Source organism: Ursus maritimus, unplaced genomic scaffold (assembly GCF_017311325.1).
Source record: "Ursus maritimus isolate PB19 unplaced genomic scaffold, ASM1731132v1 scaffold_1, whole genome shotgun sequence".
In the NCBI taxonomy this organism is placed as follows: domain Eukaryota; kingdom Metazoa; phylum Chordata; class Mammalia; order Carnivora; family Ursidae; genus Ursus; species Ursus maritimus.
The window spans coordinates 28,097,918-28,170,006 of NW_024423343.1; positions in this window are offsets into that span (position 1 = coordinate 28,097,918).

Genomic DNA, 72,089 nt, shown 5'->3' on the forward strand with positions numbered 1-72,089 from the left:
GATGAACGTGGAAATTTGGTTCTGCCCAACTTCCTAGGTGAGGTAGGCTGGGGGGGCTTTCAGGAGCTGAGTCGGGAGGGAAGTTGTTGGCTGGCCCAAGACCGAGGCTCAATTAGGCCCCGACTGTCACATTCTGTAGATGCTTCCTATTTTTCTGAGATGGGTGTTTATTTTCTCTGATCTTGAATGACTATAACTGGACAGTCTAACACATTTAAACACTGAAGCGTAGGGCAAGTTCAAGACAAAATAGAAATCCAGTGCTTGAGCCTCTTTTTTTCCTGCATATTTTTTACCTCCACTGAGAGCTCCCTTCTTAAACGGCTCCTCACCCTTTCCTACCTCTGCCCTTCCCTTCATCAATTTCTGCTTCAGCAAAATATTTGACATTAGCTGTTTATATTTCATAGTGAATTTAAGCCATCATGTCACCTGTCTCAGAAGTACTCAGGGATGGGTGCAACTGGACACATTTGTGTTGGCTTTGACTTTGCTCCTATGTTCACTGCAGTATACTGGGGGCTCCATTGTAGATTTCAGTGGAAGAAACTTCAGTTACAAGAGTTTTAATTCACTGATCTGACTTCGATCAAACAAAATATCATTTGTACCAGGAAAAGGAACAATGTTTGTAAGCAAATCAGAAAAGACCCTCCACCCAACAGAAATGACAAGCAAAGGAAGGAGGAGAAGGAGAAAGAAGAGGCGAAGGAAGAGAAGGAGGAGGAAAACTGAAGAAGAAAGACCAGAAGGAAGAGAACTAGAGGAAGCATCACAACCTCCTCCTGGCAGCTAAGGACGGAGAACCCAGATGACAAGACAGAGGCAAGGTGGCGGCAGAAGTCAGAGCTTCATGGCATACGCAGGTGCCACACAGAACAGCGCTGAGTTTTAGAATTCCTTTCTCCTTTTGCTTGCTTTAGAATCTTTGTCTTGTGGGGCACCTGGGTGGCTCAGTCAGTTAAGCATCTGCCTTCGGCTCGGGTCTTGATCCGGGGCTCCTGGGACGGAGCCCCGAGTCAGGCTCCCTGCTCAGCGGGGAGTGGGCTTCTCCTTCTCCCTCTTCCACTTTCCCTGCTTGTGCTCTCTCTCTGTCAAATAAATAAATACAATCTTTGCCTTATAAAATAATTTTAAAAGCAGCTTACCACTTTTCTCGTTTCTTAGATTTTTACCTCAACATTTGTTAGCTTAAAAAGAACAACATGCACACACACACTCACGCACACACACACACACACACACACACACTCACACACACTCCATTTGAAGACTTTTCTTGGGCTTCCTATCCTTCTTTGATTTTTCCCCATCCTGCTCACTACCTAGTCCTTTCTCTTGCTAATTGATTTATTTGAAGACTTTAAAGGTCAAAGTTTATTATGTTGTTGCCTTTAAAATGTGCGTTAAAAAACAGAACCAGGACTCTCCTGAGGGGAGCTCCGTGCTGTGCACAATCTGGAAGTTGCTTCAGTCTCTGCTTGCGGAATTTAAAATTTTGCTTTTGAACAGAGATGAAGCCCAGGGGGGAGAAAAGAACAGAACGTCACCAAAGCAAAGGAAAGAAGTGTCCAAAAGTATTACGTTAGCTTTTCTGTTTAACCGATTAAAATAATCTGAGTGACCTGACAGCAGCCACTTTGTAGATGGGGCGACTCGGAAACGATAGATCAGTTTAAACTGCTTTTCCTAAAAAACAGCCCTTTTCATACTTAAACGGTACACTGATGCTCTTGTCGAGGAGGGGGAATGTGTTGCCAGAGGGAACGTGGCGCCGAGTCACAGGTTTACGGAGTGACGGCTTGCGTCCAGCCTGATGCAGCGTGTGGGCTGTGATGACAAAGGTCCCACGTTCCCCTTCTCGGCTACGTGCCACTGCTCCGAGAGGAGAAGGACTTGGGGTTTCTCCCAGCACGATGCTGGTCCCGGGGGCCCCCTCCGTCTGCCGCTCCCCCACCGTGTCAGTGGTACCTTTCGGAGGCTGAGTACTAGAATCCCGGGAGGCGGAGCTGGCCAGCCGCACGCAGCCCTGTGTGGTTTCTGGCGCGCTCTATCGGGGAAACAAACGCGGACCGTGAAAGTTACACTGCTTCTGTCATGTGATGTGACTTGCGCAAGCGTGTCCTCCCTCGCTTTCTCATCCTGGGCCACTCGTAGCCACTGGTCAGTACAGCTTCGAGGTGGTGCCTGGAATGATGGTGGGTGTGGGGTCTGAAGTGGGACACCTGCATTTGAACCTCAGCTTGACCCCTTATCAAACGTGTCATCTTGTGTGGGTCGTGTAACTTTTTTGTCTCAGGAACTTCCTCTGTAAATGAGGATTGAATGAGACGCATAATATATACAAAGTATTTAAAGGAGTGCCTGGCACTCCATAAGCACTGAGGACAAGTTACTCATAATTATTATTCTGATCATAGCCTGTGCTACATGGATCACATGCTTCTGAACGCAGATTATTAGCTTTGTCAATCACGTTGTAAATACGTGATAGTGCCGAATATTTTCCTTTCATAGAAACACAGTTGTAACGGTCTCATCCTTCGCTCACCTTTTCTCTCTTACACCTTTTAAATGTTTTCTTGAGATATGAACTATTAGGCAATTTCATATAAAAATAAAAATACTAAATTAAATAAACAAATATATAATGACATATATAATATATAGATAAATATATGTAAATGCCTAGATATACTTGCATTAGAATATGAAATTTTATCAAGCTTGTCTATTATTTTTGTTGATGCCATCAAATATAATTCATTACAGATATTGTTAGTTTATAATAATCTTTCTTTGGGTACAGTTGTGCCTGGATGGCTCAGTCAGTTAAGTGGCTGACTCTTGATTTTGCCCCAGGTCATGATCTCAGGGTCATGATATTGAGCCCCAAGTCAGGTTCTGTTGCTCAGCAGGGAGTCTGCTTGAGATTCTCTCTCCTTCTCCTTCTGCCCCTCCCCCATTCGTGGGTGCCGGTCTCTCTCTAATAAACAAATAAATCTTAAAAAAATACAAGAATCTTCTTTTGGGCACAAAAATGGTAAACAATGTGGCAAATAAAGCTAATAATCTGTATTTAGATTTATCCATTTGCTATGTTACATATACGTGCGTGCATGTGTGTGTATTTGGGTGTGTAGTATACATATAAACATACATAACTGGCCACCTTAAATCAAGAAATTTAAAATATTAGTTTAGTCTAAAATTTCTTAGACAAAAATAAGCCAATTATACATTTTTGGTGTCATTCACATTGCAGAAAACCTATTCGCTAGTTAACGTAGTTAATAAAATTACTTCTGAAATTTTCCCGTATCTGGAGAAGTGGTTTCCTCCTGAAAATTTGCCATTTTGTCATCTTTTTGATTCGGTTCATTTCCAGAACTCTCTTTCGATGAGGTAATTTAAACAGGGTTTATTAGCATGGAAGGAAGACCTTTCTCTAAATTCTCTTCATGAGGAAGTTGGTGAACTATTTTCTTTGAGAACATGGATTATTTTCCTTTGAGGGACTGTTTCCTGATAAAGGGGAATTTAGCTTTTCATGAAGAACCTCCGAATTTGTTAAAAACTAGTTTAATAATCTGCTTCACTTCCTGTGCCAAATATCAGTATGAAAAAGGTTTTGAATACCATAGTTAATCCGTAGACCACTAATGGCAATGGACTGAACGTTTTGTCAATAAGAGGTGCCCCTGGTGTTTTTTGAAAAAATGTTGAACTTACAGAAAAGCTGAAAAAGTAATAGAATCCTGATAATCTTCACCAGACTCAATGATTTTTTTTAACACTTTGCCACTTTTGTGCACATGCATACACACACACACACACACACACACATGTCCCTTGATTTGGATTTGTCTGAATTTTTTCCTTATGGTAAGATTCAGGCTAAAAACGCTTTTGGCAAAGCCATAGCACAGCAGACACTGCAAAGCTTGTAGATGAGATAGGAAGGTGACAATTGTCCCTTTGAATGGAGGCAAAGAACAGTGGCAGAGGTCATCCCTCAGGTCAGATGATACGGGGTTGTATGTTGCACGTTTGGGGAAGGGCTTCGAGTTAGTCACTTACGGATTCAGCGGATGAGAAGGCTGAGACAGGTCTATGGCCGTACCACCCTGAATGCACCTGATCTCGCCTCATCTCGGAAGCTAAGCAGGGCTGAGCCTGGTTAATTCTTGGATGGGAGAAGGCAGAGACAGAAAGAGGGTGGCTCCTGCCAGGTGGTGCCTGTAAATATTCCAATATTCTTGAGTCTATTCCACACGCATCATTAGTTCATGAAACTGTCCCCCTCCTACCTCTGCAAGGCAAAATCTATGATGCTTTCCCCAACATACCACTCATGACTCCTAGGTTGACCTTTCAAAAGTGTGTTTTTTCCCTTCTAGGGTATTTTTGATAGTTGTTTATATCAAGCATGACTTAAATAAAAAGATTTGTGGATTGGGGGGTGCCTGGGTGGCATAGCGGTTGGGCGTCGGCCTTCGGCTCAGGGCGTGATCCCGGCGTTATGGGATCGAGCCCCACATCGGGCTCCTCCGCTATGAGCCTGCTTCTTCCTCTCCCACTCCCCCTGCTTGTGTTCCCTCTCTCGCTGGCTGTCTCTATCTCTGTCGAATAAATAAATAAATAAAATCTTTAAAAAAAAAAAAGATTTGTGGATTGGGGTAAGTGGGGGTGGGAATCACAGTATGATTTGCTCCAGGGCTTTGCTTAATTAAAGTCAGCTCAAAACTTTGTTTTATCTTTCTTACTTTGAAACCACGAGTCTTTAGGGGCAGGAAGCAGGGCATTACTTAGGAGGAGAGTTGAAAAAGTGCCCCTTAGGTGTGCATCTGAAGAAACCATGACTAAAATCGTTCAAGAAGAGATGAAGCCAAGAGGAGATTGGGGCCATATGCCTGAAGTCCTAGAGTTTCCAGGAAATGCTCTAAACGGTAGATTGTTCTCCTTATAATAAAAATTAGAAAGTAAATGACAGAAAAATAAATGATAAACTTCTAGTTATTTTTCTTGTTCTAAACTTTTGTGTCCTAGGGAATATCACCTCTGCGGCCAAAATCTTAGAAAATTGATTAAAAAACACTACTGACCCAATTCTGAACAGTATTGGCAAACAGCTACCACATAAGTACAGGGAGGCTGGAAGGTCCTGGGTCTGAGTCTTTGAGCCAGATCAGAGGACACAATGGTAGCTACTAGGACTTTCTCCTCTAGGCAGTTCCACTGTAGGCCATCAGCAAATCGATGTGACAACAATCTGGCCACCGCTGGTGGTGCTCCAGGACCCAGAATCTCCTCTCTCACATAGCAGAAGCAGAAGAGTAGGAGAGAGACACATCAGCGAATTCACTGAAAAGATTGAGTTGTTACTTTCAGTTGTTGTCAATGGCTTCTTGAAGGTCACGGCTGAGTTCACGGGAAAAGTGGCACATTGGCTGTGAATTTATTACTGATATAATTTCCATCCCTGTCTTCTACGGGCAGGTGGCTTGTGCCTAAGTCCTAAAGAAGTTCAACCTAGGGATGCTCTGGTGGGGTTGGCATGATGTGAAATGAGCTGCGCACCCCCAAAACCATCCTTATCGGTAGCTGCGATAAAGCAGCATCTGCTCCCACAAAAAGTCAAGGGCAAAGGTCATCTGGCATTCCAAGGGAACTCTCCGCTGCAGGGAGCCTTCTAATTGGCTGATATTGATCGGTAAATTGTGTCCCTGCTGTGATTAATTCTGGCCCCCCCAAACTCCCGCAGCATGAGCGTGATAGGTCAAGGTCTGGGGCCTCTAAGCATCCTTTACAAATGGAGCTCAGGCCCTTAAAGGTGCCAGTGAAAGCTTGCAGCTTGTTAACTCTCTGCCACTGCGAGTGCTAAGCCAGGAAGCAGTTTCATTCAGCTTGCTCTCCCTAATAGCGGTTTAATGGGATGCTAATGGGACAGGAGTTATCAGACGGCTTGCACGATTTATGATGGATTTATTACCACGCTGAGTTCCCTTGATGTTCAGTGCATTCTTTGCCCATCCATCCCTGTTATTGGCCTTAGCAAATGGTTTCATAATTAATTAATTTTTTTCCTGAAGGGGGTTAAATTATTTTTGCCCTGCTGCTTTTCCTCCATATTTAATTCCCAGGGGACGACTCTTCTCTGTGTGCCCATCAGAGATGGAATATTCTAACTAACGGCTGTTCTGTCCAGTCTCCTCTCTTTCCTACCCTTCCTGCCAGCCAACGCCTAGACCCTTCTTTCTAGAATAGGGGTTCTCAAACTTGATTCTTCACTGGAATTACCCGGGAGAGCTTAGGCCTGGATCCTGTTCCCAGGGATTCTGATTTAATTGGTCTGGGGGTACTGCCTGGGTATTGAAAAGCTCCCCAGGAGATTCTAGTGTGTAATCACAGATGGGAACCTTGGAGTAGTATCTAAATTCCTCTTAACTGCTACCTCCCCCATGATGCCTTTTCCATGTCTACCAATGGACATGACCTCTCATCCCTTGGAACACTTTGTATATGTCCTTGGAATCTATACAGTACTTTGTATATTTCCACTGGCAGCTTCCTTACAGTTTACATGTTCATAAACTTGTCTTCTAGCCACTATTCGACGTGAGCTTCCCATGGACAGGGACAGTGCCTGAGCTAGCTTCGTGCTGTTGTGATGCCTTGCATGGAGCCGGAACTCAGTGAATACTTGTTGACCTGAGTTTTACCAGGGACCGCACTGTCTGGGGAATGGGCCCCTAGCGCCCAGTCTCGCAGACATCTCAGGCGATGTGAGGGGATTCTGTCTCATGACCTTGAAGATAGATTTTCCCAGCCAGTGTGTCCCGGCTGCCTTCTACGATTCCTTCTCACCAGGGCGTTACATACGCAGTCACTGTGTATGCTTTTGGTCCCCGCATCATTGTGAATAGCACCTCTTTTCACTGTCACAGGTGTTCTGGTTTGGATGACAAATTGTATGGTTCCCTACTTCTCACCCTCCTCGTGCCCTCCTTCCTCAAGTCAGCCTAGAAAAGATAAACTTCTTCAGGGCTTAGACCTTCTTTACCTGGGAAGCTTAAGTAAGCTTCAGAAAGTTCTGTACTGATACTGTATGATACTGTATAATTCCATGTGTAAAAAACGGTGAAACAAGCAAAACTCATCTCCAGCGTTAGACGTCAGGATAGTGGTTTTCTTTGGGGTTTTCCAATGCTTGGACTGGGACACACAAGGACACTTTCTGAGATGCTGGAAATACTCTGTTTCTTGCTGAGTGTTGGTTACACAGGTGTGTTCGTTTGTGAAAATTCATCACACGGCAACACTTAGCCCGTTTTCTGTACACATGTGATACTTCCATAAAAACTTTTTTAAAGGAAAGGCTAAATTATAATTAGTACAGAACTGCAAAAAATCAATACTTACCTTATTAATTAATATGATCACCTCAATTAACGAATTCTTGTCAAGCATCCTCCACGTGCTGCAATAGAGAGAGCAGCCAAGAAATCTGGCGTCTCTCTTCTCAGAGGCATATGCTGTTCTTGTTTTATTAAGAAAATGCATGTTGCCAATCACCAAATACAATGCAGTCTTGTTTATTATGTAATTCTTCCAATGACTCTATGACCTAGGTGGGTGGTTTCTCATATTACAGACGAGAAAGCTGTCACAGAGCTGATGAAAAGCAGGCTGAGCTTCCATACAGGCTGAACTTACTCATAGTAAATTGAAAAATCAGCAGGATTTTCAGCTGTCTTGATGACAGAAGCAGATTAAATGTATGGCCTATCTTATTGATTGGGCAGAAATCAAGTAAGAGAGCTTAAAACAAGACAAAATTAAACTACAACTAGAACGTAAACAATGTTGTGGCTTTAAGTAGAAAAGACCACGGACTCAGTAGCTGAATTGAGATTAAGATGGATAGTTTTTGTGTTTCCAGAAGGCATTATAAAATTCCAGTCACCATGGGGGGCTCAGTCTTGGATTAAGAGAATTTGCTGAGGGTTCAACATGAGCCCTGCCTGTGTTTGAGCCCTGTTCTTCTAGCCCAGGGTCGAGATGTGTCAGCATGGAACCTTCCCAGAGAATCCTTTTTTTTTTTTTTAATGATTTTTTATTATATTATGTTAGTCACCATACAGTACATCCCCGGTTTCCGATGTAAAGCTCGATGATTCATTAGTTGCGTATAACACCCAGTGCACCATGCAATACGTGCCCTCCTTACTACCCATCACCGGTCTATCCCATTCCCCCACCCCCCTCCCTTCTGAGGTCCTCAGTTTGTTTCTCATAGTCCATAGTCTCTCATGTTTCATTCCCCCTTCTGAATACCCCCCTTTCTTTATCCCCTTCTTCCCCTACCAATCATCCTAGTTCTTATGTTCCATAGATGAGAGAAATCATATGATAGTTATCTTTCTCTGCTTGACTTATTTCACTTAGCATTATCTCCTCCAGTGCCGTCCATGTTGTAGCAAATGTTGAGAACTCGTTCTTTCTGATAGCTGAGTAATATTCCATTGTATATATGGACCACAACTTCTTAATCCAGTCATCTGTTGAAGGTCATCTCGGCTCCTTCCACGATTTAGCTATTGTGGACATTGCTGCTATGAACATTGGGGTGCATATGGCCCTTCTCTTCACTACGTCTGTATCTTTGGGGTAAACACCCAGTAGTGCAATGGCTGGATCATAGGGTAGCTCAATTTTTAACTTTTTAAGGGACCTCCACACTGTTTTCCAGAGTGGCTGTACCAACTTGCATTCCCACCAACAATGTAGGAGGGATCCCCTTTCTCCACATCCTCTCCAACAATTGTTGTTTCTTGCCTTGTCTATTTTTGCCATTCTAACTGGCGTAAGGTGGTATCTCAGTGTGGTTTTGATTTGAATTTCCTTGATGGCTAATGATTTTGAACATTTTTTCATGTGTCTGTTAGCCATTTGTATGTCTTCATTGGAAAAGTGTCTGTTCATATCTTCTGCCCAGAATCCTTAATGACTGTTCCCATCTCCTTTCCATTGTACTCCCGCTAAGCACGACCAGGAGAAAAATGTCTTGCCTTTTTGGACGTAGATGACATGGGCAAATGAAGTGAATTAATTTTCATTATTACAGGTAATAAATAAAACTTGTGGTGAAATAAATAAACTTATATGTAATACTGTACTTAAAAAAATGTGGCTCAAAACACACGAAGGTGGGTAAAAACAGAAACTAACCAAAATAGAGAATGTCAGAGCGTTATCTATTCAAACAAAAATAAAGCAGCAAAATCCTGGGGCCTCTTGTACTGAACTGAAGTGAGTTTTAGCTACTCACGCTGTGTTAACTGTTGATGAAATGTCATTGAGCTTAAAATAAAATAAGTCTGTAGTCCCAGATAACATTCTACGAGATCAAATAATGTTAGGCCACTACACCCAGTTATATGAAGAAATAACTCATAGCAATGTACCAATATGTCAAGATTTTTCACAGGAAGCAATATGAAAACTAGCTGGATGGTGTCAGGCTTGTTTAAAAGCTCATTTGCTCCCCTTCGTCACTGTCCTTTCACCTTTATATGTCATATATCCTGGTCTCTTGTCGATGTGGTTGTCAAAGTACCAGCTTAATAGTGCTGCTCCCTCCACGGAGATGTGTTAAATGTAAAGATGGCAAAGTTCCCCGCCGAAAGGGAAATGCAAAGAGCCGGAGCCAGCTGAAGTCATGAGATATCTGGTGACAATAAGACTGTGTCATTTTATGACACGTATCCCTGAGGTACCAATGAACTTTACACAGTTTTTTTCTGTTTTATTATTCTGACATCCTGAAAAAAAAAAGAGAGAGAGGACGAGGAAAGACATTTCCATTCTACACAAAGGAAGGTTGGGCTCAAAGAAGTTAAATGAATTGTTCTGCCTCACTTTAGTTTTTGGGATTTCCTGGTTTCCGTAAACAACCGCCCATCTGCCCGCACCTCTCACACATGCAAGCACACCCCTCTCTCCACCAGCCCCCCACACTCGGGGCTCAGAGGAGCGGAGTTCCCACCCCGCCGGTGAGGGGTGTGGGGCTGAGGTCAAGGAGGGCGCCCAGAGCTTCCTGCCACCTGAAATCCCTCACCACACGGGTCCTGCACACCATCCCCTCCTGGTTCCGTGTGACAAGTGTTTGTTTCATTAATCTCAACCTGTTTGGGGTCCTTTTCCACCTTCTGAGATTTCACATCTGCAAGATCCAGTCAGCATCCCCAAGTCACAGGAGGCTGTCCAACGAGACTACACACTTGCCCGCTTTTGAGTCACCAGACCTGAGTTGAACTTTTAGTTCTGCCCACGTAACTGAAGAGAAGACCTGTGTCCATCCTATTCTGTCAAATGGTCACGTTGAGTAACCTCTTGTCGTTTCCGATTTCTTATCTAAAGGGTATTTGGAGAGCTAATTTTATTTAATTTAATTTTTTTTAAAGGGCTAACTAATTTTAAACAGTCCCACACAGGAGTTGTCAAAGTACAATGTACTGTATGGAAATGAAGGTTCACTAGAAGACGATCGATCGTGCCCATTCATTTCAGGCTCTCGTTTGTTTATCGCCCACCGCTGCTTTTTTGCTACAATGTCAGAGTTGAATAGTTGCTACATGCATTAGGACGCGCTGAATTAGTTGCATGTATTAGTTGCTTAATGTGTTTTGTTTTTTATGTTGGTTCTTACTCCTAAACAGATGCTCCCAATTGGTCATTCTCCGGTCATCCTATTCTTCCCCGGAAGGGGATTGACTATACTTCTTTTACCCGTGGTTTCCTGGAGAGTTTTGCCTTCACTCTGGGAACTTCTACATCTTCATAAAAATGGGAAATTCATCTGCAGTGGATGGGGTTTGCATGCACTGGGAGCAGAAGTGAGTGGGAAGCGCTGTGCTCCCTACTTCTTGAGTGGGCTCAGTGAGAGGCCATCCAGACATCACTCCAGCCTCCTAGCTCTATGGATTTTTTGGTCAAGGTTTCTGTGATTTGATTTCCAGTATTGAAATCTTTAGACAGGAACAGTTTTTTTGTTTGTTTGTTTTTGTTTTGTTTTGTTTTTAAAGGAGAGGTATGTGGTGTCCCAAACAAGTCTAGATTTCTTCCCGCAAATTTCAACATTGCTTAAAAAAAAGGAAAGGGGTCCCTGGGTGGCTTAGTCAGTTAAACATCTAACTTGTGATTTTGGCTCAGGTTATGATCTCAGGGTTGTGAGATCAAGCCCCGTCCTGGGCTCCAAGCTGAGTGGGGGGAGTCTGCTTGAGATTCTTTCTCTCTCTCTTCCTTCCACCCCCACTCACACTCTTTCTCTTCGGGGGGGCGGGGAAGGAAAAGAAAAAGAAAAAAAGGCCATTCATGATTACTTTGTAAGAAGAATACAGTAAAAAGAGGCCTGCTTTGGGAGGTCAAAAAATCTGGGTCCAAGTCGAAGTTCATCTTGGTTTTATTATGTTGGGCAAGTCACTTAATCTCTGAATATCAGGCACTTCATAAAAAAAATTGGGATAATAATAACAATATTTGTTTCATTGCATGGTTTTGAAGCATAAAAGAGAACACAGGTAGAAAGCTTTGTAAACTATAAGGCTGTCTATAAATGTGACTCACGTATATAGCAAGGTCTGTTCCAGGGCTTCTGATTACTTTCTTTTGGTTTATGCTTTTCTGTTTATATCAGACTCATAGTTTTAATTATTGATGTTTTTCAAAAGGTTCTGGTATCTGACAGGATTGATCCCGAAGAACATGTTTTGGTAGTTTTTCCTGTTTAGAGTTTTGAACCCTTGTTATAAGGTAAGGCACCAAGCTTGGGAATTAGTGCCAATTCTAATGACTTCCAAGAAAAGTCCTGTTGCAGTTTTGGATAGAATTATTTTAATAATTTAAGGTTAAGAAGTCTTGGCATCTTTACGTTGAATTTTTCCATCTAGTAAAAATGTAACTCTTCCTATTAATTATTAAAACCTCTCGATGAAGGTTTTAAGCATTTTAATCCATTTCTCATTGAATTTGTAGGTATTTTATATTTGTTGCTACTGGAATAGCTTCTTTTCCGTTATTTCATCGCTCTGGTTTTTGAGAGTACATAGGAATACTATTCCTTTTTAAGTATTTCTCTTATTCCAAGTGACTTTATGGCTCATTATTAAGAACACTTTTAACTAATTTATTTGGTTTTCCCTGTTACAGACTTATGTGATTTTCGAGTACGTCAGTATTTTAATTCACCGAACTGAACGCTTTTGTTTCGCAACTTACTGCCCTCGCCAGAGAATCTAAAGCGATGATACTAGAGGACATTCTTTGCGCTTGGTCCTGATTTTGGATATTTCCAGCGTTTGCCTATTAAATATAATCTTTATATATTTTAAGCTAAGAGCATCTTTATCACAATCAAGGGCCCTTCCAGTTTATTTGTTTACTTTATAATTAGGAAACGGTGTTGATCTTATCAAACGTGGTGTCTACGAAACTATCACCCGGGTTAGTTCTTGTTGAATCCGTGAATACTCGGTGGATTATTTTTTCCTTGCAAATCAATCTCTGTGGGCAGCAGCCTGGCTCTGCTAACAGTGGCAAATGTACCCTGTGCCCTTGTGCGCTTGACTTCCTCGGTGCCCAGCTCGACGCTCGAGAAAGAGGGCGACGCCGAAGCGAAGGTTGTGGGAGGGAATCCCCCCTGAGGTGCTCTCCTTGGGCACGTCCTCCAAAGTCGGTAGCTTTGAACAATTCTTTCAGGTCTTGGCAGCTGACATCACAGTTGTTCACACCAGGAAGAAAAGACATGAGGGGGCGGCATGGAATATTCGGAAAGAGTTCAGGACACGCCCCCCCCCCCCCCCCCCCCTTACTTCGAGTTGAAAACAGCAGACGCAAGAAGAACAACAAGAAGAACAATTCGACATTTCCTTTTCTTCTTAGAAGCGGGGGATAACATTCCCAGGTCGAAGTTGCCCTCCCGTATCAGAAGAAAGAAACAGTGGTCGTCAGAGAAGGGGACTCCCCGGCTGAGATACATTCAAGCAAACAGACCTTGTTAAAATAGCTGCGCTTCCTCTCTTCTCTTGTTACAGTATAGCTACTTTTGTACGATTGCTACTCTTTGTTCAAGCCAGTGCAGAAGCCCTTAGGCCTACACACTTCTTTGGACCTACATCTTTCTCGTGGGGGCTCCCGTTAACATGGAAGTAAAGTGCATCTACTTTTCTCCCAGTACTCTCCTGTTCGGGCACTTCCCGGCTGGAGATGGGAGGAGGGTGCAGGACATTTTGCTTGCCCTACCATGGGAATGAAACTCAGCGGCCTGCTCGAGGAATATGAAGTTAGGAAGTTGTCAGAAGTGCGGCCTAGTCGGTGCATCTCTCCCTCCAAATGAAGGAGCAGGCTGTGCTCCCTCAGCCAGGCCTGACAACCCCTCAGCTTGCCCGTGGCCTGCTCCTGCCTCCGGGTTTCAGACGAAGAGTGGAATTTCAACGCCATGGGTCTTGCGTTTTAAATGCCAAGCCCCAAAATATCCTCTAAAATGTAGACAAATGAACTGCTAACATCAGTGTCTATACCAGGCTCTTGCTGACACTCCGGCCACTGGGATGACCTTTCAACATGGCATTTAAAAAAAGTGAGCAGTGTTTTCCTCTTCTCCTGGCAGCTCAGAATAGCTGTTTCCTTTCTTATAAACAAGTCATATCTCTGGGAATTTCTAAAACCTAATGTTGTCTGCTCAGAAGCCATGACTCACACTGTTTCCTGGCAATCCTCACGAATTCATGAACACCTCTTGAGGAAAGAATCCCAGACAACAAGAGTGGTCACAGAAAGCCTCAGATTCCTTCATTTCAAACACAGGAAGCTGAGAGACAAAGGAAAATACCACCAACAGTCCCTGGCCGAGGCATCCCCCCTCTCTTGGCTGAGCTCACATTTGTGGCTGTCAGAGCAGGAAGTGGAAACTCGCCTGGAAACTTGTCCCAGCCTGTCTTTAGGTCACCGCCCACCCAGCACCCCTGCTTGGGAATTTACCTAGCTCAGCTTCCTCTCGAATCTGGGGGTAAAGGTCCTCCAGTGGGGGACTCCCCAGGGAAATTACCAGGAGGTCACACATACGGAATGGTGGGACTTCCTAGCTGCTCTTAGCAGGAACCCTGTGGCAAAAATGTCTCCTTTCTGCACATTCTCTTCCCAGTACTACCCCTCCTCCAGCCCCAGCCCTGTCTCTCCAATTGTTTAGTGCCTCCTGAGTGCCACATCATTTTCCTCATACTTCCTAAATTGTCAGGAAACAGAGCTAAACCATTTTTATTTGGCTTCTGCCTTCTCAACAGTATAAAATCCTCTGTGTGTGTGTGTGTGTGTGTGTGTGTGTGTGTGTGTGTGTTGCATATGTAAACAGTAACGCAAGGGTCTTGGTTGAAGAGACTGGGGCAGAAAAACTGAAAATGCTCTGGGTAAACAGGATGTTGCGTCCACTCTACTCATTTCTTGGCACTCTACTAATTAAAGGACCAAGGATTGCTCTGTTTATGGCCCCGCAAATGCCCTGTGGTGGTGGAAGCGTTAATCCCAGCCGGCTCACTGAGTAGGCGGAAATCAGTCTTGCTCAGACCAGAACACCGGAAGTCCGAAGTGTCCATAACTGCATAATCTGTGAGAGAATCGTGCCTAATGTATAGAAAATGTGATGAATGTGTCAGGCATTTTCTCAGTTGTCGTGACCTAATAGTTTCTAGTATTTCACAAATCAGGAAGCAGTACTGGACAAGTTTAATTATTTGTTCAAGATTTTTTAAAAAGTCATGGCAAAGCTGGCAACTTAGACCTAGATCTACCAGGAAGCTAGGTTATGGTTCTAAGAGACTGTGATGGGATGGGAAAGGAGAGAGAGAGAAAGAGAGACAGAGAGAGAGAAGAAGAGAGAGGACAGGTATGTATGTGAGTGTCACATTATAATTTATGATAAGAAATATATATTTGTTCTAAATCCCCATTTCTGGCATAGAGCTCTTAAAACCCTTAAAATTCCCTAAGCGACAGGAATGGAGCTAGGTGCCTTTTGTTATGTTAATGAGGTGACCTTTGGAAGGACCTGAGGATGGGTGGGGGCTGGTTGCCCTGTGCTGGATCTAGCCCTGTGGTTGTAGAGCTGGAATTTTCACCCCTGCTCACCCCTCACCCCTACCTCTGGGGAGGGGAAGGGAGCTGGAGATTGAGTTCCATCTCCAATAGCCAATGATATAATCAATCATACCTATGTAATGAAACCTCCATAAAAATCCAAAGGGCTAGGAGGGAGATTTGGAGAGTTTCTGATTTGGTGAACATATGGAGATTCAGGGAGAGTGGTGGGTTGGAGAGGTCATGGAAGCTCCATGCCCTTTCCCTTGTAGCTTGCCGTATGCATCTCTTCCATCTGGCCGTTTCTGAGTTATATCCTTTTATAAGGAACCAGTAGTCTAGTTGATAAAATGTTCTTCTCAGTACTGTGATCCTCTCTAGCAAATGAATTGAACCCAGGGGTTGCTGGAACCTCCAGTCTATACCTGGTGGGTCAGAAGCACAGGTGACAATCTAGCCTCACGATGAACATCTGAAGTGGGGGTGCAGAGTTGTAGAACTGAGCCCTCATCTTGTGAGGTGTGACACTCTCTCTGCGTACATGGTATCAGATCAAGTTGAATTGTAGGATGCCCAGCTGAGCTGGAGTTACTTGGTGGTATGGGAAAAAATCTCCACACACTGGAATTGGTGACCTTCAAGGTGACTGACATATTCAAGTTTTCCTGAGACCTTTCAAGTTTTAACACGGAAAGTCTCACATCCCTGAAACTCTCTCAGTCTTGGGCAAACCTGGATAGTTGGTCATTCCATTGGATGCCATCTGGAAATTTCTGCTACAGTTCACATGGATCATTAGAAGACAAAGGCAATCCATTTATGACCTGAAAGAACCTGGGTCATTGGGGGGTACAGTTGAAATCCACATGCACTATGCATGACGTGCCTCTAAGCCTCTTACAGAGATGGTATAATTTTGGGCGTATAAAAGGCATGGAGTAGTTGTTGACTTGATTTATAAAGATCACAGTAGTTCATGTATCAACATTTGTGGGACGAACACAATTGCAAATAATATAACTTTAGGTAAAACCACATCCATGAACAGTGAAGTTTTTATACAAAGTCCTTGTTTTCTATGTAAATGTGCAATTTCTTTGAACCACACTAAATTACATATCTTGACTAATTTTTTATGCCTGAGTCCTGGAGTATTCACTTTTTATAAAAACTGTGCTTCTAAAGGGTACTATGAAAAAGTAGATTTTTGTACATCAATGCATTAGGGATGTTATTTTATGGATCAACATAGCCTGGTTAGTTTTGCAAATGTCAGTTTTAGACGTACAGTTACTATGTTAAGTGAAAGGGGAAAACACCTGTGCCAAAACACTTCGGGAGCAATAGACTTCCAGAGTAACAGGAAGTTGGAGGGTCTGGTTCTGCCCTGATACACTGCTTTAAATCTTCAACAAAACAGTTTCCCATTTTCTCTGGATATAGACAGAAGCAACTTCCTTTTCTTCTATGGCTGTCTCTCTCACCCCAGTCTAAAACCTCCCCTAGTCAAGACACCTGCTTCCTCTCAACTTTTTTTTTTTTTTTAAAGATTTTATTTATTTATTCGACAGAGATAGAGACAGCCAGCGAGAGAGGGAACACAAGCAGGGGGAGTGGGAGAGGAAGAAGCAGGCTCATAGCAGAGAAGCCTGATGTGGGGCTCGATCCCACAACGCCGGGATCACGCCCTGAGCTGAAGGCAGACGCTTCACCGCTGTGCCACCCAGGCGCCCCTGCTTCCTCTTAACTTACGAAGTTTTTCCGGGCTTCATCTTTCTGATGCGATGTGTCTGGGTTTGTTTTTGCTCTACAGCACAGCTTTCAGAGAACATGAGCAAGTGGTTGGGAGCCAGGTAGGATCCTGATATTGTGAGGAAGTTTCTCCTGCAGTAATGGTCTGGGGGGGACCAAAGTGGTATCAGTGACAGGCAAACCCTGAAATGTGATCAAACTGTAGCTTGGTCCAGCTCAGCTCTCTCCAGTTACTTGATAGAACCTTTGTTCTTCCACCTGGAGAGAGTAGCTAAGACCTTAGAAGCTCTCCACAGTCGAAAAAACTTGGTTTCCAGTGGCAACAATCAAAGAAAAAGTCTGGGACAACCCCTCTTCTCCTGCTTTCTTAAAAGCAAAATAGGGACCTTGGGACATTCGTGTGCACTGTAGCCACTGCCTGGGAGGGAGCTCTGCTGGTTTCTCTCAGGGGTCCTTCCTTGGCTCTCCTCCAAACATTCTTACAGTTTTAAAGTTCTAGATTTGGCTTGACCCAAGCTGGGGGTCATCTTTCTTGATCACCTCTCCTTCAGGTGAAAAACAAGACTGATATTTATGGCATTTTGTTCATTCTTTAATAAATGACTCCTTGGGATTGTTGGTGCGCAGACTGGCCCCATTCACAGGGGGCAAGGAGAGACGGAAGAAAGAGGCAGACCACTCCAGATTGGTAGGTGGCAGGATTAATGAGCAGGGGAACTTACATCTGAGGCTTGAGTAGGTCTCCACATCCACTGCCACAATCTAAGAAGTTTTCAGAGAGGCCCTACCTGGGTTTCGTCATGTAGACCATCCTGATGGTCTCAACAACACTTTGTGCTTAAAGGCTGTGTCCTTGGAACGGTTCCCACTGTGGGAACCGTGGGCAGAACGTACATTCCAAGGACAGGGGAAGCGGTAAGGACCCCCCGATTGCCTGGGTCCGGCTCCAGGGTCATCCAATGGTCACGTCCTTCTGATTACCTCCTCTTAAAGGAATGCAATTCTAGGAAAAAGACACTCAGAGGGTTAACATCTCAGAAGGTGGTGACTGGACTGAATTAGCCATTGTGCTGAGAGAGCCTCCACATTAGGCATTTCCAGGCAGCCGGACATTGTTGGAAATGCTCCTGTTGATTCTGTCCACCGAAGTGTGTACGTGTTGGCCAAATGCCTTTCCTGGACATTTGTAGGACTTAAGGACGAAGAGAGAAATGCTCTTCCAGTCTGTCGTTAATGCTGCTTTGTTGTTCCAAATGGAAGGAGTAGTGCCGAAACAAGCCAGGGAACTTGTACTTCCTCGAACATCAGAAATACTTTTTTTTTTTTTTTTAAAGATTTTATTTATTTATTTGACAGAGATAGAGACAGCCAGCGAGAGAGGGAACACAAGCAGGGGGAGTGGGAGAGGAAGAAGCAGGCTCCTAGCGGAGGAGCCTGATGTGGGGCTCGATCCCGTAACACCGGGACCACGCCCTGAGCCGAAGGCAGACGCCTAACCGCTGTGACACCCAGGCGCCCCCAGAAATACTTTTTGAAGAACAATTCCCTCCACTTCCTCCTATGGCACCTTTTACTTCTCTTGAGGGAAGAGGAAATAATGACTATGAGTATTTCATAGGGTGTTGGGAGGGGAAGGAGTCTTTCTGATGTGACTGTATAATGTCGTCATCTTTGGAGATGAGGAAAGTAGGTCCAGAGAAGGAAAGGAAATCACCCTGGATCTCACAGTGAGTTTGCATGGGTGATTCAGGCCAAAGCTCAGTTTCCCTTCTGATACCCTGTAATTAATTACCTGGGAATAATCTCAAGATGATGTGTTCCAAGCCCCGGAAACAAATGCATCAGCCCCTCCCTTTTCCTTTTGTTCATAGCTCACCTGTGCTTTGTTTGGTAATGACCCTGACATAGCCGGTTTGCCAGGCGTCCCATGGGCTTCTCAGAGAGCATTAGTCATGGGCTCTTGTCTCGAGGGCCCTGATTCATTTCTAGCCACGATTGCATCAGTGTGCATGGGTGTCTCCATATTTCTCCAGTCAACGTGCAAGTTTGCTGGCGCTACAGCCACCCACTCCTACCCCCATCACACCCAATCGGCTATGGATAAAGAATAAAGCAGAGAAGGCACACCCACTTGGGACTTCTTGCAGACTAGAGGTTCAGTCCTCTTAAAGATCATAAATGCTGCCGTAGGAAACATTAAGAATTAAAATCATGGTTACGTCGAGCGTTTGCTTTGTGATCCTTACTAGCATTTTGAATCAGGAGATAAAGTGAGGTTGGCATTTTAATTGGCCCCTTGCAAAAGTGGTTGGGCAGGGTACTCATGCTTGTTGGAAAAGTGCATGGAGATCTTGAGATAAAAGGTTTTATATGAGGGAAAGGTTATTGCTATTATTTTGAACTTTCAGAGTGGTTTCCTTTTTGCATATTTATGATATTAATATAATCTCAATAGAAGGCTTAATGTGCAAGTTGCTAAGCACATTGTCCAATGGAAAAAAATAAATTATACAACTACCGCGATGATAAGGCAGTTTTCAGCTACGTTTAATTATCTCTTTCTTAAGTGGAAAAACTTGATGAAATCTTAAAGTATGCTGGAAAAGTTTCAAGAATGAAACAGTTGAATATTAAGATTTAGGTTTTAGGTAAAGACTAAAAAGCATTCTCTCTATTAAAAAAATAAAGGCGAGATTTAAAAGTTTCATAATTGTGTGATATATGTCATCAGAGAAAGTGGAGGAGGAAATGGACAAGGCTGAAAACAGAAGTAGATATAGTCTTTAAAACAATGTGTGAGAGAGGCAGAGGATTTGGGGGTCTTTGGTGTGTTCAATCTGACGTTGACCTAAGACCTACCTTAGCACTAGGCTTTGAGGTAGGCTATGCATCCCTTGAATGGAAAAGTTGGGCACTAAATAGTTAAAGCTGTGGGTTTGGTCTTCTAGATCATGTTTTATCAGTTCTTAAGAAATGGGGGGGGCGCCTGGGTGGCACAGCGGTTGAGCGTCTGCCTTCAGCTCAGGGCGTGATCCCAGCGTTCTGGGATCGAGCCCCACATCAGGCTCCTCTGCTATGAGCCTGCTTCTTCCTCTCCCACTCCCCCTGCTTGTGTTCCCTCTCTAGCTGGCTGTCTCTATCTCTGTCGAATAAATAAATAAAATCTTAAAAAAAAAAAAAAAAAAGAAATGGGAATGAGGTCCACAATGTCCCTGAGTGGAAATTGTATTGTATAAGCCGTTGATGGCCACGGAAGTCTGGTTCAGACAACCACGTGAGCGGGCTCAGCTACGTATTTGGGACCTCCAGTTGTCGCGGGGTCCTCATCACCACTCGAGATCCTATGCTACATTTCCCCAAGAGAAGATTCAGAACTGTCACTGTTCTCACTCTGAACAATCTCACACTTGACTTATGATATTATCTCCTAATTCACAGAAAACGCATAATCTGTCCAGCAGGAACTCTCTATTTCTTGTTCCTCTCACTTAGAAACAGTGACAGCCACATTCCTCCTTCCCTTCAAACTCCTCCTCTTTTCACACCCATGTCTGTGCTCTGGGCTGCAGTCAGGCCCACGCCCATCTCTCCTTCTCTGCTCAATCACCCCCTCTCTCGTAGGTGTTTTCAATCACTCTTCTTTAAAAAAAAAAAATTTTTTTTTTTGTCCTAAGCACATAAACACACTCAATTCTTTCCCATCTTAAAAAAGCATATACAACTTTCCCTTGACCCAGGGTTTCCTAGCTCCCAGAAATCTCCTTTCCGTACACAGTCACAAGAGTGGATGATACTCATTACTTTTATTTCCTTATGCTTTATTTATGACTTAGCTCAACCTCCGTCCACACGCCCCTCAGGAAATTCTCTCACCAAGATCACCCAGCATCCTCTGAAGTCCAAATCCAATGGCCTTTTCGTTAGGCTTTGTATTCCTTGACATTCTGTGGCAGTTTCTTAGGGTCAAATCTTTAGTGTCATTATGACTCCTCTCTTTCTCTTACATCCTACATCTGGTCTGACAGCACATTCTGTCAGCTCTACTTTCAAAATCTATCTAGAATTCGACTGCTTCTCACCATCCCACTGCCACCTGGTCCAAGTTACTATCACTTCTTGCTGGATTATTGCAGTGGTTTCTTAACTGGTCCTCCAGCTCTGCCCTCGCCCTCCTACAGCCTGTTACCAACCTACAGCCAAAGGGCTTAATGCTTAAATTAGATAGTGCCGTTTCTCTCCTCAACACCCTCCAACGACTTCCCATCTCATGCTGAGTGAAAGTCAAAATTCTTAGAACACACAAGGCCCCACGCGGTCCTCCCCCTGGGCCCAGTCTCTCCTCATCTTGTACAACTTCTGTGTCCCCAGAACCAGGACAGCATGAGACAAGAGAGGCGCCTGGGGTGCACAATTTAAGAAGGCCTTCACTCTCAGGGTCATGTGACACTATTGACAACTTCTTAAAATCCCTCTTCTTAAAGCTCTCCTTTCCTTGGCTGGTTTTCTTTCAACTTCTAAGGATTTTCCCCTTAATTCCAATACCACCCCCATCTAAACGGCACGGAGTAGTTGGGGGATGGTCAGCTTGCTGTGCAGAATCTGTGGTATTAGATTGCTTGAGTTCAGTTTCTGCTTCTGGAACAATGTGGTCATAGACAAGTTATTTAAACTTTCTAAGCCTCAATTTCTCCATCTGCAAAATTTAAATAATGATGCCTTCCCCATTTTATTGTTGTGACATTTAAATAAGTCAAGTAAGCATTTAGCACAACGCCTGGCATATAGCACGTGCTCAAAAGTATTCGTTATTACAAAAACAATAATTATTATTACTTCCGGGTGCATCCTCTTGAAGTCCACTGTCCTCTCTGGTGAACCAACTGAGGTTTTCCAGAATAAATGCAAAATAATTCCTCATACAAAAGCAAGTAATTTTGTCTCTAAAGGTAGAGATGAGACTGACATATTTCACATTCCTTTCTTGTAGGAAAAATGTGACAGGTCACACTTTTGCCAAGAACAATGTTAATTAAAACAGTATTCCTAGAAAGGAGGACAGGACGTTGGCAAAATTGCCTCATCACCTCATGTGTTGAAGTCACATAATATCAACGACATGTAATGTGGAAGAGAAATTATAATCACGTGTGTCCTTAGAGATTTTTACTTGGCACATCAATGGGCTGAATCTTGGCATACATGTGCTATCTATAAGGCGTATAAAGGTAAGCGCTTGATGACTCTAAGTTATATTTTTCTAAAACTCTGTGCCACTAGAGAGAATTTTGTGTAGTTAACAATGATTTTGTGAGTCATCCTGCAAGCTGCAACTTTAGAAAGTATACTGAAGGAAATCTAGCTAAGGGCTCAGCAGGGAACCAGGCAGTCCTTCTGTCTGGAGTCCTCTGTCCTCAGATTCCATTCAGGGCCACTCAGATGCCAGCTCCCTAATCCCCCAGAGTCAGAACACCCCCCCCATCATTCTTCCTCTCGCTACCCTGTTTGATTGTTTTTCACAGCTCTTGTTGCCCTGAAATTTTTTTGTTTACTTTTTGTTTCCTTTTTTAACATCTGCCCTCTTTGTAAGTTCTATGAGGACATGGATCTTGCTTGTTTCTAGAAACTGTGACGGTGCCAGACCCTTGAAGACATACACTGCTAGTCGAATAAGAGAGGTGACACCTGGTTGCCAAACCACAGGTAACCTGATTCTCAGAGAATAACTGGTGACCAACAATACACTGTCTTCGCTTGATTGTGTGTTGAAGGAAATAGTAAAAATGAGTGAATCTGATAAAATCACGGTCATGCTGTGATTTCAAGATGCTGTGGAAAGAACGTAAGATTATTTTTCCCTGTAAAAACGGATTCAGGCCCTCATGGCCTGTTTTCTGGAATATTGTCATCTCTTACCTAGTCTCCCTATCTCCAATCTGGTCCCTTTCAGTCACCCATACTACCTCCAGAAGGACATTAAAAAATGCAAATCTCATTTGCTGACATTGCTGAAAATGGTTCCCTATTTTTTTCCTAAGTAAAGTCATTTTGTTTTTAAACCAGGTCCCGCCCAATCTCCTTCTTGCCCACATCTCATTTCTTTCTTTCTTTCTTTTTTTTTTTTTTTTTTTTTTTTTTTTTGTGGCTAGTTAGGAGTACAGGATGCATGTGAAATGTCTTGGAATCCCTTGAACCCATCATGGGTTTGCAGTTACCTTATCTTTGCACACGTTCTTCCTTCCATCTGGAACGTGATCTGTTCTTCAAGGCTCAGTGCGGATGTCATCTTCTTGGGGCCCCCTTAGTGCTCTCTGCTTACCTCACACATCACGCGGTCATCATGCCCTCATTCTGTGGTGGACCAGGAGAGCCCCTAGAGACTGGGGCTGGAATTGCGCTAGCATCAGCTTCCTTTAGAGCCTCGGTCTAAAGACCTAGGGTGTGAAGCTCTCTTAGATCACACAGCTTGTTGTCTGTGGCAGCTGGGGCCAGCTACAGAGGGACAGCCGGCAGCCAGAGAAGGCTGGCTTCCCTTCTAGTCTTACTCTCTCATATTGCTTCCTTGCTTTCTGACCCCTCACGCACTGAAGTTCGAGGTGGGACTTAGTAAATGTTTAATGATGTCTCTTCTTCTTCTGGGTGCATCCATGGCTTCCTTGGAGACATGGCTGGTGCTCTCTTACCTGGAATTTCTTTTCTTCTTTCTTTCTTTTTATTTATTTATTTATTTAAAGGTTTCATTTATTTATTTGACAGAGTGAGAGACAGAGAATGAGAGGGCGAGCACGCAAACAGGGGGAGCAGCAGGCAGAGGGAGAGGGAGAAGCAGGCTGCCCTCCCCCCACCCTCAAGCAAGGAGCCTGAAGCAAGGCTCGATCCCAGGATGCTGAGATCATGATCTGAGCTAAAGGCAGATGCTTAACTGACTGAGCCACCTAGGCACCCCTCTTACCTGGAATTTCTTTAACATAAGTGAATGAACTTCTATTGTGACACTGCATGGGGACCTCAACCTGGCCCCATTGCCCTATTACAATAAAAAAAAAATCTGGGCCAGCCTCCTTTTCTTGCTCTCTCAACCCACCTGCAAATACGCGTGGGAAGGCTGCCTTACCGCCCTCAGAAGCCTCATCATTTAAGTAATCCACTTCTTCATACTCCTTTGATATGGTGTGGTTTCTTTGGGCTTGCCATCAGAACCAAATTTTGGGTGGGGGTCCATCCTGCGAGGGGGCCAGCAAGAACTGGTGCAGCAAGCGGGGTGATTATGTGGTCTGTATCGCCCGATATTTAGTAGAGCTCTCCGTGGTCGCTGTTGGCATGATAGATCTTTTCCTCTCCCTTTATTTTCAATTTCTGTGCACCTATCAATCTAAGGTATGTCTCCTATAAACAGTATACAGTTGGACCTGGTCTTTTTAAATCCAATCTAGTAATTCCTTTCTTTCGATTGGGTTGTTTATTTCAGTCACATTTAAGGTTATTGATATGGTTGATTTTATATCTGACATTTTTATTTTTTGTTCTCAGTGTCTCTTTATCTTTTACCATTTCTACTCCTTTATTACTTTCCTCTTTTTTAAAAAAAAATGACTTTACTTTTAAAATACTTTTAGATTTACAGAAGGATTGAGAAGAGAATGGAGTTCCCCCATATCCCACTGCTCATTTCCCCCACTATTAACTCCTTCTATTAGTACGGTGCATTTGTCACAGAGAAAGAATCAGTATCAACATATTATTAGTAAGTAAATGCCATAGTCCATTCAGATTTTCCTAGCTTCTTAAAAATTGCAATAAAATACATGTACCAGAAAAGGAACCATTTAGCCATTAAAAACTGTATAGTCAGTGCCTTCACTTCGCTGTGCTGCACTTATCCCCACCCGTCTCGAGCTGCAGCGTCCCAAGCTGAAACTCTATATCCACTAAACACTAACTCTTCGACCCCTAACAGCTCTGACAACTGCCCTTCTATTTTCTGTCTCTACGGCTTTGTCTAACTAGTTACCTCGTGTGAATGGAATCGTACAATATTTGTCCTTTCGTGTCTGGCTTATTTCACTTACCGTCACGTCGTCAAAGTTCGCCCACGTTGTAGCATGTCAGAACTTCCTTCCTTTCTAAGGCGGAATAATATTCCACTGTATGTACATATTACATTTTGTTTATTCATCCATTGCTGGAGAGTTGGGTTGTTTCTGCCTTTTGGCCATTGTGAATAACGCTGCCGAGAACGTGGGTGTACAAATATCTGAGCCTCTGTTTTGATTCTTTAGTGTATACAACCCAGATTTCCTTAGCTTGTACTTAATACTTTGTTTCTTCCAGGAGCCCACCCATGATACATTACATTTAGTTTTCATATCTCTTTAGGCTCCTCTTGGCTGTGACAGTTTCTCAGACTTTATTTTTGATGATCTTGACAGTTGTGAAGAATACTGGTCAAGTATTTTGTAGGATGCCCCTCTCTTGGGATTTGTCTAATATTTTTCTCATGGTTAGACCACTGTTAATGGAGTTTTGGGAGGAGAACCACAGAGGTCAAGTGCCATTTTTATTACATCATATCAACAGTACATATTATCAGCATGACTTATCATTGTGGATATTGACCTTGATCCCTTGGCATCAAGAGATATCAAGAGATAATGTTTTTCAGGTTTTTCCACCATGAAGTTATCCACCTTGTCCCCCCCCCAATTCCTCACTGATTCTTTGGAAGGAAGTCACTATCAGTAGTCTGCTCTTAAGAAGTGGGGAGTTATAGTTCCTTTATTGAAGGTGAAATATCCACATAAACTTTTTGAAATTCTCCTGCCAGGAGGTTTGTCTTTTTTTCCCCATCCATTTATTTATTCAACCATTTTTTGTATTGGTATGGACTCATGGATATCTATTTCATACTATGGGTTACATTCCAATACTATTTATTTATTTTTGCTAAGATTATTCCAACTTGGGCCATTGGGAGCTTTTCATTTGTCCCCCGTATCCCTTTGGCATATCCCCCTATCAATGTAGGATTTTAATGTTTTTCATAGTTTGTTTTCTGTCATTATAAGATGTTCCAGGCTCATTTTGTGTATTCCCTGTCCCTGCCTTAGAATTAGTCATTTCTCCAAGGAAACAATTTCTTTTTATTGGAAAATGGTGTTAGAAGCCAAGATCTGTGAGCTAGGTGTGCTCATGACTGTTGTTTTTCATGTCTCGCAGTTTTCTTTGCTAAAACTGGCCACTTTGGTAATACATTACAGCAACTCTACATACTGATTGCTTCCCCCGCTCTGCAGGAGTGCTGCTGGTGGTGGTGACTGGTTTTGTCAATTGTTTATTGATTAGGTGACTCGACTGAACTAATCCTGTGACATCTGCTTCCCCCACAGTGTGTGGCCGCCAATATCCGTGCTTACATTGTTTCCCCCTTGTTTTTGCCTTTTAGGCTGGCTACGTAAGGGTCATCTCTGGGTCTGGGTTGGCATAAGCTACTTTTTTGGTCAAAGGTTGTACGTAGCCCTTTTAGCCAGTTAGATTTTTGCTCTTTACCTTTCAGTGAGTATGCGGCTTAGAGGCTGAATCACCGTTCAGGGAATTTGTGTTTATAGCCCCACATTCAGCCCAGGACTAGTACCTTGGAGCTTCTTTGTCTAATTTCTACCAAGAGGGCTCAGCCTAGGGCATGCCCATAATCTTCCAATTTGTCAGTGGTGTGTGTGATTTTATTTTTAAGTTTGGCTTCCTAGGAGTCGCCCTTGGGTCAGAACTCCTTATTTTTCACTGTCGGGTCAGAAATCATGTTTAAGCTCCTTGTGCCAGCAAGACTTGCATCCTGGGTTGACTGTGACCCCAGGAGGGCTTTTCCTGGCTGCTCTTTTCCCGGTTCTATTAAACTTCTGGCTGCTCTGCTGTCTTGCTTGTATCCCAGTACTTTCCGATTCTTTTACTTACTCTCTACCAAGGTCCCCTATGTTTTCAACAACACCGTTAGGCATGGTGTTCTGTCCTCTGTGTTCTAAATACAGAGTCAGTCCCCCCAGGCAGAACTGCAGAGTGCTTCATCCTTAGGGTCTGCCTCACCCCCTGCATAGGACCCCTATGTCACTGCATTGGAGCTAGGATTTCTACGAGTGGACACTGGTTGCGGGATGGGGGGCAGTGCCAGTCCCTGCCCTTCTCAGCTTGACCTTCCCAACGTGGAGCCTCTTCTGTGATGCAGCCAGGGCAACTGTGATCAGCATCCCGATATGCTCAGTGGACTGCAACTGGTGTAGGACTGGGGAAGGGAGCCACATCCTCTAGGCCGTTCCTGCCAGGAACAGAGCTTCTGCAACAGTAGAAGGGGTGGGGGCGGGGAGATGAGAAATGCTGCTGGAGACATGTCCCTCCTGGGGTGAAATCATAGCTCCAGACTGTGCACTTCGGGGAGAAGAAACCCCTATCTTAGCTGCATGCACCAGGAGGCAGTTTCGGTAACATGGTCCTGGGAGTGGGGACCAGGAGCAAGTCATGGCTGAAATACCATGGGCACTTGCTGTTTGTACGGAATTTAGTGGGTTATCCTCAATAAGATAGTCTTCCACAATGCTGTCTTGCTGATGCCTGGGATTGCCTGGTAGGGAGGTGGGCTTGAGATTCAATGAGAACGGAAGAGCCTAGAGGAGGACCCAGGAAAGAGCTGGCAGAGCCGTTGGTGGGGAATGGGTCCCGGAGGCACCCCAGGTTTTACTCTCATCAGTGGCCTCTGGTTGTAATTCAGGTTGATGATTATCACCCTGATCTTACCACATTTATTCCAGCCTTCCGGGGATCCTGGTATAGCCATCTGATGTTTCCTCAGGCATCTGAACTAATATCAGCAGCAAGTAGCATCTGTTCACTGTGAGGAGAGAAAATGCACTTTAATGGCAGCAGGAGGAATTTGGGCTAAATGTGAGGAGATAGTCCCTGATCAAAAATGTCAGCCTGAGAGGTCTTTTTCAAGTGTAAATCAGATCATGCCACTCTCCTGCTTCAAGCTCTCCAGTGGCTGCCCAGTGCAATTAAAATAAAGTCCCGTCTCCTAACCAAGACCTACATTTCATTTCACTCTCTGTCATTCATCATGCTCCAGTCACTCGAGCTTTCTTTCTGTCCTTCAAATCCTTCAGTCCTGCTCCTGCCCCAGGACCTTTGCATTAGCTGGTGCCTGGGATGTCCTTGCTCAGCTCTCCATACGGCTGAATATTATTAGCAGTCTCAACTCCAAGGTCACCTCCTCAGGGAGGCCTTTCTTTTCTTTTCTTTTTTTTTTTTTTTAAATGATTTTTTATTATATTATGTTAGTCACCATACAGAGGGAGGCCTTTCTGGGCCACAGTATCTCAGGTAGGTCTCCTTACTCCCAGTCTTCAATGTTTTCACTATTATTCATTGTTCATTATTAACCTGCCTTCACTTCTCTCCTCCCGCCTCCAGGGTGTAACTTCTAGGAGGCAGGGATTGTGATTTTTCTCATGTTGTCTGCTCTCTTCTAAGTACCTAGAACAGTGCTTGTCATCCAATGGGAATTTAATCAATCCAAAGAATAAAAGAAAAATAAAAACATGGCATGGAACGCACACCCACAGTCATCTTTTCAGGTGTTAAAGAAAAGAATAAGATACTTTCTTGGTGAGGTGTGTCAGCAGCAGGGGCATAGATGAGATTATGTGTTGAGGTCTTGCAACCTGGGGATTCATTTTGCAAGTAGAAGAGTGCTTTATGGAAAGTGGCAGACTATGCTGCTGTCCGGGGGAATAAATCTTCCAAATAAGAACAAATCAAAATATATTCAGTTGTCCAGATCCTGATTTGACCCCTGCCTGAATAATTTCGTGTACACCGTGCCCAATTTTGGTTCTAACACCCAGAGACAGGCACGGGAAGAATGACAGCACCACTGGGCGCTCATGTATTTGTGGGTGCAGTAAGAACTTTAAAGATGATGACTCGTAGAAGACACGGAAGCCCCCCCAAAATGCTGGCTTTGCCAATTTAAACAAATCCTGGCTCCTCTCTATTTCATCAATCAAATGAATGTCCTCTCCTCCACCACGATGATTAAACTATGTATTTGGTTCCAAGATGTACTTTCTATATCCATTATTGTGCCGAGAAATTCTTTCATCTTAGATTTAGAAACTAATTTTCTTATGAGACATACAGGAAAATGACCCCAGTCTTAACAGGTCTAGGACTTTGAAATCTGCATTACAAAAGGGTACGGAAACATGATACTTGATCAAGGGAGGCGAGGGAGAATTACATAGGCTCTGTCTAATAAATAATGAACCAGATACATTCCATGCATGAAATATTGTGTACCTGAACTGTTTGCTCACTAAACTCTTAGCAAAGATTACATGGAAAGAATAGTGATCACACATTCCCTTTGAAGTGAAGCCTAAGAGTACAGAAAAATTCCACGGTGCTCTGAATAGGGCCTAGAAGCCAGATTTTCACATATGCCCTTCTTTCCCCAACCAAGCCCCCAATCCTGAGGTAGAAACATGAGTTTTCAAGAGTCCATGTTGCTAATAAGGTCAGAAGTTGATGCAGGAAAATCTACATTTCTACAGTTCTTTTACCATGACAATTTTTAAACATACATAATAGTTGAAAAGTTGGTACAGTTGTTTATCCATTTACCTGGCCATCTAGATTCAAAAATTGTTAATATTTTACTGGTCATTGAAATGTAATACTTCATATTTAAGTATTTCAGTATCCATCTCCTAAAAAAAAAAATCTTCAGCATAATTGCATTTAGGACCATTAACAGTATTCTGTCATACTATCTAATAGGTAAATGCAAGTTTCCTCAACAGTCCCTAAAATATCTTTTCTATCTCTTATTTTTCAAACCAGAATTCATTCAAGGTCGTGCATTGCATTTGGTGTTTTCAGTCCATTTTAATCTTCAACAGCTTCATTCCCATTTTTTTTAAATGACATCACACTTCTTAAGAGACAAGGCCAGTTATTCTGTAGAACTACCCACATTCTGGATTTCTCTTGCCGTGTTATTGTGGAATTCCCTGACTTTTCCCTCTATCCTCAATATTTCTTGTTAACTGTAAGTTAGGTCAAAGGCTTGACTCAACTTAGGCTAAATATTTTCGTCAAGAGTTCTTCCGGAGTGATATTGCATGCTCCATGCTGCATCACACCAGGAGGTGTGCAAGGCTAGAATGTTCTACTATCAGTGATGCTAATTTTTAAAAGTCCTTTGACTATGTTGTTTCCATTAGAAAACAGCTTCTAGAACAGTAGAGAGCTATTTTGTACCAAAATGAAAATGATCTGCAGCTTGCAATATAGTTGCAGGCAACCGTTTGCAAGTACTGTATGGTGACTAACATAACATAATAAAAAATTATTATAAACCCTTAAAACAAAACAAAAGTCTAAAACGGTGACTCATTATTCGTTATTCTATCACTGAGGTGGGGAATTACAACTAGATGCCAAAGGGATTTGAGAAATAGTTGAGGTCAGACTACCTCTCCCCAGGAGGATGAACAAATTCCCATGTGGCCCAGATCTCAGTAGTAACTTCAGGGAAGTAGACTTTGGGGTTTGGGTGACATCAGGGACAGGGCTTAAGATGTTGGTGGTAGAATTTCACCACCATCTCTCACTCCTTCCCCTAAATTTATTTTAGGCAAGGAATTAAATAGCCCAAGTGGCAATTCTGGCCCTACTGCTTGTGCTGCTGTTATTTCAAGTGCAATGACTTTACATTTATCTATTTGATTTAAAAAATTGGTCCCTGCTTTAAAAAGCCTCAGGGCACAAGAACAGTAAAATTGTCCAATAAAATACTTAAATCAATTGACAGCACCACATTTAAAAACACAGTGTATCAGACGGCGACATAAATGCCATCCCCAGTATGAGATTTCCTTTGGCTACACAAATTTTTAATGGCAGGTTTTACACTGGATTTTAAACATGTATAAACCTGGGTTTAGTTGAACCAATAAAGGCAGATGGCCTGATAGAAACGCATGTCCTTCCGCTGAATTAGATGGGCCAGGTGGGGAGCTAGAAGAAAACTCAGAATGGTCATCAGGGCTAAGCTTCATCTCCTGTTCACTGTGCACCAACACTGCGCTAAGAGACTGAATCATTTCATGATCACAGCAAAACTATGAAGTAGCTACGACTCTTATCCCCATTTTACAGGTCAGAAAACCAAGGCACGCACTGAGGCACAAAGTAAAGCAAACCTTCCAATGTCACACTCGCTGTTTTATGACAAAGCTGGGATTTGGACCCAGCCACTTTGGTTCTAGAGCCTGGGCTTTTAATTTTTTTTTTTTTTAAGATTTTATTTATTTATTCGACAGAGATAGAGACAGCCGGTGGGAGAGGGAACACAAGCAGGGGGAGTGAGAGAGGAAGAAGCAGGCTCATAGCGGAGGAGCCTGATGTGGGGCTCGATCCCAGAATGCTGGGATCACGCCCTGAGCCGAAGGCAGATGCTTAACCGCTGTGCCACCCAGGTGCCCCTGGGCTTTTACTTTTTTAATTTCTACTCTAAACTGACCACATCCACTCATTCACTCACTTATTTAATGAATTGCGTGTGTGTGTGTATTCTACTGAAATGTACCAGACATTTCATTTTACTCGGGAACTCAGTCAAAATCCAAACACATGGCGCTCTTCAATTTAGGTTGACTCCCATCGAGGCTGCCCTGAAAGAGGAAGGGTCTTGGATTTGTAGGTAAAACCTGTTGAGTGGGCCGCATGTCAGCAAGTTACGTAATTGTTGATGGAGGCATTTCAGGCTGGGAAATCTTTTCATTCTGACCATTAGATGGACTCTGGGATATTAACATTTACTGGCATGTTGGAGGTGTGTTAAAATCGATCACTGTGTAGACATTATACCAGCATATATGGGCTCAAAGCTGATGCTGTAAAAAAGGAGTGATGGAGGGAGACTCAAGAGGCAAAGGATTTTCCTAGAAAGGTATCTCCCATGTGGATTGCTCATATTTGTTGCATTTTCTCTCAATAACACAAACTAAACATAACAAGAAGAAACTCCACTTTAACCGAACCCATTTATATGTCTATTTTAGATAGAAGGATTTTTATGAAGAGATAAAGTGGCCTATTTCAGAGAGGTGCTGTTTCAACAATAACGGTGGCAACAGGAAAGACTTCTTTTCATTTGTGCGGTCTAGTTGAAAGCTTATCAAACTTATACAAGTGCAAAGACTATGAGGTGGAAACACACTTGAATGATAAAAAAAAAAAAAAAAGACCAATGAAACAACCTTCCTCTTCACTGTTTGGGGCTTTACGGCTTTCAAATCATCTTCAGACATTTTATCAAAAATGCCGTATGTGTGTCCCCTCACCCTCATTGGAGTCTCTCATCCTCACTCTCCCCCAGCTGAGTGTTATGGAGGAGCTGCCCCTTCTGAAGTAGAGGGATTTTATGTGGGGCTGCAGGGTTTCAGCCCTTGTGGTCAACCTGCCACAAGCCTGGAGACTCTGGCTCTTCCAGCCACTTCCAGACTTGGATGAAATACCATGCTAAAGGACATAGGAGTAGGCTTTCTGAGTGCTTTCAAGGGCAGGGTGTGGGGGTGGTCAGATGAGACCGTCTGGAAGTGTGGGGCAGTAAGTCCTCTGGTGGGTGAATATTGGCCAATGTTCCATCCTTCCTTGAAGAATTGCTTCAAGGTATTTTTCTTCTCCATCTAAGATGTTCTGTGTGCTCCTGTGGATGGTCCTGCCAAGTGATTGGTGGTGCCCCTTTGTGGGTTCACACGAAGCAGTGGTCAATGTGGCAATGCATCAGCTTTTCATTTTTTTCTCTTCTTTCTGTCTCTTTTCCTTTTGCTCTCACTTTCAATGCCTTGGGATTGTACTTTCCAAATAAAGCTCCAGTACTTAATCCCGGCCTCAGGCTCTGTATTTTAGGAAACTGGGTCTCAAATGCATATTTTATTTTAGACTCTGTCCACTACTTTGAAGCAAAGAATGTTATTTTTAGTCATACTTTAAAGATAAGAAAACTGAGGCTCAAAGATGTGAAGTGATTAAACTGAGATTTCATTTATTCATTTGTTCATGAATTCATTATTCATTTAGCAGACACTTCTCAAGTACCTACTACGTGGCAACTAAGAGAGACAAAGTTCCTGCCTTCATGGAACTTAATTCAAGGCAGGAGGGGCAGATGATAGTCAAGTAGCATAAATGTCTGCTAAATGAATGAATTAATGAAGAAATGAGATTCCTATTTTTCCCCACGATGACTAGTTGGATTAAAAAAATATATCGAATTTCAAATTATTCCCCCTCACAACCTTTTTTTGTGGGGTGCCATTGTTTTATTGTTGTTCTATACAAAATATGCTTAACCTACCTATTGATTAACTAGATATTTGTGGAAGGCCAAATGATGAGTGGACTCCAGGCACTTTTAGGATCTCAGAGGCAGAGGGAGCAACAGATATAAAGACAATGAGGCATAAACAAGCATGGGTGGCTTCAAGAACAGAAAGAGGGCTGATGTGACTAAGAAGTAGAGTGTGAGAGGGACAGCGGTATGCGATGGGGGTCGGAGAGATGGGAAAAAGTCAGATTGTGCAGGGGCTTGACTATCATGGTAATGATTTTATTATAAGGGCAACAGGGAGCCACAAAAGGATTTTAAGTGATATGATTAACATGATTGCTAAGTTGTGATTCTAAGCTTAGAATTCAGACCTTCTGAATCCTGGACTTACGTACTTCCATACAAAGCAGGTGTCAGACTTGGGGCTAGAACCTAAGCTCTGAGGCTCCCACTCCTGTGATGGAGAGAACCCAGCTTCATAACGGCAGCTCATAATATCAGGCCCTCGGATGATACAAGAACATGGGGTCACATGCACTTCAGCTGGTCTTAGTTGTTCCATCTCTAGACTGGGGATGACACAACCTCTCACCCAGTGAGGAGGTGGCGGGACAGAGACTCATGGGTCTTCAGGCCCAGGGAGCATGTAGCCTGGGATGCTGAGAATCACCAGTGGTTCATGTCAGTCTGAGTACTCCAGCAGTCAGCTTGGCAGTGTCTGTCTATTCATTTCATAAGTGAAAATTGTGATATTGCCTTGTCTAGTGCCAGAGGACAGTGTGGTTTTGTGCAGTGACAAGGGAGAGGTCAGCAGTGGTTTCACCTTGTTTTCAGCGTCATCCAGAAAAGCTGAAGGCTACATACAACCTAATTAGTAGAGTTTTGTTTCGGTTTTGTTTGTTGTGTTTGCATGAAAAGAATGATGGTTTTCCCACGTGGGAGGCCTTTGCAAAGGGTTCTATGATCTCAATAAATGGGCAGTAAGTGCAAATATCAGGGCCACTGTTCTGAAGACAGTTCAAGACTTACCCACAGGCTCGAAGCTTTGCTCCTCCTTGCCCTCCCAGTTTCCGTTCTCTTAAAAGAGAGCTCCAGTCTGGGGACATGGCTCCCCTTTGCCCTGGGATGCCTCCCTCCAGGGCATGTGGACCAGGCAGTCCTCAAGGTCTTCCATAGCTCATGTACCTTGTGCCTTTGCACCCTGGGTGCACGAACCCCCAGCACAGACAGCCCCTAAGTCCCCAGCCTGTCCTTTCTTTGAGCCCTGCAGATTCCAATTCCATAGGATGCCTTGAGGACCATAGAGACCGTCCCTTTCTGGCTGACCACTAAGTGAGATTTTGATGTTATGAACGTGTATTCATATGCTCCCTTTCTTCTCCCAAAAGGAGTGGGGGACAGAAATGCTCCAGAACAGAAATGGGGTGGGGTTGACCTGGGATCATGTGGGCAGGGCAAGGGAGAGAAGAGATTTACGCAGTGGAACCTGATGAAGCCAGGGAAATGGAGAAGACTCAACGGGAAGCGGGTAAACAACAGTGTTTGTGCATCACAGAATCGTACCTTCTCTGAGTCCACTGTTTCACCAGCCTGACCCGCCCCCCCCACCCCCCACCAGCCCGGCGCCTCTTAGCAATTCCCCAGCTGTCAGCTCCCTACCTGCCTGGCTCTGGCTGCTCGGCTCAGAGCGGCTCCCCTGGGCCTCTGGCTGGCTTGTCAGTGGGCTGCGTCAGCATCACACCACACTGTCTCCCGTTGGCCCGGTGATCAACGCCTGACGGCCGGCCCTCTCTCTCCTCTCAGCTGGGGCCAATGGGAGTCAGGGGAAGGTTTTGGTTACAAATGAAAATAAAATAAATAAGTCATACTCCTGCACTCAGGAGTCTGGGAGAAGCATCTTCATGGCCTCGTAAATCTTTCCTTTTAAATTTGTCCTTCTCCTTCTAGATGCCCCTCCCAGCCTCCCTCCTGTACTTGGCTGCCCCTCACAGCGCAGGGAATACAAAGTGAGAGGCTTGGACTTAAGCTCCATGTCAGGAACTCTCCCCATCCCAAAGCGATTGTGCTGTGTGTGTGCGTGTGTGCACGCGGGTGTGCATGTGCGGAGAGGAGCCAGCTAGATAGGAGTGGCAGCTTGTTCCCGCTCCTCTTTGACCTTTATGACAAGTCGCCTAGCCCTCCTCCCAGGTTCCCTCTCCACCCTGGCTAACTACTCCGAAGCTCTTGGTTTCTTTATTTTTTCCCACTACAGAGGTTTCTGATGGTTAAATGCAATGCCCTATTTTAAGATGCCTGGAAGTTTTTCTTAAATATACATTAGATATTTTATTAAAGATATTTATTATTTGACTTCACATCTTTTGCATAAGAACTTGACCTCTGTTTAAAAACATATTTACGGCAGGGGGTGATATTAATCTCATATACCCGAATGTGAAAAACAGTGCCTGTAAGTTGAACCTCGCAGTGTCAGGGGAGAGAGCCAGAACTCCCGAGGACACCAGAGAGGACAAGATGGGCAAGGGGCTGAGGGGTGGAAGCTGGAGAAAGTCTTAGACACTTTGTGGTTTGCCTAGAGTTGCCCAGGGCCTTTTAGAAAGAGTATTTGCCGTGTTCATCAGCAGGGATGTCCTCTGGACAGATGCGGTGGGGGTCGGAGGAAAGCGTGGGCACAGGGGCCATGGGATTGGAAGGGGAAGAAAGTGAAAGTGGCTGCTTGGCAAATCAGTACTTCGCTAAGGGATCCCCTTTGTCTTAAAAAGTCTTTTCATTTTAGGATAGTGTGGACAATCCTCCTCGGCCACTGCTATCCCACACTCCTTTTCCTACTTCACTTCAGTGCATAATGCATGAAGAGAATGAAGGTCAACTATCCATTAACTGTGGCCACAGGAGGTCACCTTGTCAGTATCTTGGGCTGTGAGGGGTTGAGGAGGGATCGCACCTTCTCTGAGTCCACTGTTTCACCAGCCTGTCCCGCCGCAGCACCGCCCCCCCCCCCAAGCTCTTAACCTGGTGTGTTACCTTATGGGGTTAAGAAGGAGGAAGAGACTGTGGAAGGGTTAGGTTTAGGGACAAGTTGCCCAACTTCTTCCAAATGGGGACAGTAGAGTCCCCACACAGCAATGGGGCTGCCCTCTGAGGGATGTCAAGATGGAGCCATGATGGTTCAAGAGTGCAGACAGCCAGGATGTCTGCTGCCACTTAAATATCATCCAGGAAGATTTCACTGTGTTCAGAGGCACATATATCTCTATCTCTCTGAGCCTTTTCTGTCTGCTTCCCCTGCTTGGTTGCCATACTAAGGTGGCGGTGAGGTTTTCATAGACTGTACTTTCGTTGAGTGGAGTAATTTTCAGATTGGGTTGGGAGCCAGATGAAATAGCCTTCATTGCAGAGACTCTGGGAGCCTCGTAGAGGTGGGTTTGCTAGAAGACTAGTGATGTTTAACCTTTAGGGTCTCTCATTTACATGGGCTCTGTCTATGGCTCTGAGGTTGGTCAAGGAATGTTAACACTGGGAGCATCGCCTTCCCTTGGAAGGACAAATCTCAGGAAAAAGCTTAAGTGGGTCCCATGTATTTGGAGCGTGTTCAAGAAGTGGGGGGCAGGGCTTTTGAGTCTACATTTATCCTTGACCCCATAGACTCCTTGTTCTGTGTGGTGGGACACTGAGGCAGAATGAAGCCCTATAAAGTGCAGATTCCCTCTTGGCTGGGCTAAGGGTGGTTCCCGTAGTCTCCCAATAAGATGCCTAAGATTGGAAGTTCACATGTATACAGGGAGTAAAAACATTTCAGATGTGTCGAGCCAGAAGCTAGTTTGTGGAAAATTCTTCCAAATCCTATAGCTCATATGTATGAAAGAAACTTGATAAAGTTTTCCCCAAATCTGACAACCACTTTAATAGTTATATGATAATACCAAGAATGAGGCCTGGAACTGAAAAAACTTCTCCACACTATCAATAATAAAAGGCAAATTTTGATCTGCTGTGTTAGAGGGAAAATTGAATTATCCTTCTGTTTTCTCTGTAAGAAAGATATGACAAAATCATTGTCATGTGAAGAAGTCATCAAAGAACAAGCAGCCCAAAATGTAGAGGAGAAGTATTATAGAGTCATGTCAGAAAGTTAATTAATAAAAATATTACTGGGGCACCTGGGTGACGCAGTCGGTTGAGCATCTGGACTCTTGGTTTTGGCTCAGGTCATGATCTCAGGGTCGTTAGATCAAGCCCTGCGTTGGGCTCCACACTTAGCGAGGAGTCTGCTTGAGACTTCCTCTCTCTTTCCCTTTGCCCCTTCCCCTCACAAATAATAAATAAATCAATCTTTGAAAAAATACTACTTTTGGGGGTACTTGTTATATATGTGGTATTTATCCTGTCTTTAAAATGAGCTGTTTTATTCCCTCATTCTAAATTTACGTTCTTTTCTACTTATACCTAATTCTATATTTGTAATTCAGCATTTTTTTCCTCAAAGGGTCTTCCAAGTTTTATGAACTTCAGACCTCACAAAACCTGTACCGGCCCCTAAAACTCTAATTTTTTTCAGGGTAATGGTATTCAATGTCCTTTAGGGCAGTAGAGGGGAAGGAGAGGAACTTACCATAACCACTTCATGTTCTCAGTGGATTGGGCCATGTAAGCTGAGCCCAAGTTTAAAAATGTTTAGGAGGCTCGGGATGTTTACCAGACTTGCAAAGTCATATGATCTTGAATAAGCCACCAAACATCTTGGGTTTGGATTCTTCATCTATAAAGTGAGAGGGTCAGACAAAATGCTTTCTAGTTTGCTCCCCAGCACTAAGGTCCTGTGCTTTTCCCACTGAAAACTGAACTCAGCATTAACAGCCGGAGGTGGAAGGATATTCCAATATAAGCTGAGGACTGTTGCTAGGAAAAACTAGATCCCCAGATATAGTCTCCCCTAAACAGCATCCAACACAACAACTTCCTCCAATAGCCCCACCTCAATAAAGCAGCAACATGCAATTTACACAACGTACGTGCTTTTGCCAAGTCGTATTTTTCTGAATCGGCGTACATAATGGATATACTAAAGAGACTTAAGAAAGAGAATCTATCATGAAATTCTCATTGGCAAATGTAAGAAAATGTGACTTTATAAAAGGATTCTTCAAGTGGATTCCATCTATGCAAAGATATTCACACCTCATATATAATTTCTTTAAATTCATATATTCAGATTTATGTTATGTGAAACCACATTAGCAACAGGCAAAAGTGACAAGTGGGAGAGCCAGCTTTGCTCTTAGAATGGGGATGATGGGATAAGATGGAGAGATCTGAGGTCTGGAATTTGAATATATGGGTTGAATAGGGCCCTACTGTTCCCAAATGTCTGGGTGATACCAAACTGAGCGATAGCTCTTAGAATGCGTCTCAGGTGCCACGCTTACTCCTACTTTGGTTACATCTTCTGGCGTGGGAAATAGAGCCAAGACAATTCCACGCGTTACTATAAATGGGCCCGTTTCTACATATTGTTCAGAACCTACAGCATTCGTGTATGTGCCTAACTAGAAGATCCATCCACTAATGCCGCCAAAAGGCCTCTGTCCAAAGGAGCTTTGATCTCCCAGCTCTAACAAAAAAATAAACTTCTCTGACTCCTTGCAGCTGTTCAACATAACATTTTCTCCCCTTCTTTCACTATCATTGGGAAATGATATGCACTAACCCCCGCCCCCAGCCCACCTTAAAATACACACTAGCCGGGTGCACACATTACTCTGAGGCAATAATGGCTCTGAGTATACATTTCTTCGTTCTGCTGTGTCACTGTCTCCCTGGGTCAATAGCTGGCATGGGAGTGCTCACTCGGAGCTGAGGCTCCTTCCTCCTTCCTCTTGCAGAAGAGCAGGCTCTCCCTGGACTGGGGCAAACACCAGAGCATTTGCCATTTCTCTTTTCCTCCTATTTCCATCTTCCTTCATCAGCTGAGGCGAACCCTATTTTTTAGGATGGATTTAAGAATGAAGGACTTAGATCTTAATTTTTTTTCTTTCCTCCCTGTGCAAAATTTCACTTTAAAATGAGGAAGTAATGATGTTCTCAGTGGATTGGGCCATGTAGGCTGAGCCCAAGTTTAAAAATGTTTATGAGACTCGGGATGTTTACCAGACTTGCAAAGTCATATGATCTTGAATAAGCCACCGAACATCTTGGGTTTGGATTCTTCATCTATAAAGTGAGAGGGTCAGACAAAATGCTTTCTAGTTTGCTCCCCAGCACTAAGGTCCTGTGCTTTTCCCACTGAAAACTGAACTCAGCATTAACAGCCAGAGGTGGAAGGACACTAATATAAGCTGAGGACATTTCTGAGCTCTCGTCCCTTTGCCCAGGCGCTGTTCTGTAGAGTTTAAGCACGTGATCTGGGGAAAGACTGTGTTCCAATATTTCCAGTCTGTGTTTCCTTGGGCAAGTCACTTGACCTTTTTATTTTATTTTATTTAAGATTTTATTTATTCAATTGACAGAAAGAGAGAGAGAGAGAGAGAGGAGAGAGTGAGGGAGCACAAGCAAGGGGAGCAGCAGGCAGAGGGAGATGGAGAAGCAGCCTCCCTGCTAAGCAGGGAGCCCAACATGGGGCTGGATCCCAGGACCATCAGGACCTGAGCCGAAGGCAGATGCTTAACTGACTGTGTCACCGAGGCACCCCTCGCTTAACTGTTTTAAACCATAATTTTACAATTTGGAAAATGGGCATTAAAAATGTACTTCCCTGAGGAGTTGCGTCATTAGATGACATAATGCATGTCAAGGTCTTAGCATGGCTCTGACAGATATGCAGTTAATTCCCAATGAGCGTTAGTCAGGATCCCTGTTCTTCGTGTCTCCTCTATGTTCGGAACAACCTTTGATGGGTTTTCTTTTTTTCTTCCTCCCTTCCTCCCTCACTCCCTTCCTTCTTTCCTTCCTTCCTTCTCTTTCTTCCTTCCTTTCTCTCTCTCTTTCTTGTCATGAAAAGGTGAATTCTGCTTCTTCCGGTGGGTGTCTATTTCTTAGATAGGTTTGCCAGGGAGGGCTGAATAACTTTCAGGCACAAGGGCTCTTAAAATGTAATTACTTGGTCATTGTTCAGAAACTGATCATAGTATAGTTTTGTTATTCTGTCACAACAATACTACTTGGAAGTACTCTTAGAGATATTTGGAAATAAAAATATATTTTATAAGATATGCAGTGTTTTATGGGTTGGTTTGCTGGTAAATCAATGAATGTTTGACCGAAATAGGAATAACTATTTTACCAACTATTAAACCCCCAAACTCATTGAAATTAAGTATTCCTAAATAATTGTGTTAATGCCTTTCTTAATTGGATTTAAAAACTTGTACCACATATATTTTCACAAATAAATTCAACTGGTCTTACCTTTACATCTTCTGGAGCTGGCAGAGATTCAGGGTCCTAGAGCAAAAGAAAATTAGTTCTGGGTTATTTTTATAAGTCAAAAAGTTCCTTTCATATTAATTGAAGAATATTATTTAAGCTTCCTCCCTTCCTTCCTCCCTTCCTTCCTTCCCCCCTTCCTTCCTTCCTCCCTCCCTCCCTTCCTTCCTTCCTTCCTTCCTTCCTTCCTTCCTTCCTTCCTTCCGACCCAGGCTTCGGCAGGAGGGGCAAGAGATTGGCTTAGATTTCTATTATTAGCTCTTTGACATTGTATTGTGTGTTTTTTCATTTTTTTTCTTTCTTTTTGAGGTCTCTCCTCTGGGCCACCATTTCCTTCACCTCCTTACCTCCTTACCTCCCAGGTGAGTGTGTACTCACCTTGACTGTGAGTTCTTGGTGGTCAATAGTGCATTTATGTCTTATCCGCAGCTTCTGACTTCGGGATATGTCTAATAAATGTCTTTTAAGTGATTTCCTTTATATATTCTGATCAGATTCTTGTCTTGTTGTTTTTATTAAAGTACTACATCCTGAGCATTTGCTGGTTTTGGCAATGGAGCCTATGTTTGTAAGATATTCCTGTAAGACTTTGTCCTAAAACATTTCCCAAAGTACATATGACTTGCAGGATGCTAGCCGAGTGGGAGATACGGGGAGAAAAGATGTCTATAGTTGTCTGTATCCCCTCTGGTGCTTTGTGAGGAGTGGACACTTATAAAGAATTATCTGGTAGGGGGAGGAATGACAGTTTGAGACCTGGAGAGAAATGTCAAGGCTCCTGTACAGTCTTTTGTACCTGTACCTGTGTACCTTTGTACCCGTACAGACGATTTCTAGGGAACCAGTTTCTGACCCAGCATCCCTGCCTGGCCCCCTCCACCCGTCAGCCCTTGTTCTCCCTCTTCTCAAGCCACTCTCCTGTGACCTCCGAAATGTTTGTAGGCAAGGCTCAAATTTGGCCACCAGGATTAGGTGCCAATTTCCCCCACGCTTTTTTTCTACTCTCTTCCTTCTGATGTCCAACAGTGTGATGCCCCTCCCCCCGCATTGCCATCAGTAGTCTCCCCCTAAAAAACATCATTTTTCGTTGGCCTCTCCACAAAGGTGGGCTATGGCAAATTCAGTCATTTTAAGCTAACCCCTAGAATGAAGGGAAGTTGGGCAACACCGATCTAGGGTCATGATTCTTTTTTCCTCCAAATTTAGAGTTTTATTTTAAAATATTTTTGATTTACAAAAAGTTATAAAGATGGTACAGAGAGTTCCTATATGCTCCTCACCTGGTTTCACCTTTGGTGGACACCTCACAGAACATCTCTGGCTCCAGGTAAAGAACCCGCCCCGGTACATCGCACTGCTGTCGGTTACATTGCATACTTTGTCCAGATTGCTCCGTTCCCCCAGATGTGTCATTTCTGTTCCAGAATCCCATCCATGATACCACATTCCATTATTCACCATATCTCCTTAGTCTCTCCTGTTTTTTGACAGTTTCTCAGACTTTTCTTGTAGTTAATGAAGTTGCGGTTTTGACGAGTACTGGTCAAGTATTTTATAGAATGTTCCTCGATTAAAAAAAACAGCAACTTTATTGAGAGGTAGTTTACATACCGCAGAGTTCACCCAGTAACGTATACATTTTTTAGTACAGTCCCAGATGTTCGCAACTACCACCACAGTCAATTTTAGAATATTTGCATCACCTCAAAAGGAAACCTCTTGGCTCTCACCTTTCCACATTGCCATTCTCCCTTGTCCCAAGCGACCACGAATCTGCTTTCTATCATCGTGGATTTGCCTCTCCTGGGCATTTTATATAAATGGAATCATATAATGTATGGTCTTCTGGGGCTGGCGTCCTTCATTAGCATAATGTTTTCAAGGTTCACCCAGGCTGCAGACCATAGCAATGCTTCTCTTTTTCATGGCCAAATAATATGCCATTGTTTGACTATACCGTCTTTTATTTATTCATTCATCTGTTGATGGACACTGGGTTGTTTTCACCTTTTGGCTATTATGAATCACGGTACTATAAACGTTCATGCACAAATGTGTATGTGGACATATGCTTCATCTCTCTCAGGTGTATACCTAGGAGCAGAATTGCTGGGTCATATGGTTACTCTATATTTAATCATTTGACAAAGTGCCAGACTGTCTTCTAAAGCGACATTTTAAATTCCTACTGGCAGAGTATGAGGGTTCCAATTTATCCATATCCTCACTAACACTTGTTATACCCCAGCTTTTTGACTGCAGCCATCCTAGTGGGTGTGAAATGATGTCTTCTTGTGGTTTTGTTTTGTATTTCTCTGAAGACTAATGGTGTTGAGTGTCTTTTCATGTGCTTATTGGACTTTTGAACATACTCTTTGGAGAGAGAATCTGTTCAAACTCTTTGCCTCTGATTTTAAAATTGGGTTATCTGTCTTTTTCTTAATGAGTTATAACAGTTCTTTATATATTCAGGATACAAGTTCCCTATCAGATTCATGGTTTGCAAATATTTTCTTCCATTCCGTGGGTTGTCTTTTCACCATCTTGCTAGTGTCCTTTGAAGCACAGCTTATTCTAAAGTTGAAGTCCAATTTACTTGTTTCTTTTGTTGCTCACGCTTGTGTTGTCTATCTTAGAATTCATTACCAAATCCCAAGTCATGCATATTTGCTCCTGTATTTCCTAAAATTTTATTATTTTGGTTTTTTACAGTTAGGCCTTTGATCCATTTTGTGTTAATTTTCATGTATGTTCTAAGGTAAGGGTACTATTGCATCCTTCTGTATGTATCTATTAGTTGCCCCATTTGTTGAAAAGACTACTCTTTTCCCATTGAACGGTCTTGACACCCTTTTCAAAAGTCATTTGGCTAGAGACACAGTTTATTTCTGGACTTTCACTTTAATTTTTTAATTTTTAAATTTTTAATTAATTATTTATTTTTTTTAGAGAGGGGGAGAGAGACAGAGAGAAGGGAGGGGCAAAGGGAGAGGGAGAGAGAGAATCCCGAGCAGGCTCCACGCCCAGCATGGAGCTCCAGGCGGGGCTTGATCTCACAACCCTGAGGTCACAACCCAAGCTGAAATCAAGAATTGGACTTTTTAACCAACTGAGCTACCTAGGTGCCCCCGGACTCTCACTTTTATTCCACTGATCTCTGTGTCTACCTATATGCCAGTATCACACTGTTTTGATTACGTTTTGAAATTGGAGAGTGTGAGTCCTCCAACCTTTTTATTTTTTGAGATTCGACTATTCTGATCCCTTCCAATTCCCTGTGAATCTTAGGATCAGCCTGTCAATTTCTATGAGAAAGACAGATGGGAGTCTGTTGGTATATAAATTACATTGAAAATGTAGATCAATTTGGGGTATATTTCCATCTTAACAATATTAAGTCTCTCAATTCATGAATATGGGATGATTTCCCACTTATTTAGATTTCAATTTCTTATAATAATGTTGTATAGTTTTTAGGTTATAAGTTTTTCACTTCTTTTGTTATATTTATTCTTAAATATTTTATTATTTTCTTTGAGGGAAGCTAAGAGAATAAAGGGCAAGTATATTTGTATAGCCCTTGTTATATTAACCTTGTCATTTTTTTAATTTCTGATTCTTTGCATTTGTTCTGTGAATCAGTTACCATCTGAAACTTTCCTTAGCCCCAAATAGTTTTGCTCCCACCCACCTCCTTTGTGCTGTTATTGGCAAATATATTGCTTTTCTATATGTTATAGGCTTGCCAATACACTATATGAATATTGTTTTATGCAATTGAGTTTAAAATCAGTTAAGAGAAGAAAGGACAAGAAATACACATGTATGGTATCTTTTATAGTCACATAATTACTTTTACCAGTGCTCTTTATTTTCTAGTATGGATTGTAATGACTGTTTTGGGCCATTTGCTTTCAGCCTATTTTAGTATTTTTTGTAAGGCAAGTATGCTAGCAACAAATTCTTTATCTGGGGATGTCTTTATTTCACCCCCCTTTTTTCCTTAAGATTTTATTTACTTATTTGAAAGATAGAGTGTATTAGCATGAGCAGGAGGGGAGGAACAGAGGGAGAGGGAGAAGCAGGCTCCCTGCTGCAGGAAGCCCAATGCGGGCTAGATCCCAGGACCCTGAGATCATGACCTGAGCCGAAGGCAGATGTTTAACTGACTGAGCCACCCAGGCGCCCCTGGATATAGGATTCTTGTTTGAAAGATTTTTATTTGAATACTCTAAATATGTTAGCCCATTGCCTTCCGGCCTCCAAGAACACTTTTGAGAACTCAACTCTTCATCTTATTGGAGTTTCCTTATAAATGATGTGTCGATGTGTCATTTTTTCTCTTGCTGATTTCAAGATTTGTCTTTAGCTTTCAGCATTTTTACTATTTATGGACCTCTTTGTGTTTATCCTAGGAGTTCATTGTGCTTTCTGGATGTGTATAGACTACATATTTTTTCTGCTCCTGTTCTCTACTCCACTTCTGGGACTCCCATTATGCATATGTTGGTGCAGTTAATGGTGTCCCATGTTTCTCTGATGCTCTGTTCATTTTTCTTCTTTTTGAAAATTTTCTTCAGATTGCATAAGCTCTATCAATCCATCTTTAAGTCTGCTCATTCTTCTGCCAGTTCAAATGTGCTGTTGAGCTCCTCCGGTGAATTCATTTCAGTTATTATGCTTATCAACTGCAGAATTTTCATTTGATTCTTTTTTCAAAAATAATTTCTATCTTTTTGTTGATATTCTTTATGGATGCAACCTTGTCAGTTTATCTTTTACCTATCTAACCAGGGTTTCCTTGTTTTTTGAGCATATTTATAATGGCTACTTTGAAATCTTTTTATATCCAACATCTGGTTACTCTCAATTTCTGTGCCTGTTTTGTATAAAGCACTAAAGGTCATACTTTATTATTTCTTTGCATATATCATAATTTTTTGTTAGAAAGTGGGCATTTTAGATAATGTATTTAGCAATTCTAAGTGCTAGCTCTCCAGGCATTGTTATGTTTATTTGCTTGTTTACTTGTTGAGTGACGGGCTAGATTATTTAGTGAAATCCATTTCCTCTCACCATCTGACCCTGCCCACAGTGTCAGGTCTCTGATGCTGCTCTTCAGAGGTACAGTGCTCTCTGTCATCCTGGGATGACTGTGGTTTTGGCTGGGCTCTCCTTGACTCTCTTTTCCTGACTAGACTTAGCTATTAAATTCAATTAATTGCTGGCTGATTGCTCTGTTGTTTTCAACAATGCCCTGAGGCATAAATCGCTTCACAGACTAATCCAATCAAATTCAGGCTCCTTTGAAGGGAAAATTCTGAGGTCAGGTGTTTGCAATCTGTTCTTACCCCAGGAGGGTAGGATGTCTCTTTCACCCGTTTCTCTACAGTAAACTAGCTGTCCCGCAGTTTACGCTATATCTCCAATGACTCTATCAATCTTCTCCCAACTGCCTTTTGCCATAACTTCCACTATTTTGAGAGCAGCCTTGGGTTTGAATTTCTTCATACCCTATTGCAAATGTCTGTTTCTTTGGGGAGGCATTTGGAGCTCTCTGTTCTATGGTCTACTGCTTGCCCCAGGCAAAATCTGTGAGCCACAGTTCTGGTGCAGGAGGCAGGGACAATGGTGTGCTCCTTTCTGAGGGTACCCCTGCTTCAGAAGCTGAATGTTGGTGGATGGGAAGGGCAGCAAGCAGCCCAGGTCTCCTCAGCGTGCCTCTCTTGGCACGGAACTGAGCCAGGCAAACATAATCAGGGACACAGTATTCTCAGCGGCACTGCGATCAAGATGGAGCCTCTAGTAGTATTTGAAACAAGACCCACACCCTTCCTTCCATCTCCTGGCTCAGTGAGGTAGACTCCACTCCAGACTCCTGCGGCCAAGAACACAGGACTCCTCCTCCTTCCAGCTTCCGGTCGGAGACTGTTTCCCTGGGATGGGCAGGAAAGTGGCATTTTTCACCTTCCCCCAGCCACAGTTGATAAAGCTAAGTACCAGGTGAATGTGGCCAAGAGTTGTGGGTACCCATACTACTACTTCTTATAGTTCTTATGGAGTTTTAGTAGGTTTTTGTGAATGAATTTTTCTTCCTTTGCTATATACCAGTAGAAACATTTCCACAAACTTTAAATTATGTTTTTAAAAATAATTTTAACCAGTTTGCCTGAGGAGTGGGTCTGCAGAGCTCTTCATACTGTCATGCCTCAAGTGGAATTCCTTAACTCTCAGGAGTGATCATCAGTAGGAGAACAGACCAGAATGCCCTGTTCAGCAACAGAGAGAGAGTAACCTGTGCATGAGCCATGAGTATTAGTGTGATATTTCCCATGGCTGTGTTGGGATGGAGAGGAGGCTAAATATGACTAGGGTTCTTTCCTATCAGGAAGGTGACGTGCTTGCAGAGAGAAACAGATATGCCGCCTATGCAGTAAATGCCCTTTGATCCCAAGTAGATGAAGAATATAGTTTTTTAGTTAGTTTTTAAGTTATGTAGGAAATTAAGAGCACAGCTTCTGTGGTCAGACTGCCTCGGTTTTTCTTCTTGGCCTTACCTCTTCTTTGCTGTCTGACTTTAGGTAAGATATTTAACCATCTGTACCTCTGTAAAATGGGATAATATAACAGTTTCCACTTTAATAAATGTCAGCCATAATGCAGGTCAGACACATTGTAGACTTTTGAGTTTTGTTAGATAAATGGAATTGTCTAATGATAAACATGGAGTATCAGTTTTCAAAGAAATAATTAATAATATATTCAATTATGATCAGTGTAGTTAAGTGTTTCTGGGGTGATTCAGAAAGCACTTAAGCATTTTACAGGAACCCAGCATCATGCCTCTGAGAGGAAGAGGTGAGGGAGATGGATTGAATCCAATCTGGCCCAGTGACATCCCTCAGAAGTTAATTTTGTAATGACCCCTTAAAATCAACTTAGCTTACTTTCCCTTTTTCTCTTTTCTAAAACAAGAATACCAAATGTATGAAGAAAAAAACCTCTGTTGTTTGGATGCTTTATATATGGCATTTTGTTACGTTACAAACACAACAACAGGTGTCAGAGCCTTTCCTGAGCAGATGGATCAGAAGAACTATAAGGTGTCCTCCTATCCCTAGAACGTGCGGTGCATCGTATCAGCCTCACCGATACTTCTCCCTCCAAGCCTCATCACTGCACTGCCAAGAAGCAGGCCCACAGAGCCACTTAGTGAAGTAAAGCTTACTCTTACTCCTTCTGTGATCATCATAAATTCATCATTTCCAGCTGCTCCTGAACTCATTTCTACCTTTCTTTTTTGTGCTTTACAAATTGTGTAGCTTGGGGGTAGCAAGGGGATAACTTTAGTAAGGAAGCTATTGCCAAAAACATAAAATGAAAGAACCACTTTTCTTTGTTTCAAATCCACCATCTCAGAGGATTTCTTTCTTTCTTTTAAATTACATCTCCTAATTAGGTCATGCCACTGGAGGTGACCTACATTTCAGAAGCCAACAAGCAACAACAGAGAAGCAGGGAAATGGGTGGGAGGCAAAAAAGCATTGCTTCAAAATGGCTTCAAGTGCAGCTTTTCTCAAGTGATTTGCTTGTGATGGAAGTTTCCACAAACTTGATCTTTAAATGAGAGATATGCTTGTTGGCTCAATGCAATATTCTGAAAGCTTATCTACCAGGGTAAACGGTATGGAGATAAAATCATTGGGCATGGCTGAGGATGCAAAGAAACATAAGAAATGATACCCACCCTCAAAAAGTTTGCAACTTAGTTGAGAAGTAAAAATTTTCCCAAGAAGAGTTAAGAAATATGAGCTAGTATATGATAAATAAGAGTTGTATTATTTACCTATTGCTGCTGAAAAAAATTGCCCCATCACCTAGGGGCATAAAATAATAGGTATTTATTATCTCATATAGTTTCTGTGGCTTTGGAATCTAGTGGTAGATTAGGTAGGTGGTTCTGGTTCAAGGTCTCTTACAAGGTTACAGTCAAGATCTCAGCCAGGGCTACAGTCATCTGAAGGTTTGACTAGGGTTGGAGGATATGGTTCCAAGTTGGCTCACTCTCATAAATGGGGAGTTGGTGATGACTGTTACCATGTGTACTTCTCCATAGGGTTTCCTGAATGTTCTAATGACATGGCACCTGGCTTCTCCAAGAGTGAATGGTCCAGGAGAGCAAGGCAGATGCTGCAGTCTTTTACGACCTGGCCTGAGAAACCACACATCATTTCCATCATATGCTATTGATAACACAGATCAGCCCTCTCAATATGGGAGGGCCTACACATACACAAGGGTATTAATACCACGAGGTGGGCAGCACTATGGGGAGGCTGGCTGCGACAGGGCCAGATGATTTGCTTAGAATTTAGGAGCTATAGAAGTTGAGAAGTAAAAGAGGGTGACCATGGATAGGAGTGGTAGAATTGTGTTTTAGGGCTGCCACAGCAAATTACTACAAACTGGGTGATTTAAAACAACTAAAGTTTATTCTCTCATAGTTCTGGAGACTTGATGTCTAAAGTCAAGGTATTGCAGTGTTCACTCTGAAAGCTCTAGGGGAGAAACTTTGCTTGCCTCTTTCTTGGCTTCTGATGAATGCATCTCTGTGTCCATCTTTACATGGGATTCTTCTCCTGTGTCTCTATGTCTTCACATGACCTTCTTATAAGGATGCCAGGCATTGGATTTCGTGCCCACCCTATTAGTATCATTTCATCTTAACTAATTACATCTGCAAAGACCCTATTTCCAAATAAGGTCATTAACAAGTACCAAGGGTTAGGACTTCAACATATATTTTTGGAGAACACAATTCAACCCATAACAAGTGATCAGGAAAAGGAGTCATGAGGAAATAGGATGGGACTTTCACATGTGGTTAAGATTTGGATGGAAAAAAAATAACATTCTAGGTGGGTGAGGTGTGATTGCTAAAGAATGTGAAAGAGGAGAAGGGGAAGAGGAAGGTAAGAAACCATGAGTTTTATTCAATAAAATCAAACACAAGTAGGTCAGTCTGATTAGCGAGGAGTTTTTTGTTGTTGTTGTTTTTAGGTAGGCTTCCTATGCAGTGCTTGAACTCATGACCCTGAGATTGAGACCTGAGCCAAAATAGAGTCAGATGCTTACCTAACTGAGCCACCCAAGCACCCTTAGAAAGGAGTTTTTATGTGAGGAAAGTGGTGGGACTTTAGTTTGAAAAATTAGGCTATGAATATATTGTGGAAGGTCTTACAAAATATGTTAAGAAATTCGAACTTTATCCTTCAGGCAATGATGATTTATGGTCTTTTTTTTTTTCCCTCCCTTCCTTCCCTCCCTTTTCTTTCTTTTTTTTCTTTTCTTCTTTCTTTCTTTCTTTCCTTCTTTCTCTTTCTTTCTTTCTTTTTCTTTCTTTCTTTCTTTCTTTCTTTCTTTCTTTCTTTCTTTTGCTTCTCTTTCTTTCTCTCCCTTCCTTCCTCCCTTCCTTCCTTCTTTCCTTCCTTCCTTCCTTCCTTCCTTCCTTCCTTCCTTCCTTCCTTCCTTCCTTCCTCTCTCTTTCTTCTTGCAGAAGACTGTAACTGCACTTATTTATTTGTATTATATTTCTTGAGGAATAACCTGCATATGTAAAGTGCACAAATCTCAACAAATGTTTCTTAACACACATACACATCCATGTAAATACCTCCAACATTAAGCCATAGAACAATTCCAGCATTCCAGAAAGTGCCCTTTGTGCTTCTACCTAGGCCACTATTATGTCTACCCCTGTCGTCTGTTCTGAAATTTCATATAAATGGAATCATCCTGTATATACTCTTTTATGTCTCGTTCCTTTCGCTCATTATTGCCCGTGAGATTTATCCACATTGCTGTGTGTAGCAGTAGTTGGTTCCTTATTTTACTGTATAGTAACCCGCTGTATGAATACATCACATTTTATTTGTACTTTCTACTATTGATCGACACCCTTAAGACTTTTTAAAGTATGGGCTGGCTCAATGAAAAGAAAAACTGTTTGTGGCTCATGTTGTTGGGTAAATGAATACACTGCAGGTGGGTTGAATTGATAGAGGAGGGTCCCTAAAACTGTAGGGTATACAGGTATCATATGGGGGAAACTTATTAAAAATTCAGTTCCCTGAGAGCCAACACCAGATATTTTAAGATAGAAGTCTGGGATCTGGGAATTCTGCATTTTTAATAAGCTCACTTGGTGATTTTTTGGAGGTGATCTTTGGACCACCCTTTGAGAAATACTGAGGAAGAGTTTGGAATTTAGGAGACAGGAATTGCACTGTCAAATTATTATTTTTTTAACTGATGTGTCTAATGATCACCTGAAATAGGATGTTGGCCCTGGGAATGGAAAGGAAAGGAGGGCTATGAGATGGAAAAGACAGAAGGAAGACTCAACAGGCATTATTGACAGACTGCCAGTGAGGAGCGCGGGAAACAGATGAGTCTAAAATGACTCTGAAGTGTCATGCCAGGATGACTGAAAAAAAGGTGACATCATTTACAGAAATAGGAAAGTCAAGCTAAAGAACTTATTTTATGGAGCTGATCAGTTCAGGGCAGCCCCGTTGTTTGAGAACATGATGTAGACCTACGATGACATTTGGATGGTCATTGAGGAAGCTGTGTGGAGGGTAACTCTTATTTTCTGATCGGACTGCTGCCATCTTGTTGAGCTTAATGTAGTCAAGATCCTAAAACTACAATTTTTAGCGGTGCTCCTCGAAGTCCTTCTGGTCTTCTCTCTACTGCTAACCAAACCAATCCAGAAAGGAAGCCAGGTATAATTTCGCTCCAGAGTTTCCAGGTAGACCCAAGACTTCTTTTGGTATTTGTTAGAAATTGTTCTGAGTATTCCTGGAGCTTAAAAACTCAAAGATTTAAAATTTTTGTTAGAATGTAAGTAAGGTATATCTGGTTGTTCTTTAACAATCTTGCTTTTGTTTCCAGCTATTTCATGGACCCCCTGGCTGCACACATTCCTTCACATACGGAGTTGAGAGCCCCCCTCTCCTAACAATCTTTTCTTCTTCTTGAGGATATAGGAAGCCAATTCCATTAGTCTTTCTGTGTGGGTCCAATTTCCCAAACCTTTAATCATTTTTTGTGCCTCTTATCTGGAAATATGTGATTACATGCTTGACTAAGAGAAGCATTTGTTTTCTCAATACTGCATTGACATTACTGGAAGTGCTGGAGGAACGTAATCTACGGGGGTAGCTCACTTTCACCATGGATGAGAACATGTTCCCTAAAACATGTGGATGTAAAATCACCCTTTTGGGGTGAAATTGAATGGTACTTTCCCCTTGGCTTGAGTTACAGTCTCAGCAATGCTTTCAGTGTGTTTCTCATTGACCTTCTCTGAGCGCTAACTTCCAACACTTGAATTGTGAAGTATGTTCCTCTTTCTAAATTGTTAATGGTCGCAACTATCCTTCCGCTCCTACCAAAACATGATAAAAATAAGTATTAAAATTTTTTTATCATGATGTAGCAATTATCACTTCCTCAAAGCTTGGATTTATCTAACTGGGAATTTGTGAAGTCACTTCAAGTCAAGGCAAGGGAAAATACCAGAGGGTCAAAACTCTGGCAAGAGTCTGGGTAGCAGCTAGAGGCCACTAATTAAAAATGAAAGGATATTGAGAATGACCCAGCTTCTCCTCACCTCAGGAGACTTGTATGCCCCACCCCACCTCTTATGGAAGGCAGGGCTCCATCCTCCTGGTGGAGCTGGTGGGGCTTACACAGGAGATGGGAACGGGGAGCACAGAAAGCAAGGCTGGCCTTCCCGTTCACAGAATCACTTAAGTTTGTGAATGGTCAAAGCAATGTACCGGCATCCTTCATCCTGCTCCTCTGAGTATTTGAAGAATAATAAGGGCAATTTCATTTGGCACAGTATTTGCAGCCCAGAGAGTTTAAATTAGCAGTGAAGATGACGTTGCAAGTGATAGGGTTAGAAGAAGAACTAAAGATTACAGATCTAGTGTGTTCTTGCCGGAAACCAGAGGGTCATGATCATGGTATTGTCAGGCTTGATAAAGATGTTTTTCATCAGCACAGCATGGATACACACCATGAATTTGACTTTCCTCACAACCATCAGCATTTCTTCCTTCCGCTTGGAGAAAGCCTTACATACCCATTTCTCAGTTAAGTACGATAATTTATATAGGATAAAAAGAGACAGCAGAGCCAGAATCGGGAATCTTTCTCTGCCTATTCCTGACAGATGACAGGGTATTTATCTGTTGCCTCTTTTGGTTGTCTTGTCCATTTTTATATCAGTGTTTGCCCCCCAATCCCAATTTCAGCATTGGGCTTTGTTTCCCCATTTGTGAACTTCCTTGTCTTGCATTCCAAGGAGAGTCTGGGTTCCAGGCAGAGCAATGGTCTGGGTGAAGGTGGTAGAGCTCCATGTTCCCCAAGTGGAATCAGACCAGGATGCATCAGCTTTGGTGCATTTCTGGAAGAAAGTTCAGGCTAAGTGAAAAGGCTCTACTTCTTAATTCTGATGGCGGAACGAGAATTTTGCCTTTACAACATCCTCTCAAACCCGAGTCATGCTCGGTGGTAGTTGTGGAATGCGTTTTTTCCCAACCAGGTTGTTTTGCCAAAAGCCCAAACAGTCTCTTCTAGGGAGCGAGGCTGTCTACACTTTCGGCAAACAGTTCATCTAACTAGAGCCATGGACATCTCCTCCGAGGAACCCCTGGCTCTGTGTGACTGGGTTATGGCTAAGCTGAATAAACACACACTACAGGACATCTGGCTCAGAGAGACCATGGGCTTCCCCTTTCTTTGAGTGACAATCTTTTGTTTACCGCACAGCATGAGAAGATGAGGGCTCTTCTCAGGATTGAGAGCGCCCATTTCCTTGAGTCTCCGAAAAAATACAGAGGGCTCTGCTCCCCTGCTCCCCTTCTTAAACCCTACGCGGCACTTTGGGTCAGCTGTGTTTGGGAGAGAGCTATCTTAGCTATATTTTTATTATTATTTTTTAAGTAAGATTTTTATTGAAGTATAACTTACATACAGAAAAGTGCAGAAATCCTAGGTATATAGCTGGATGAATTTTCACAAAGTGAAACCAGACTGTATAAGCAGTCCATAGATGAAGAAATAGAAGATATGAGGTTCTCCAGAAGACCCCTCATTACCCAATGCCCCACCTCTTCCCCCAAGGATTACCACTGTCCCGACCTCCAACACCATAGATTATTTTTGCTTCTTTTAAAACCTTACAGAAATGACATAATATACTGTTCCTCACAGGTGTGGCTTCTTTCGCCCAACATCATGGGCGTGACATTCATTCATGTTGCGAGGTTCGTAATAGTTCACACACTGTAATTTCTGCTTAGTATTCCATTGTCCGTATACAGCACAATTTATTTACCTAGTTCACTGTTCATGGGCATTTGGGTGGTTTTAGCTTGGGATTTTAGCTCTCTTTTAGTGTGCCTCTGTCTGCTTACACAGGGTGTATACAGCTGTCCCATAAATGTGTGTGCATCATGTAGGACCTCATTCTTTGTAGAAACACAGCAGCCAGGGAGCATTGATGGCAGCGCTTATACCTGATAGCAAATATTCTGCTTTCAGATATACCCACTGTCTATACTTGAACTCATCAAATTAGTTATGCCAAGTTTGGGTTTGGAGAAAATAGTTTTTGCAGCTATAAGACATATAAACATATGCTTATGGATATTTTGATGCTTTGTGATTTTCAACTGTGCATTAAGTATGTATTTGTAGAAAAAGGTTGAATTGCATATAAAACCAATCAAGTTACTCATAGAATTTGAGCATAGCATACTTTCAGATGACTGATATAGGAAACATTTTGACCTAAACCGTGCTTTTTACCCATCTTAGTTGGGGGTCATCTTGCTAAACTATGTTCTCTTTATTACATATTGCTTATTTTATAAGATTAAGCATTTGCTTACAAAAGTGAAGGGAATCATTTTTTGGAAAGAGCACAACTAGATATAATGTATGTGACTTGTTGTATGTTTATCTAACATGAGATTTTACCTTTCATATTTTCAGCCTGAGGAATGAAAAAAATAGTTCATCTTTCCTCTCAGTGTGTGTAAAAATAAAAATATTAAAATTTTAAACTAGATTAATAACTACTCTTTCCTGACACTGCTTAACTCCTAAAAAGTCCTCAATTATGTTAGCCAGTATCACATAAGTAGCTGTGATAAATTATCCTATACGCCAACTGGAAGACGAACATAATTCTTCCCGGGACAAAATGAGGCAAGCAGTGAAATTACCAAGAATACGTTTCCCCCTAAAATTACAAGCACTTTAATGGATTCAAAATATGTGAACAAACATTTGGAGAATAGTTGTGTGTATTTGTTTTGAGTAAAAGCATGTTTACAAGAGTCACCAATGAACTACTAATGTAGTAATTAATTTACTATGCAGCTCTAGTTGGGAAAATGGCTTGAAATTGTAAAAATGTCTTATAAAGAATGATTTAATTTCACGATTTAACATCGAGTATTATCCCCTTTAAACTCAAATTTATGGAAAACCCTTCTGTGTTGTCACCACGTGTCTTGCATGGTAATTTAGTGAGGAAAGTAGCAACTTGAGGGGAGAGCCGGAACCCTCCCCTTGGGAGGGAAAGATGGAGGGAAGCCACTCTGTTTTGTCACTGCTGTCCCCTTTGCCTTCACAAGATTGCCCTCACCCATCCATCCCCACCTCCTATAAGAAACTGAAAAGGTGGCTGGAGGAATTCAGGCATATGTGTAACTTCCTTCCAGCTGGCCCCCATGGAATCAAGGGAAAGGGCCATTTAGGAGTGCGTGTTTTCATTTGGGCCAATGACCAGCTCTTATGCTAAAATTTCTAGTGGAAAAATCCCGATCTACTTCCATTTTCTTGGATTAGTCAAATAATTGGCCATGAACAGCCCGAGTTCCCTCCACCACTGACCGTGGCCTTGGACAAGTCACTTAGCAGGCTTGAGTCTGGAAATGGGGATAACCAGTCATCCCTTCATTGTCTTGTGAAGCTCAAACCAAGTAATGTCACTGGAAAGAGCTTTATAAGAGTAAATCATAATTTTTGTTATACTTGAGTGAAAACTAGGTTTTTTTCCCCAGCCTGAATTGTGCCAACTCTTCCGACTCGCTCGCCTCAGGTCTTTCATTCAGTTTGTGGGGTGTCGGTTTAGCCTCTTTGTATTCTGATATTTTGCCCATTTTTGGAATGGTGAAGATCGTATTTTCTCTGGATTATCCACGGTTCTTATCCAGGCACTGTGGAAAAGCTTCATGTATTTTTAAATAAACAATAACAAAAAAATTACTATTTTAATGAGCGAACACATGGTCTTTATGTGCCTACTATGGATTCAGCTTTGTCAGCTTTCTTTTTCTTTTTTAGAAGCAATAACAAAATAAGAGAAAGGCTTCACAGTTTTGCTTCTATAAAATATAATAGGAATTTCTCCTGGCCGCCAGCCAAAGGACGTCGTTAGGTGCAAATTAAGAGTAAAATAGCTAGTCTGTGTTTGATCCCATTCAGGTTCTCGTCTGTGGCTTCAAAACGGTGTATGTGGGAGCAAGGAGAAGGACTTGTAGGACTTGTCAATGTTTTCCCCCTAAGGTTCCCATGTGCTGCATGTGATTCCCATATGTTTCCAGCTGATTCTCCCTGGAGGACTTACCCAGCTCTGTTTAGAGGCCTGGCTTGGGTTCTCACAAGGTTGGGAGGATCTGTATGCAGCTGGACGCTCCTGCTTTCAGCTTAGGTAGGAACGATTGCTGCTGGGATGTGACTGTGGTTTGCCATCCCCCTCACATCCGGTGAGAGTAGGGTGCCTTGCACGACTTACAGGGCTGTATGGGGCTTCTTCCCCCGGACAGCAGCATGGGCCAAATGCTCAACTATTGAGTTTGCTCGTTTCTAAAAACAGAGCCACAGAATCACCCACCTTGAGGGTTGTTCTGACCATTCAATGAGATAAGCTTATCAAGGGACCAGTGCACCGTCTGGCTAGGGGTAGCTTTTACGTTGTTACTGCCTGCTTGCTGTGTTAGCCTGTAACTCCAAGTGCCGGCACCCTCTCGAGCAGCACCAGCCTCTGTCCTGGAGCTGCGGAGGACTGGTCCCGCTGGGGAGTCACGGGAGAGGGATGAGGCACCCCCCACCAAGTTTGCACGATTCCCATCTTTGTCTTATTTCTCCTCATCCAGACCCATCCTCCATCTCTACCAACAGAATCACTTTTGTGAGCAGATGGTAGTTTCCAAGAGGCATGTGCATAATCTCCTGTTCTTTGAAGGGATGACTGGGAGCATAGTTTAAAAATAAACCACAGCAATTACAATCATTATAGCAATAAATATTAGTTGGCCTGGATTGGGTTCTTTCTTGTACACATGAAAGGGGAAGCGGGTGAAAGAAAGAAGGCAAACCTTTGCTGGGGCCTCACCTATGTGGGGAGCCAGGGGACCCTTTCCCAATTGAAAGGAACAATGCTACTTGATCCTGGGTGAGACTCAATGTGACAGTAACATGCCCCCAAATTCATAAATGTTGGAAGAAGTTGACAGCTGGTATTTTCAGGGAAGCTGATTTAGTGGCTAATTTTATTTATCTTGCTCTTTTTGCCAAGATCAGCTGCTTCTTTGCCCTGTGCCATTAAGTCCCAGGGGGTTCATAGGCAGCAATTTGCAAATCTCCCCTTCCCGTGGCTAGGGTTCTCTCTACCACCATGGATTTTTCATAGACAAAATAGAGAATCTAGAAGCCATACCACCAGAGCCATCTTTAATGTTTCATCAAAAGCTGTCCTACATGAGTACTTATTTATATTTAGCCCCGAGTGAAAGGCCCCAGGAGGCTGCAGCCTGAGCAGATGCGGTTCAATGTCTGCAAAGGGGTTTCAATAGGCTCACCAACGAGGAGCGCTCCTACACGAAGACAGAAAGTGAAGCTTGTTTCTGGTTGACCTTGGGACAAAGACAGGCTGGAAACCACTCAACAGTCAAGAACACAGCCAAGCAGCATGTATGCACGTCTTTGTGAGTGTGGCCATGTGTGAACTGGGCCAGGGGTGGAGGGAAGGAAGCAGTATCCTCATGCAGTCTCCATGGTTGTATTAGACTGAAAGGAGGAAGAGATGCTTTTTTATAAAAGTAATTTAAAAAATCAACATTTCAGGGGCACCTGGGTGGTTCAGTTGGTGAAGTGGCCAACTCTTGGTTTCAGCTCAGGCCATGATCTCAGGGTCAAGAGACTGAGCCCCACATTGGGCTCCATGCTCAGCATGGAGTCTGCTTATTCCCCCCCTCCCCCTGCTCGTCTGCACGCTCTCTCGCTCTTAAATAAATACATAAGTAAGATCTTAAAAAAAAAATCAACATTTCAAAAATTTTTGAAAATCTGGTTTGCATGAAATAATAACAGATGAATATGAAAATGATACTGCTGGAGATTAACGGTTGTATAATGGGTATCCTGCTGTACAGCATTTAGGAATAATGTACCATTATCTATTATCTTTAAATCTATCCAGGATTAACAGCTTTGCAGATTATTTAGCATCAAAGATTTAAGGGATAAAATCAATACATATATGTTGTGATGATCAATGATAACCAATTCATTAAAAACAAACACGTAGCCAACTTGAGTTCAGGACTTAGAGAGTGTCCTTATTCTCCAACGGTGCTGGTCTATTTCCCAAACTGGCGCTGCCACGCTTGCATTTTAGGATGATGCCTTCATAATCTATGTCAATGTTGGGGAAAAAAAAGAAAAAGGAAGAAGGAAAGAAAAAAGCCCCTTGGGATCTAAGCAGGGAAAAAATGAAACACCGTCTCCAGGAGTTTCAACCCACAGGAACAGAGCTTTCTATTGTCCTTGGGGTTTTGCTGCCGCATCTCCTGGTGCTGTGGGCTGGACGGTGATTGGTTTCCTTTGATAAAAAGTTCTACAGAAAAAGAACAGCTGAGTCAGAGAAGGCCACCAGGCTGTGTGACCCAGCAGTGCGGGCTTGGGCAGCGCTGGAAAGCACAAAGGAAGAGAAGCCATGCCTCTGCTTCCTGCTGTCCTGCAGGAAAGCAGCTGGCCTGGAAAAGGTGGCTGCCCGCTCTGCTCACATTTGGAAGGACGGCCATTTCCTTCCATTGCAACATGCAGGGCGGGCTGGAGAGCGGTTTAGCTTAGCTTAGTGACGGTGTGGGAATCAGGAGAGAGCCCCCATCCCCAAATCCTGTCCTGTGCCTCTTTGTCCTTGAGTTCTTCTTCTCAAGAGGACACTACCCCCTCATTTCAGACGGTTGTTCTGTCTTCCTCCCTTTCCACCTTTCCCTCCTGCTCTCTTTCTCTGTGGTGCTATGCTTTTGGCAAATATAACAAATACACAATCCTTTTGCAGCCAGAACGCACAGAGTTGATGTGCATGTTGACTGTTTCCGAGGCGTGGATGGAAACCTCAGCTTCTCGGTGCCCTTGAGCAAAAAGCTGAGCAAGTGGTGTGTTTGCACATTACATGTTGTCGCAATAGCTAATTCCTAAGTTGCGGGATATTGTCATAATACTGGATTCCGGGGCTGCAGCTTAATTCACTCTCCTTCCGAAGCATCACACACACTGTTCTGACCGTGTCTCAGCTTTTTGTTTAGAGCGCTAGCTGGTTTCACAGGGGTTAGAAGCTTGTGTTCGAGAAATGTGTTTTGCATCGATTAAAATTTCTTAAAGGACATGCTGCAATTGAATGACAGGCTATTTTTAAATTATTTACAAGCTCGACATTTTACTCAAAGCAAATTGTCAACTAAATCTAGTTATCATTTTATCTGCTGGACCCATTCCCCCTGAGCATACCAACCACGAAAAAGATTATCCCCTCAATTTATTGCTTTAGCAATTCAGTGACATCTTCTTGGCACCCCCCCCCTCCTGGTACTAAATGGTGATAGAGAGGCATTGATGAGTTTTGGGGCATTTGTTTCCAGAAGTCCCCCAAACGCAAATTTTTCAATTGCATTATCGAAAAAGGTCATGATATGAGGGTTTTTTCTGGATTTAAATTTTAGCATAGTTCACTCTCCTATGGAAAAATTAGAGATTACTTTTCCACTTACCTTTTCCCCGTGTTGTTAAGAGTAAAAGTTGACCCTCTTTCCTTTGTACTCTTCTCTCGGGTTCACATTGCCCTTATTGTGTCACAAGTACGTTCCACGCTCTTCTTCATCTCACTGCTTTTGCACTTCCATTCCCTCTGCTGAGGACATTCTTCCCACTGATTTTTGCTTGGTTCTATCCTTATTATCATTCAGGTCTTAGTTCAAATATCAGCTCCTCTGGGGATCTTCCCAGGCCACTCCATCTAATGTCCCCAACACCTTTCCTGTGGCCACCATTACCACATTACCTACTTTAGGTCATTCATCATTATTGAGAATACTCCCATGTATTAATTTACATGATTATGGTTTATTTTTCTCAACAGAAGGTAAGCTCCGTGAAAACAAGACTCTCATTTTCTCCTTTATTACTCTTTCCTAGTGCCTTTAACAGTGCCTAGGATATAGTAGGCACTCAATAAATATTTGTCACATAAATGAAGGTTAAGTGTATAATTGTAATCAGGAGACCAAGCTACATTTCTGTCTGTACTTTTGGTTTTCTGCCTGACTCTGGACCAATCACTTTCCCTTTGGACCAATTGATTTTCTGCAAGCCCATAAAACTCTAGATTTCAGGACCAAAGATATCTTAAAGTTAATGTAGTCATTCTGTTGATGAGGAAGTGGAAGCCCAGAGAGTTTGAATCGCTCAGCTACTAAGTGGCAAACATGCGGTTTCTTAGAAAAGTGGCTCTCAACTAGGGCTATTTAGCCCTCAGAGAACATCTGGCAATGTCTGGGGACATTTTTGGGTGTCATAACTCAGGAGGAAGGGAATTGTGTGTTACTAGTATTTCGTGGGTAGAGGCCAGGGATGCTGCTAACCATCTTTGAAGACAAGTGACAATCTTTCCCAACAATGAATTTTCTAGCCCCAATGTCAACAATACCTATGTTGAGAAACTCTGATATATGCAGCAGTAATGAGACTTCTCCTTTCTAATTGAGGATGAATGAAAGTCCATAGACAGTTGGTTTTTTTCAGGATTTCTTAATACAGGATTATCAGTTGACATTTTTTTGCAAAAAATTTTTTGAAAATTTCAAAATAAAAATAGCTCTACTATCTTTTGATTATAGAAATAGTACATGAATAGTCATATACTTATAAGATGCCCACAAGATATTGTTAAGTGGATAAAACAAATTAAAAAATATTATATATTAAATATTTTATTCCACTTCTGTCAAAAATGTATGTATGTATGCGAGAGATTATAGAAATAGCACATGAATAGTCATATACTTATAAGATGCCCACAAGATATTGTTAAGTGGGTAAAACAAATTAAAAAATATTATATATTAAATATTTTATTCCACTTCCGTCAAAAATGTATGTACGTATGCGAGAGATTATAGAAATAGCACATGAATAGTCATATACTTATAAGATGCCCACAAGATATTGTTAAGTGGGTAAAACAAATTAAAAAATATTATATTTTAATATATAATATTTTTTAATTTGTTTTACCCACTTAACAATATCTTGTGGGCATCTTATAAGTATATGGCTATGAAGCTACATTGTAATTCCTAAAGGTTTCATAATATTTTGTTCTATGCATGATCCAATCTCCTATTGATGAGTTTCTGATGTTTTAATATTATAAACAACCTTCCAGTGAATATCCTTGTTCACTCATTCTTTGTTCATGCTCAATTATTTCCTTAGGATGAGTTAGTAGAGAGGATTTCTGGGGCAAAGGAAATGGGATACATGTTGCCAAGTTGCTTGCCTGAAGGTTTGCCCAATCACTAATGGGAAGCAAATAATTAGGTAGCTCAGTATGCTAGAATTCTCTATGTCACCTCACTTTCAGATGAGAGATGCAATTCACAAGGCAAAAAAAAAATCATATTAGGCTTTTAAGTTTTTTCTTTTATGCCCTAGTATCAGAAAATTTATTTCTATCTCCTATACTCATTTACATTTGATTCCAGAAAAAATTGTTTCCGAGAAAGGAAAGAAACATTCATAGAGTTCAGCTATGTGCCATGCGTTATATGCCAGGAACTTGCATTCTTCCAACAGCCTCAGTGCTTGCAGATGGGAGCACTGAGAATCAGCCACCCTCCTTCAAGATCACAAACCTGATATCTGATAGAATCAGAATTTGAATGTAGTTCTTGCCTTTAAAAAATTTATAGTCTACTATAAGGCGTAATGTTCTAGGGACATGTTCTTTCATCAATGTCATGCTTGATAAGATTCATGTTCAAATTACGGTCCTAAGGATCCTAAGATTTTATACCTGCAAAGAAATAATCAGCTATATTCAGGATGTTGGATTTACCAAAGTAAGGTAGTAGACTAACATATGTTTGAAAAATATTTTCAATAAATAATGTTGAAAATGAGAGATGTCTGATCTTTATTTAGTAACCCCCAAATTAATCAGTTAACTGAAGGTGGTACTTGATAAATTTCTTATTTTAAAAGACCTCAGGATGCTTGCAACCATCAACATGCAAGACCTACTGCTCAAGTCAATAACTATGACAGAAATATAATTTCTTTTAGAAAGCTGAGCAGTGGGGTGCCTGGGTAGCTCAGTCAGTAAGCATCTGCCGTGGGCTCAGGTTATGATCCCAGGGTCCTGGGATCAAATCTTGCATCGGGCTCTCTGCTCAGCAGGAAGTGTTTTTCCCTCTTCTTCTGCCCTTCCCCCTGCTCGTGCTCTTTCTCTCTCTCTCTCAAATAAATAAATAGAATCTTTTTAAAAAAAGAAATCTGAGAAGCCAAGAAGAAAATCTTTGAGAGAACATTAGAGTTTTTTTGTTTAAATATTTTCTTACTGCCTTTTATTCCCCCTTCTCAGAATTCTTCAGTCTTCTCTGTGAGCCTGCGTACTTTGGTGAAGCTATGCTAGGGGGTTCACAAAAAGGAAAATTGGTACGGCTCAGGCAAAGAAAGTGCGGACAATTAGTTTCAGAATGAGATTTGCAAGATGGGAGAAAACCCATCTGAGAAAACAAAAATCTTTCCATGGCCTTTGTGGTTTGAAACTCTCTGCTATAACCCATGAAATGGGGTTATTTATTAGGAAACACTCAAAGATGTACAAATGTGTATTCATTACCACACTGCTTTAGATAGTAAACAGAAATAGTAAATGGTCATCACTAGGGCTTAGACATGAACTATGACGTACAATACTATGGAATAATATGCAGCAGTTAAAAGAATCTGTTCTGGATGTGAGTCTTCTGTTAAATGTATGTATTCTAAATATCTTTTATGGTTTTCCTTTTCACTCTCTTAATGGTGCCTTTTGGCAGACAGAAATTCAAAGTACTATAATTTAAAATTTGTTTTACTTTATATTTAGTGCTGTATGTATTTTATTTATGAAATAATTTTCCTCCTCATGGTCATTAAGATATCATTCTTTGTTTTCTTAAAATATTTTTATTGTTTTACTTTGCGCATTGATAAGGTGTGAGATGGGGTTAAAATTTTTTTTCCCATATGAATATCCCTTTGGCCCAACATGATTTACTGGAAAGACATTTCCCACTGTTCCTCACTTTTAACTTTGTCACAAATCAAGTGTTCATATATGTGTGGAATTTCTACCCTTTCCCTTGGTTGATTTGTCTATCCTTATGCCAGAATACATTGACCTAATTTACTGAAGCTTTAAAATAGGCAGAACACTTAACAGTCTTCATAAAAGAGGATATCCACATGTTCAATAAACTTATTAAAAAGTGCTCAAACTTATTAATAGTTAGGGAAAATATGTATTAAAACCATAAGGAGATGCTACTGCTTATCTACCAGAATGGTTAGAATAAAAACAAAGACTGACAAAAAACACCAGGTGCTGACGAGAATGTGGAGCAACTGGAACTTCATATACTTCTGAATATACATTGGCGCAATCATTTTAAGAAGGTGTTTGGCAGCGTCTGCCAAGCTGAATGTATGTACATCTTATCACTTAGCAATTCCATTTCTAGACCTATACTCAATAGAAATGCTTACATACATAAACTAAAAGATACATTCAAGAGCGTGCAGAGCGATTGTATTAATAATAACACCCCCCCAACCAAACACCCATCAGTAATACAATGGATAAATAATTTGTGTTGTATTCAGACAATGAAAATAACAAACTATTGCTATGTGCAAATCGTGTATGAATCTTATAAGGATAATGTTAAAAGGAAGCAGACACCAAAGAGCACACCCTCTATAATTTCATGACATAAAGTAGGCAAAGAGGCAAAACTAATACATGATACAGAAATTAGGTTATTGATCGGGGGCTAGAAACAAGGAGAGGACATGAGGGGGGATTCTTTGGTGCTGGTAATGTTCTATCTCTTGATTTTGGTGCTGGTTCCTAAATGGGGAATGTTCATTTTGTAAAAATTCTTTGAGTTTTACCCTGAGGATTTGTGCTCTTCTCTTAGTGTCTATTATACTTCAATAAACATTTATTTAAAAAACAAATCAGATATTTATATGTTTTTGAAATCAGATGCTAAAAGGCTTTCTATAGTACCCATAAAATAATACCACATATTCTCCATGAACATATGCATAATGTGTACATAGTTCTGGAGAGGTCCTTCAGTGCTCAGCGTATGTTGGCTCTCTAGAATCACAGCAATTTTACTTGACTATCACGATTCTTCTGCATCAGTGTTGTAATCAATTTGGAGACGAGATCATTGAGTATATCCAAGTTTCCTAAGAGAGGGACTCTTAGCAACAGGGGTGAACAGGAAGTGACTATTTTTGTCGCTTTTTGCACTAAATGGAGTTGAAATTATAAGTTGACCAAGAACTGAAGGATCCTTGAATACCAGTTGATCACGAATAATCTCAAACTTTGTGTATAATACTTTAACACTAGCTATCAACTTTAACAAAAAACAAACAAAACAAAAAACAAAAACCCATTTAAAATCAAATATTCCAAAGCACCTCTACAGAGAGAACCAATAAAATTCTAAAAAACATGGGTTTTTTTTTTACACATAACTAGAGAAAATACAATCATACTAATTTTCAAGTATGTTGGGGGATAGACAGACTCAACATGGGGCTAGCATATATAAGAACTACCTAAATCCTAGCTCTTTCCTCTTTGGTAAGATATAGAAAATGAAAATGTCCTATAAAAAAAGGTGACAGGCAGGACAACCAATTGAGAAGGGATCTTTTTGTGTCTTTCTCCAGCTTCAGAAGGTAGAAGGAAAGCTATGCAATGTAACTCTTCAGATAGGGGCTGGATAACAACAAAGCCGGTGTCCTAGTGATGTCTGCTGTGGAAGCCCAGGTAAGGCCAGCGTAGCATCTTCCCACATTAAATGGTCTCTTAGGCAGAACTTTGGGGCTAATTTAGGAGATTTGGCAGCAGAGGAGAAATGGGATCCACGAGCAGCAAGAGAAGCCCTTTAATACTGGGCATGAGGGACGTCAAAGGGAACTTGAGCTCATCTGTAATTTCTTTTGTTTGATTTTTGGAGAATATAACCAATGCTATCACAGGAGTAATTAATAAATAAATCCCTCTGTTAGTGTAAAGGCTTGGAGTTGGTTCTTTAGTCTTGGGTGGTTGAGGCCCTGTTCCAAATGTCCACATTGGGGAAAGAGCAATCTTGTGTTATGGAACCAGGGGAGTGCCTTAGCGCTCATGAGTTCTCAGCCTGAGCCCTGTGTTAGATTCATCTGGAGGACTTTTACAATGTTGAAACTGAATCTCCGGGGCGAGGGCCAGACATCTGTATTTTTCAAATGCCCCCAAGCATTCTGATGCCTGATCTATTCAGTCCATTGACTTTCATTTCTCTGGGACTCTGGGGCATTGCAACTGAGATGCTCCCCTTTATTCTCCTTCACGGTTTTGCAAAGGTCTTATTTGAAGACAGGGTTCTACTTCTTAAGACTCAAATATTAAGGACCACTGATGTAGTCTAATCAGCTTCCAGACATTCTTCTCCCTTCACCTGAATTTATTTGTCGGGCTGATCTTTTGGCTGTAATCCCATGAAGAGATCGAAATATATAACAGCTGTCCAGGCAGTCTCTAGAAACAGATGCTGAGCTAAAGTCTCTGGAGCAGCATGCTCATCAGATCCAACACCTGTAAAGGGAAGGAACCAGAAGCAAGACCTGGCAGGGGAAGAAGCCGAGCCACGATGCATGTCCTGAAAGGCCTTGGCCAGCATGGCCAGGAGCACTGCAGGGAATGCTGCCCATTGGAGCCGTGCCCCGTGGGCATCTCCCTCAGCAAGGGCTGTGGGCCGTCGGGGAAGAGTGTGACCTGGGGTGAGGAGGTTCTCTGTAGCTGAGACAGACCCTGAATGGCTGGAGGAGGATTATGGCCGGCACTCCTCCCTTCAGCTCCTCCCTCGAAGGAGAAGCTGGGTGGCAGGGCCGCAGATCTACCGGATAGGTATGTAAATTCGGAGGTGGACTGCTTCTCTCTGATTCAGGAAGAGGAAGGAATTAATGGGGCAGGGCAAGTATCCCAAGCCAAGCTCATGGGACTTGGGAAAGGCTCCTGAAAGAGCAGAGAAAGGTGACCCAAGTTAGAGAAGAAACAATGTACCTGTCCTCTTCTTGGGGCATTTCAGATAGAAGACTTCCTTCTCACAGCTTCCTCTTGAGGATAGAGTAGAATTTTTGCCCTGGGGGAGGTGATAACATTCCAGAGAATACCCTTGGCATCTTGACCTTTGTCTGGTACCTCTGTCTCTAGAAATAGGCTGACTACCTTTAGTAGAAAGGAACTTCAATTGTTGGAATCAGACTCCGCGTGCGTCCATTGATCGCCTCTCATACACCACCTTCTAAGCTAGGGAGTTTTGTGTAGACTCCCACGTGCCCGGGTTCTCATCTTCCTCAGGTTGTCATGAAAATTACCCTTTGAGTGACTTTCTTTTCATTATTCAACTTACCCACTTGTTTCTTTAAAAACTCCATGTAGAGGACATCCTTTTCTGAACGGAAAGCGGTGGAATCCCTAGAATCTTGTTACTAACGTGGCAAATCATGTTCTCATTGTGTTTGAAAGACACACAGTTATCAACGCTTTAATTATACTTGTAAAATAAATCTTTATGAGCAGGTATGCCGTTAGCTGTGTTCTTAATTTTAAGAGATACCGCACAGCCCCTTTATAGTGGTTAAGTACATTAGATCTAAAGTGGTGAACTAATACTGAGGTAATTATCACAAGATTGGTGGTTTCTCTCCAGCTCCTATGACAAACTTGGAGCGAATAAACACACATTGTTTTTGACTACAAACCACGAAGTTCAACAACACATTTCTACAACAAACTTTAATATATGTGGTTTCCCACAATGAACATTTATCGTTTTGAGGCCATACGATAATAGTTCTGAGAACTATTGAAACAGATCTTTGAATACCATATGAAATCTCTTTGCAGAAAGTGAGAAACAGGCCTAGAAACCCAGCTTTAAGATAAAGTACAGACACTGCATTGTAGCAGCTTAAGTTATGGTAACTGGTATGTAAATATTCCGTAATAATTTTCTCAACCATTTATCAAGATGTAATTTCTAACTGAAAGATTTGTCTACTCAAACACCTGTGTTCATTGTCTCCCAAACGTTCAAGGTTTCTCATTAATCTGCTCACTGAAGCCTGTAACTTCTGACTTCAGTTATAATTTCCATCCAGGGGTATGTTAAAGGAGAAGAGAATATGAAGAATGTGATGCCTATTAATTTCTATTGCCACACTAACTAGACTTTGGGTTTTGAATAAATTATCTGTTATGCATATTTTCATTTTGGCACAAACATGAGAATATGCATCAGGCCTTGTGGCAGTGGCCTTTAGGAGGCAGGATGCTAAAAAAAGCATGTGGGTAGATGGGCACCCCAAAAACTGATGGACACCTTAAAACTGACAGGCACCCCCCCAACGCTGAGCACCACCTTGTATTTCTGATCAGCTGGTGTAAAGGGAGGGTCAGGAGTGGAGTTAGACTGATGGCGACATAAAATGGCAGAGGGAGGGACTTTCTTAGAGCTATTTCAGATGTCTCCGGTCACCCCACTCCTGCGGCCTCCCAATTACAGACAGTGTACGGTATGAAAGGCCTGTATGATTCCATGCGCACCTGGGAGCTAGAGCGAGGACGCAGGTGGACACACACGATGAGCCACAATGTGACTTCTTCGGGCCCTGCACCTGCTGTTGGTGCGTGGAGATGCTGCCCAGATGTGGTTTCAGAGTTCTGAGTTGCACATCCGGGTTTTACGAATTCGACATCTCAGGAGCAGTGTCAAGTACTCCAGTCGACAGTGAATCTGGCCCATTCAGTCTCGGCAGAGAAAAGCCTCTGCAGGGACACGGGTGAAGAGTAGTGTCTGGTGGAAAAGTCCATCATCGTTGTGGCTGTTGGCACGGTTTTCTGGATGACTGAGGTGAAGGCAAGGGTGGTAGGTTCTAGGGAGCTAGAGTTCTGGACAACCTGTGGCTTTAGTCACCTGAAGGACCTCAGAGGGAGACCCATTAAAGGGGAGGGGCTGGACAGGGGCTGACACTGGTGCTTACCCACGATGTCACTTTACTACCCAGATTTCTTGAGGGTAAGGCCTTCCAGTCCTCTGCTTCCCATTCACATCCTTTTGCTAACATCGTTTCCTCGTGAGGCTGGCCCTTTAACATCTTTTCCGACAGTACCGCTGAGTAAACAAAAGCCGGCCTGAGAAGCCTCCTTTGGACCTTGAGGAATCTATTTAATTTGTGATGGTTTGCATTTTGTTTGTGGGAGGAATAAAAACACAACAAGTCCTAGAAAATAACTACTTCATCACATCTTATAATTTATTCCAGCAGGAGGTTGGAAGCGTGCCTCCAAACTTCCCTAGCCCGATCTTGGAGGACTTGGGGGATTATAGCAGTAAAACTGAAGTCAGTGAAACTTTCCACGTGCAAGAAGTATAGTGTTGGGTCCTTTAAAACAGCGACACGTGCGCACGTAGCCCCCAGCTTTTCTGAATGCCTGGAAATCCTGATCAGGAATCTGAAAAGCAGGAAGTCAGGCTCTACTGCATCAAGTGTGTCCCAAGTGTTTACGCAGCGTGTGTCTCATTACCAAAAGATGGTTTGGTTAGACTTAGCGAGCTCAGCCTCATTCCCTGAGAGGATTTCTTCTTAACAGTTGCTTCAGGAAAGCCCTGTCCTAAATCATTAAATAACATATAGGAGGTTGATGGCTTGGATTCTTTTCAAAAGTTAGGTAGATTGTATAGAATGCTGGTTTCTGTAAAATAGCTAATGAGAAAGAACCAGTCTTTCTTCTTTCAAAAAATGTTTGTTCCTTCTTCCTCTCTCTCCCTTCTTCCTCTCTTTGTTGCCTAAATAATCGTAACTAAGACCAACAGTTTGCAAGAGCTACTATCTTTAGATATCTATTCTTGATCTCAGATGCCAACCGGATACATCTCGTTTGGACCTAAAATGTCTTGAAATCTGGAAACAGGTGTTGGATAGGAAGTTGGAAGGTGCTAATTTTCAACATCTGGCTTTGTCGTTCTGATCATCTCAATGCTACACTATGTGGCTCAATGCTTCCCCTTCATCGATATCCTGGCTTGGAAGCACTCTCCCCACTAGGACCCATTTCCATTTAGGTAAATCCTTTTCTTCCTTCAAAACCCATAGTTCCCATTCTTGTGGGAATCTAAGTGCAAGCGGGGAGGTGTAGATATACAGGATTTATGGGATGGACCCTGGGTTGGGCTTGAGAAAGAGGCTGAGGAGTCAGTAGAGGGTGAAGGGATGGAGTGAGCAGTGATCTAAATCACATTTATTTGGCAGAGGGGAGCAGGAACTGGTGGTGCTAGAAGCATCCCAATTCAAACTGGGCTAGCAATCAGTTAAGTGAGGTCCCTTAGCAGAAGATACTGGGGTGCTTGGTAACAGACACCTCTTTATTCAAGCCCCACATCCAGACCGTCAGCAAATCCTATTGACTCTACTCAAAGATATTTAAAAATCTGATATTCGCACGAGCCCTGCCACTAACATCTGGTTGGAGCTACCAGCCCCTCTCACTCGGATTATCAAAATATCTAACTGGTCTCCCTGCGTTTGCCTCTGCCACCCTGACTCCTCAGTCTCAGTCTAGCCACCAGATTAATCCTGTTCAAATCTCCGTCAGGTCAGGTCACCCCTCAATGGCTTAAAGTAAAAACCAAAATCCTTACTGGGGCTGACAAGACCATATACCGCTCCCTTCCTCTCGTCTCTCTGACATCGTATCCTGCTTTTCTCTCCCTCCCACCTTCTGTCCTGATGCATTCATCTGTCCACTGTTTTCCTTTTCATTCCAGACATACTCCCACCTCAGAACTTCGCTTTTCTTTCTGGTCGGGGCATCTTCCCCCTAGAGAGCAGCATGGGCCATCCCTCCAACTTCTTCAGATCTTTGCTTCTCAGGTCACCTTCCTGGTGAGTCTTCCCTGACCACACCTTTAAACATGGCAGCCCTGACTCTGGCCTGCTTTGTCCCTCTTCCCTGCCTTACTTTTCTCCATAACACTTTTCATTGTCTGATGTTCCATAGTTTTTATTTTTTGTTTTTTTTCTTGTTCCTTCCCAGCAGAATGTAAGCATGTTTGCTTTCTTTCTTTTTAAAAAATTTTTATTTTTTAAAATTTATTTAAATTCAATTAATTAACATATAAAGTATTATTTGTTTCAGGGATATAGGTCTGTGATTCATCAGTCTTATGCAATACCCATTACAACACATACCCTTCCCAATGTCCATCACCCAGTTACTCCATCCCTCCACCCTCCTCCCCTCCAGCAACCTTCTGTTTGTTTCCTGTGATTGAGAGTCTCTTATGGTTTGTCTCCCTCTCTGGTTTCATTTTGTTTCATTTTTTCTTCTTTATATATATATATATATATATATATATCTCACATCTTTATCCATTCACCTGTCGACGGACATCTATCTGGACTCTTTCCAGAGTTTGGCTATAAGCATGTTTGCCTTCTAATGTACCCCCAGAACTTAGAACAATGCAGAGCATATAGTGAGCACTTAATAAATATTTGTTGAATGATTGAATGAATGAATGAATGAATAAGTTTATTAACTAGGCTCCTAGTGATGACCAGGGGAACAGGACTGCTCAGACAATGTTAGCAAGAGTCAATGGGATTGACAGGGTCCCAGGTCAGGGAGCCAAAATAGGCTTTCAGGAAAAGAAATGCAAATAAGGCAGTCCATGTGTCTCAGGGGCTCATAGTGGAGGAGGCATTAATAGGGTGTTATCATTTGTCAGAGAACGTTCAATAGCTATGGTTAAATAGGTTGAAGACAACCAGAGGCTGACATTTCAGAACTTTAGCTCTTCTGGAGCCTCTGTAACAATTATCATCCACCCATCCATCCCTCCATCCATCCATCCCTCCGTCCATCCGGTCTTACGACAGTTCTTCATCCACTGTCTTTCCAAACCCACCTTCACCATGCTCAGGTCTTCTGAGCACCTCTCCTACAGAGCTGTACATCTTCGTGAGTAGGAAGCCCATGTCATCAAATCTTAAATTCCTAATGTGATGCCTTGAATGAGGGAACCTTAGACAAGAGATGGTTCCTTGTTCTTTTTCTTTGTAACCCAAGCAAAAGAATAATGAGAATGGATAAAATAATAAATGAAAGATCCCAGAATTTTTAAAATTGGAATTCATATCTTTCTAATTGGTGCCAAATACTCTCCCGGTGCTGCGCATTGCCTTTGCTAATTCAATGTGTGTGCTCTAAGTGAGATGTCTGATCTACCATGATCAAGTCCTTCCATTTGGGACCTTGGTAAAACGGGGGCTGGTCCTGACACTGGAAAAGAAGCTTTGTTCCTAGTTATTTATTCCATTAACTGCGAGGTTGTTTTGTTCATCCTACCGACTTCTTTTCTCTTTCTTGTTCCGTATTCTACTTGATATTAAGTAACTGTAGCCTTTTCACATAATACAGCTCTTAAAATGGGTGTGTCAATGCTCCTGCAAACAGATTTTCATTCCCCACTGTCTGTCTTAGTCTCCTCAGGCCGCCACAACGATGTGCCACAGACTGAGTGGGTTGAACAACAAAACTTTGTCTCACAGTTCTGAGGGCTGAAAGTCTGGGCTCAGGGTGCCAACAAGGTCAGGTTCCGTGGAGAGCTGTCTTCCCGGCTTGCAGACAGCCGGCCACCTTTCC